At 40.9% G+C, this 72,089-nt stretch overlaps 1 protein-coding gene across 1 annotated transcript; it reads left to right on the top strand.

The window, feature by feature from the left end:
* Nucleotides 1-22,158: 22,158 nt before the first annotated feature.
* LOC149153180 (Protein kinase superfamily protein) lies at nucleotides 22,159-47,103 on the top strand. The gene is made up of 8 exons (XM_089439820.1): nucleotides 22,159-22,304; nucleotides 22,416-22,931; nucleotides 23,947-24,112; nucleotides 24,467-24,517; nucleotides 24,659-24,841; nucleotides 25,033-25,150; nucleotides 25,282-26,186; nucleotides 46,336-47,103. Exons 2-8 carry the CDS (start codon nucleotides 22,468-22,470, stop codon nucleotides 46,738-46,740), a joined length of 2,292 nt encoding a protein of 763 aa, XP_089295946.1. The 5' UTR covers nucleotides 22,159-22,304; nucleotides 22,416-22,467; the 3' UTR covers nucleotides 46,741-47,103.
* Nucleotides 47,104-72,089: the final 24,986 nt, after the last annotated feature.

Genomic DNA, 72,089 nt, shown 5'->3' with positions numbered 1-72,089 from the left:
TTGCTTTTTGATGATCGAAAAAGAAAGGACACAATTATCTATATCACTTCACTGTCCTCATTTCCGCTATAAATGAAACTGATTGATTATCTTTACCATGCTGGTTCTCCCCTGTCTCGTATAATTCTCTCTGATTATTATCAATAATATTATGGGTATATTTATTTTATATTGATATGTTCAAACTTCTTCAGCCATACCTACTCTTAAGGAGTACTGAGACACCCTCTATATATAAAACGGGGAGTGTTAAAATATATATATATTCACTAACAATATTATGATTTTTTTTCCACAGATGGAGGATAGGGGGTCTCATTATGAGCCAGCCTACCATGATCATAAGGAAGGAGTGAAGTGGCATTCCTACTATGGCCACCGCACCAGGGATATGATCCAATGGATGCATCAAGAAACAAAGTCCTTGGAACAGGAGGTCTCATCACGAGCCGGCCTGACCACTTTCGCTACTTCCTAGTGAATGGCAATGTGTTCATCTGGTTACCATGCCAGCACATTGGTCTCTACTTTGGACATCATAATGCACTTCCCCAATTATACATAGAGGACCCTGGCTCCCAAGGGTTAGAAGGCAACTCTGTTGAGGCTATGGATGCCTGCAGGCAACAAAAGCTCTACTTATGGTATTGAAGTTTTATTTTCTACATCAATAATTATTATAATGCCCTCTTCTTATTTTTCTATTTTTTCTATGGAGAGATTATTTCCCTAACTTACCTTGAACCTTTATGCATGAGTTAATCTTTTAAAATCAATCACAACATTTTCAAGTGGAATAACGGTGGTAAGGTATCATCTCCTACGTATGTTGTCCTTTTATTTATCGCATCACCTCACAACATCTTATCACTTATTAATAATTCTCGTTACACGCCTTGTTTTCATTACTCCAATATCCTTTTATGATCCTTTCATTAATATACATACCCTCCCATCCATCACCCCTGTACTTCGCTACCAGCACATCATCTTTTTATCCATTTGGTCGTAGGCAACCTATCATTTCGAGAGGAGGCGAGGACCTCCAGTGTACTCATGCATGCGTTGTCATCTTTTCATTTGATTTTGTAGAATAATACGACATCCCATAATCACAGAGCGTGTGGTATTATAACAGTCCTTGAGTTAACGGTATTTATGTTTATAAAACATCACCTGATAGAGCCATTACAACCATTTGTTGTTCCATCTCTCGGATCTAATCGTTGCTGCGCTATGCTAATCATTTGTAGAAGAGGGAAGAACTCAAGCATCATGGGAGGAAAAACAGTGCACCGAGAACCTTTAACACTGGCTGTCTCCGATGAAGCCAAAGAAATTCTAGCTTGCACAGGATGGACAACATATTTTACAAGATTTCAACCCCCTGAAGAGGAAATCGCCATTGAATTTTTACAACATCTACAGAACGGACAATCCTTGGTGAGAGGTAGACAAATGACCATAACAGATGTTGTGATAGCAGAAGTGTTTGGGTTGCCGGCAAAAGGACCAGTATGGGCTAACAAGCGATTAAGGTTGCATGACACTATGGATATTTTTAGGGACGAAGGACAAGAGCTAATCAAGAAGGGTAAAGGCATTCAACCATCTTCTCTCGGAGAGCCATGGGGAGAATTGGCACGAATTTTCCATAACTATATTACCTGCGATGGGCGTAGAGACGTAGTAAGGCCATGACAACTCAAACTTTTAGCAGTTTTAAAACAAAAATTCTTTGTTAATTTGCCTGCACTGTTGAATTCATTATTGCATGACACTGCCAAGAGGCTGAGACGGTCTCAACATCTAGAAATAGTAGTTAGCCACCATTGTCTGATTAGGTTAATAGTTAGTCACAACCTTGCCCAACAACAATCAATCTGGGATGATCTCATATCGGCCCTCGAAAGAGGTGAAAACCTGCCAGCACCTAACCCTGTTCCAAAAAGAAAAAGGACTGCCCTTTCAGGAAGCAGATCTCACAAATGCAGACGATCTACAAGGTTGAATTCAGACCAAGGAACATCTAAAAATCCTCAAGGCAACGCTAGTCAACCCATAGAATTATCCAGCCTGGTAAATGTACAAGACTTGCAACCAGAGTCAGGAGGACAAGATAACCCTAAACCAAAACTTGAGGAAGGAGCAGGGCATCCTAACGATGAATGAAGAAACGAAGTGGGGCCTCCTCCAACACCAAATATGAGTTCTCAAGACAATCTTTTGCACGATTTCGAGGCAGGAATGGCCCAAGTCTTGGCCAACATGAACGTCTACATGCAGCCTGAAGAACCACTTAATCCTAACTTAGGAGAATAGATACAAAGGCTATTCAAGAATTAGAGAACCAATCTGGTGACACGCTCCCAGTGGAAAACAGTCATGAAGGTCTAGACACAGAAAACATAGGCCAAGAAGAGGAAGCAGAGACAAAGGTTATTCGGGAGTCTGATAATCAATCTGGAGACACAGTCTTATTGGAACAAAGCCAGGGTGAACAACCGGGCTCTTTAGAGACAGAAGCTATTAACAAGACTATTAGCAGACCAATTACTCCTCAGAAAAGGTACAGAGCTAGAACGAAATTGAAGAAGCTAAGAAAAGAACACCAGAAGCTTCGTAAGATGGTCAAGAGGCTCCAAAGAAAAATAAAAGAAATCACAATGGGAAAGGTTCCGAACAATACCCCTGAGGTAGTAAATGTGGTCGTGCAAACGGAATTATGTGAAGATAGGGCTACAGGAACTCAAACTGAGCTCATACCTACTCAAACAATCGTCACTCAAGAAGGACCGCATGCAGATTTAGTAGACGTAGCTACTCAGACAGAGGTTTGGACCTCCCACAATAAAGAAGTACAGACAGAAGATATCCCCTCTTATAGCATAGGCACTTAGACAGACATACAAGCCAAAGACATTATGACGCACCATGACCCCATTCTACTAAATCTTCAAGAGGGATTGGCACAAGCCCGGCTTGAGTTGGAATGATTTGAACAAGAGACCATTTCCCGACAAAAATATCAAGAGCTGCAGAAACAGCTTCGGGAACTGACTATAATAGAGAACGAGACTTTTGACAGGTGTAGAAAGGCAGAAGAAAAAATGGAGAAGATCAAGTTCAAGCTAGATAGAGTCATAAGTCAGACAAACACCATCTGCTCACTGTATTCGGATGTCCTGACATGCAGGTTTCCCGCCACCAATTATGCCTTGTTTCCATTAGAATGGTACCAAGCCGTAAGAGCTGGTAAATCAATTGAATTAAGGACAATTGAAGATTTTATAAATTGCTGCAAGCAACATGGTGTAAAGGTCCAAAGGCTTCTTTGTGAGTTTTATCTACACAATTTCATATTAGAAAACGAGGTGGAAAAGAACCCTAACCCTTTTGTAGGAGATGTTCAATTCCAGGCTTTTATTTCGTTTGCAGTTAACCAACTCAAATGGTTTAAAGCTTATAATGCATTTCAAAGATAGGAACATGGATTGGATCTTTGGGTGAGAAGTGAACCTAAACACCCCTTACAAATGTTTGCCAACCATAAGAGTCTGATGAAACGAGAAGGGGTGATTAAAACTTTAGGGCCCATACATAAGGAGATTGTGCAGAAAGGAATATCATATTTCCTCTCCATTCAAGAAAGATCTCTGACTGCATCTAAGCTCAGATGGACGATCTCCACTAATAATGTGAAAGATAGGGAACCATTTAATTATAGAAATTTTAAAGTTGTTGCGGCCCGTATGGTCACCTACAACAATCTTATTTTGAGAGAAGGACCTTATTGGTTAGGATGTCAGTTTCAGAGTCCCATTATTTGGTATCCCCTTGAAGGGTATCGGCTGACTACAAATTGCCTGAAGGACAGGAAGGGCTCGCCTTTGCGCTCCTGGCTCAACATCATGGTTTTAGACCAATTTTTGACGCTTTCTCTCCAGCCTACTCTTTAACTACACTGCATAAGAACTATTTACTTTTCATGAGGACATGAAACAAGGTAAGCAGGGGAGTATGTTGAGTTACGCAATGGGTATGTATTTACTCTTAATTCCATCACCTTTTTCCTCTTTTCTTATCTCTTTCATATCTTGATACGCTAACATATTGATGGATTATGATAAGAAACGAATGAACTACTCTCGATTAAGATTTAGCCACTGTAACTAACTCTTATTCCTTTTTATGCAGAGAAACGACGAAAGGAACAATTGTTGTTCCCTAGAGATGGAACAACATAAACCAACAAAGGAAGAATAAGGCGCATCGATTGCGGTCAAGTCGAAGGATGAATCAAGAGGATCAACACTAAATATGAAGGGTGTCAGAAGATAGCATTCAGTTGTGAATCCCTCAGGATCTCGTGATCCTGAGGGATCACATTTATCTTTTACCTCTTTCTGACTATAAAAGTAAAAATGTAGGAGGAAAGGGGATAGACTTTCTGTTCATTTCAAATTGTAATTTTAAAGTATAGACTCGTGCTTTGGAGGAACACGAACATATTGTAATGAGAATTGAGTTCAATGGTTAATATATAATTTACATTGTTGTTCATTCGTATTCTCTAAAGTAGCTCAGCAGTATTCGCTGGTGGCTAAGGGCCCGACCTCTAGTGGATCAAACTGCTCTCCTTTGTGTTATATCTTTCTAACTCACGCAAGTTTGATTGGTTTGATATTTTTCCCATTTTCTGTGAGTTTATCTTGTTTGCTATTTACCGATTTCCTATATTGAAGTTAGTACATTTTCTTTACATGCTTCGCAACATTGTCATTTGATTCTATTTATGCTTATTGTAGATTAAATTAATTAGCAGTTAAGACAATGAACCTTGTTGATTACAATAAGAGTGTGGTTAGTATCTAATCAGCTGAAAGAGTTTGGTTACCGCTACTAAACTCTCGGTTGACCTCATCCCCATATAAATTGCTTAACTGGGATTGAATGTGATTTATATTGAATCAGCTAGAAGAGATTGGTTACTACTACCGAACTCTTGGTTGACATCATTTCCATTTGAATTTTCGGTTTGAGATCTGATTACGGTTTTAGTTGAAGATTAAGTCTTGATGTAATATTTCCATTAACAGTTGTAGTTTTTGAGTTGTATAATGCATTCGTTTACTCTTGTATCAAAGTCTTATATTTCATTTTGAAGAAACCTTACTCTCTGGATTCATAGCATGCACATATTGTGTACACTCTTGGAATAAAAGGACTTGCCCGAGTTGATGATTAATGTTGTTGGGAATGGATAATCTAGCTCTCCCATGTGTTTCGTGACATGGACTAACCGCCTCTCGAGGATCCTTTAACTCTGGCGATGCGTCCATTTACTAACACCTGCGCGTTTTGGTGTAACCGCAATCGTGATCCCAACAAGTGGTATCAGAGACAAGTCATTTTTTTAGCCTTTATGCCCTTTGTAACTCCCTATTATGCTCCTCTGCTTTCCATTCAAAAATGTTGCCTGTTCATAAATGTTGGTAGCCTGCTCCACACTGTCACCTAAACGCTGCTGCCTGTGCTCTCTGGCAGTCATGACTATCCATAAACGTTTCATAATTTTAGCGCTGGCCTGGAGAGTCCTCTGAATCGCCGAGTTGAATGCCCTTGAGATCAGCTGGACGACTTGCAATCATGGTATTTATGCTGGTATGGCTATGCGTTGAAGTTTCTTTGGCTATCTGTTGAAGTTTTTGGCCATAAGTTGAATGCTATTGTACTAACATTGTTTTAATATGATATTCACGTCGTTCTGTTATGGTATTCACATTGATAACTTCTGATTTGCATAGAGCTTTCCTACATTGCATATGAGACTAGCATGTGAATGACTGTATTTAACCTTGAGAAACATTGAGTAATGGTTTTTCATTGAAAGTTGCCTAGCCTGACATGGTATCAGAGCCAAAGGTCTCGAGTTCGAATCACACCCGGCTAGCGCTGGGGGGAGATTGTTGGGCATTGGATAATCCAGCACTCCCCATGTGTTTCGTGACATGGACTAACCGCCTCTTGAGGATCCGATAACTCTGGCGATGCGTCCATTTACTAACACCTGCGGGTTTTGGTGTAACGGCAATCGTGATCCCAAAAATGTGAGGTAATTAGGAGTTTTAAAAGACACCTTTTAGCACCCAACATATGACAAAGATCCTTCTCAACCATGAAGACATCTCTCATTTATACCCTCACTTTGTTGTCAAGGGTATTGCTATTGATTATAGGTCCATATCACTAACAAACCCCTTTTGTTTCTATAATGAATGCAGGGCTTCTATGTCCTGTCTAAGGAAGACCAAGTTTACTGATTCAAAATTCTAGCGATCTCCTTCCCTCCAACCAATCATCATGGTTTTTTAAGAGGCTATGGGATTGGCTTCCCCCATTTATTCATATGTATCTCTTATTTAGTCGAGATCTATAAGAGACAGGAACATAGAAAACAACCAGGACTATAACTCTATTAGTCATATTCTTGACTCTTAACCATACATCATAAGAGCTCATAAATAATTACAAGTAGGCATATGAACATTACACAACTATTACGACCATAATACTTATTCAACAAATAAATGCACACATGGCACAACTTATAAGCATCAAGTATTTCTTATTAATAGGATTCAGATTATAGAGATAAAGCCATATGGGTACTTATCTAAATCCTATGTATTCACTATCTGCAATTAATAAAGGGTGAGCCATATTCCACCCTACCATAAGCTTAGTTGCACTACCTTCTTTCTTATCGCTAGCACCCTTGAGCCAAATTAGGAAGCCATGAGGAAATTTTTCTTAGAAATACAGGGTGGAGTCATGAAGCCAATCTATTTCATGAAATCAACTCAAAAGTTCTCTACATGTCTACCTATCTTTCACTCTGTTCTTACACCCCTATGAGTACTAATCTCCTTCAAGTTCCTATCTTTGTCTTCTTCACTCCTAGAGAATGCTTTCCACTCATCCAAGAGAATGATTTTTTCTGCCATCCCCAATGGGTTTCTCTTTTTGCCTCTGTTTGGAGTGCTTCATTCTCTATCTTTCCTTATCTTTCATAGCTCAAATTCCTTTGGTTTCTTGTTAGGTTTTCCCATATTAGTCATATTAGAAGCTTCTGGTTGGACTTTAGAAGTCTTCTTGTGGTACACTACCGATCGATTATGATACCATTGTCCCACTCTTCTCGTAATTGTTGGTAGTTATTGATGCACCTTTCCATTAGATATTTTCTTGGAAAAGGGTTGACAATTATGATCCTTGCGAACATTTGTCTCAACCAATAATCCATTTGCAATTATTAATTCTCCAAATCCTATTTTGTTGTCTCCCCTCCTCCTCATGGTTTCTCATGGTTTATATCATATCAAGGCTTCACATAATCATAAACTAGTATTAGATTATGATTACAATTATTTTGGGTCTTTGCACATTTTCATTTACATGCCCTTAGAGGGATCAATAACATAATTAATCACAATTACAATATCATTGGGGTTAAGTGTTGGGGATGTTACAAAAATTTTAAAAATTACAAATTTTGTAGATATGTACTTACAATCACGTGAATGATGCTCGAAGCAATGATAATTTGCATGAATGGGACAATTGTTTCTTTGACAGTTACACAAACCATCAGTGTAGAAGAAAATGGTTATAAGTTATCAAGAAGAAGCCAAAAGAAGGACTTTAAGCTTTGCCTGAAGCTCGTCGGGGAACTTGTATAACAAATTCGTAATGATAAAAGAACTTAACAAGCAACTAAGGGGGTGTAAATGACGATGCAACACTAGTGGGATTGTTAATTTGTTTGGTGGGAATTGTCAAATGTTTGAGCGAAATCCCACTTGTTGTAGAAGGAGTTGCACTATTACAACAAAATAGAGATGGTTAAGGTTATCACAAAACCAAATATAGCTTGCACAATTGAAAATGAGTGGATCAACATGCAAGTAGAAAAAACACATAAGAAACAAACTATTTATTTGATTATCAATTGAGAAAGACTTTAATGGTCTTTAAAGGAGACCCAAAAGAGGATTGGGTTAATCAAGGCGGGCCTTCTCTAATCCTCTTGAGGAGGGTCCTTCTTGTTCCCTTCATTGGTTCTTTCTCTCCAAGTCAAGAAGTTCATGATCTTCTTTAATGGTGAAAAGCTTGCCCAACGATAATGCTAATACAAGCAATTGCTTGAGAGCTAGGAGAACTCTTAGCAAAAAATGGGCAACATAACACTACTCTTCTCTTAGCAAACAATGACCCATGGCCTTGCATTTATATATTTTTTTGTAGTTCGTTAAAACTAGCACTAATTGTGAGCTCAATCCAATTGAGAATTCCCATGAATGAATGGGTCTTTAGGGTACTAAAGGACCATCAATTAATGTTATCGAGCTTTGAACCAACCTAGTTCAATCTTCACCTTGAATTTTGATGGGATGTGGGCATTTATTGCACCAAATGTTTGTGAGATTTTGTCTCTTACAAATCTGTGCGACTATTGAAGGAACAACCGCATGGTTAAATCTTCATTACAAGTTTGCACAAATAGATCAAAACCCACCCTAGTATAGTTTTTTCATTGCTTTGGATTAATAATTGAATTGTCATGGGTAGCTTTTGTCTTGCTATGCTTGATCTAGGTGGATATTGGTGGCCACCCACCAAGTCCACTTGGACCCCCACCATTGTTTCTTTCAGCTTTTCAGTTTCCTTAATTGTAGCACAGTTTACTATTTTTAGCAATTTTCAGGTCCTAAACTTCCGGAGCCGTTTTGAGGCCCTAAACGACGTTTTTTGGGAAAACTGGGAGCAACATGGGTCCATGGACCAATGTGGACCCATGTTGCTCTTCCCAAAGTTGTAGTTCTCGGATAGATCTTTCTAACGAGATATTGTATGCATCAAACGGAAAGTTGTAGTTCTCAGATAGATCTTTCTAACGAGATATTGTACGCGTCAAACAGAGATCGTATGCCAAAGTTACGACCCTGGGAAGTTGATGTACCAATTTACCCAAACGAGGCCCACAGTTTGGTGTTTCATCTTCTAGGGTTAGGTTTTTGGATGTTTAGGGTTTTCCATTGTTTCTCAACAATAAATAGGCCTTTGAGCCTCATTATAACACAGTTTAGAGGCATGTAGCCACCACATCTCTTCTTAGAGATAAGCTACCATCACCCTAGCTGTTTATGTCCATTTTCTATTTGTAAGCATATCTCAGTATCTTACATTAATGAAATGAAGTATTATTTCCGCTGCATCTTTGTGTTTATGGTTATCTCTGTAATTTGTTGTGTTCCTGTTTAAATCTGGATTAGTGGTATTAGAGCAGTCTGCGTTTTCTCTGTTTTTCTTTTCATGTCCCCAACGAGGTCAGGATATAAGGAGTTAGGGCTTGAACTGGTCGAACCTTTGCGAGACCAACCTCGCAAAACTCGATGGCCTCCCATGGCGAATGAAAAGAAAGACGAGGGAGCAGGAGATCTTATCAAAATCTTGCTCGAAGAAGCCCTCGAGCGACAAAGGAATGTGATGATGGACAACTTTGCCTAGATCCTTCAGCGGCTACCCAGGGGCGACGCATCGACTTCCCACAACTACTATGGAAACGCCATACCATTTAAGGTATAAGATAATTTTGAAATCCCCATATTCGAGGGTCAGATAGATGCAAATGTCGTTGATAAATGGTTAAATCTGCTAGAGGGTTATTTTTTCTGTTCATGATTTTTCTAGTCGGGAAAAGATTATTTTCGCTCTTCTCAAAGCAACCCTCCACATCAAGGATTGATGGAAACCTACTGCGAGCAGAAGGATGAAAGTATCGGCCCACTATTTTCAGCCACACCCACCTGGAATTCATTCCAGGATGCCATCAAGGAGCAGTACTACCCTGTCGGAAGCTATGAGGATCAATACATAAAGTGGACAACGCTGCTACAGGGAAGGGACCAAGACGTGTCAGAGTTTAACAATATTTTCCATACCCTTCACACAAAGTTGGGTATCAAGGATTCGTAGCAGCATTTGATACTCAAATACCACAGCTGCCTACACAAGTACATCCAGGAAGAAATAGAATTCTTGAACATCTCCTCACTCAGCACGGCATACTGATATGTCGTCAAGGTCGAGCAAAAGTTTAAATAGAAGAAGCGAGACTTTGGATCTACAAATCCAAAGGAAGGGAAAGGTGCCCTCAAACCGCAAAACAAAGGACAAAGCCAAGGCAAGGTGGCCCAAGACAACCCGCCAAAGCTACAAGTAAAGAACAGCATCGCGAAGCCAAAAAAGGACATGGGAAAATGGTGTGAGTTCCATAAGAGCTCCACTCACAACACAAGTGAGTTTCGGGCCAAGTAGTCACTGGTGGCTGAGCTAAAGGTTTCAGAATTAGATGCATGTTCCGACTCTGAGTCAGAACCTGACAAGGGGAATGACAAAGGGAAGCAGATTATCGATGCGAAACACAATACCACCGTTGCCACCACGAAGATCCAGAAGGAGGAACCTGAAGATCCAGAGGAGGAGGAGCGTCTCTTCCACTCCCAGATGTGAGTAAAGGGATCCATGCTACAGTTCATTGTCAACAGCGGGAGCCAAAAGAACCTCATTTCGGTAGAGGTCGTGAAGCGGCTAGGCTTACCGATCACAGCACATCCACAACCGTACACCATCAAGTGGCTTCACCAAGGACGAGATCTTCGCATGAGCCCGCACTGTCGCCTTCCATACAACATCAAGCCCTTCACGGATGAGGTATTGTGTGACATTGCTCCCATTGAAGTTTGTGATGTATTATTAGGACAACCATACTTGTGGAAGCGACATGCTGTGTATGAATCAAGGCCCCGTTTTGTTATTATTACTTTGGGAAATAAGTTGTAAAGGATATCGGAGGTAGCACCATCTACCGCCATCTCTTTGGTTACTGCAAAACAATGCAGTAAGCTCATTTCGAAAACCGCGAAATTTGTTTTCCTGATGATACGCCCTCAAGGAAAGAAGAAGACGGTGGCCATGACCTCCAAACAAGGCCCCTCCGCATGACAACTACAGATGGACAAGGTCGTGGAGGAGTAAGAGGACATGTTCACCTCCCCCACAGGGGTTCCTTTGCACTGTCAAGTCAAGCACTCCATTGATCTAACCCCAGGTGCACCGCTACCTAATGGACCAATCTATCGGCGCTCCATTCTGGAGAACGATGAAATCAAGAGGCAGATTCAGGAACTGCTACAGAAAGGTCACATCCGTCTGAGTTCATCGCCCTGTGGGAGCCCGATCGTGTTGGTACATAAGAAGGATGGGACTTGGAGACTCTATATTGGCTATCAAGCGCTAAACAAGATCACTGTCAGTAATAGGTACCCGATCCCACGGATCGTTGACCTCCTGGACCAACTAAAGGGGAGAAAATATTTCAGTAAGATAGATTTGAAGTCAGGATATCACCAGGTACCAATCGAACCCTCCGATGTGTGGAAGACTGCCTTCAAAGCCAAGGAGGGCCTTTTCAAATGGTTGGTTATGCCTTTCGATTGACACAATGCTACTACAACCTTCATGAGGCTAATGGATGACATCTTGCGGCCATTCACCAACTCATTTGTAGTGATATACTTGGATGACATCTTGATCTTCAACCAGAGTTGGGAAGAGCACCTCCAACACATCCGACAAGTTCTCCAAACACTGGAACAACACAAGTTATGTGCCAATTTGGAGAAATGAACTTTTGGCATGACCCAGGTTTAGTATATAGGATACATTATTGATGAATAGGGGGTGCATGTGGATCTAGCCAAGATCTAAGTCATTTGAGATTGGCCCTCTCCAACCACTCTAACGAAGCTCCGCAGCTTTCTAGGTCTTACCAACTTCTACCGCAGGTTCATGTTGGGATTTTCTCATATCACTTGGCCTTTGAGTCAAGTCACCAAGGGAGGAGCGAAAGAAAAATTCTTTTGGTCTTAATCTTAATAGAAGGCATTCACAGAGTTGAAAGACCACCTTTGCTCGACACCAGTGCTCGCATTGCCAGACTTGCAACAACCATTTGAGATCGAGACAGATGCCTCTGACTATGCTATTGGGGCAGTCCTTACTCAACACGGGCATCCAGTGGCATATCACAGTGAGACACTTTCAGACACAGTCCGGAGTATCCCACTTATGACAAAGAGATATATTCCATTGTGCAGGCCTACCGACAATGGAAACATTACATTTTGGGGAAGGAAACGATCATCCACATAGACCACTGACCCCTCTAGTTCATACAGACCCAAGGGAAATTACATAATGATCGCCATCAGAAGTGGTCCACATACCTGCAACAGTTCCATTTGAATATCCAGTATAAGAAGGGCAACACCAATAATGTTGCAGATTGCCTCAGTCGACCATTGATCATGTCATTAACCACCATCCTCAACTCTTGTGGGCACGAGACTTCTGATCGGCCACTTCTCTACAAAAGCGACCCAAACTTTGGCCACACATACCAGACACTCTTGGAGGGTCGGCATGTTCCAAATTTTCACCTCTAGGATGCCCTATTATGCCACCTGGGTCACCTTTGTGTTCCTTCAGGCGAGCGTGCCAAGATTATTAGGGAAGCACACTACAGTCGGGCTGCTGGGCATTTCAGGGTCGAGAAAACGGTGGCAGTATTACAAAAGTATTTCTACTAGCCAAATCTTCGACAAGATATCGAGAAGTACATCAGATCATGCACTGCATGTGTCATTGCCAAACCGACAGTCAAGAAGCAAGGATTACATGTCAGGCCTTCCTTCCACTAAGCATGGAAACGACTATGTTTTTTTTGGTCGTTGATAGATTCTCGAAGATGGCCATTATGGCGGTCTGCAAGAAGAATATCACAGCAGAAGCCACTACTAAACTCTTATTTGAACGAGTGTGGGTGCACATTGGGATCCCACAGTCTATCATCTCAGATCGGGATAGCAGGTTCCTCAGTACATTTTGGTCTAGTCTCTGGTTGATGTTGGACACCAAACTCACTAAGTCCACAGCCTTCCATCCTCAAACTGGTGGCTAGACAGAGGTTGTCAACAGGATGATTGTACACATTCTGCGCATGTAGAACTCAAAGCATCCACGCACATGGGATGAGAGCTTCCCCTATGTTCAGCACAGCTACAACCAGGCTCTCCATAGCTTGATTGGCCACAACCCTTTTTAGGTGGGCTTGGGATTCCAGCCACTATGTCCCATTGATGTGGCCATGCCATTTGCAGCTACTCACGCAGATTCGGCTCATGTCTCGTCCGAAACAGATAAGGCAAACAACTTCATTGAGCACATCCAACATATTCGCCAGCAAGTCCATGACATTATGGAGAAATCAAATGCCAAGTACAAGCAACGACATGATCAACATCGGGTGCCACACAAGTTTTAGGTGGGCGATAATGTCTGGTTGCATTTGCAAAAGGAATGCCTTACCAGAGCCTATCGGAAACTCAAACCACTCTGATATGGTCCTTACGTCATTACCAAGGCTGTGGGAGACAATGCATTTGAGCTCAGCATTCCCCCATTCCTTGGCCTGCACCCATTGTTCAAGGTGGACCGCCTTCGGCCATACTTTCCACCATTACTAGACACATCCGACATTGCAGCACAGCTCACACCCATAGAGTTAAATCCAGATTGCATGGAACAAGCTGCAACTGATCAAATCATGGACACACAGATCAAGCACACTCGCCGACAGAACATCCAACTGTATCGAGTTGTCAAAGCAGGCCAAATCCTTCACCAAGGCAAGTGGCTCACTAGGGACCAAGTTCAACAGAAGTTTCCTCATCTCATGGAGGAACTCAACGCAATGGGGACCATTGCTTCCTAAGGGGGGAGGAATGATCTAGGTGGATATTGGTGGCCACCCACCAAGTCCACTTGGACCCCCACCATTGTTTCTTTCAGCTTTTCAGTTTCCTTAATTGTAGCACAATTTACTATTTTTAGCAGTTTTTCGGGTCCTAAACTTCCGGAGCCGTTTTGAGGCCGTAAACGACATTTTTTGGGGAAATTGGGAGTAACATGGGTCCATGGACTAATGTTGCTCTTCCCAAAGTTGTAGTTCTCGGATAGATCTTTCTAACGAGATATTGTACGCGTCAAACGGAGATCGTATGCCAAAGTTATGACCACGGGAAGTTGATGTACCAATTTACCCAAACAGGGCCCACAGTTTGGCGTTTCATCTTCTAGGGTTAGGTTTTTGGATGTTTAGGGTTTTCCATTGTTTCTCAACAATAAATAGGCCTTTGAGCCTCGTTGTAACACAGTTCAGAGGCATGTAGCCACCACATCTCTTCTCAGAGATAAGTTACCATCGCCCTAGCTGTTTATGTCCATTTTATGTTTGTAAGCATATCTTAGTATTTTACATTAATGAAATGAAGTATTATTTCCGCTGCATCTTTGTGTTTATGGTTATCTCTATAATTTGTTGTGTTCCTGTTTAAATCTGGATCAATGCTAATGACATTTTCAACAATAACCAATGTTGCGCGTTGAGTGATTTTGAGGTGATAACAACCCCTAACATCATCATTGAAAGAATGGTGTTGTAATTCTTGTGGGTCATTGAACTAACCTTCACAACAAGAAATTGACATAACCCATTTAGAGAACCATGAAAAACGTTGATCTTATCCAATAATTGTTCAAGCCATGTTAAAAGAACCCAAATTCTGATGTACATAGTTCATCTTTGAGCGAGTTGCAAGAGGAACCTTTAGTCCTACTAGACTATTGTCACTAGTCCCTTTCTTTTATGGCTAGTTATTAATCAATGACGTGGTTAATAATAGGTACATCTAATGTGTTTTCCAACTACCCAACCCTCTATCAAAAACAACTTGATACCAAGAACTCCCCACAAAATTGCCATTCCATTATGAATATTATACCAAAAATTGCTCCCATAAGACCTTGAAAAAAATCCACATGTAATCATTCTTGTAAAGCCATAATACCAAAGAAATGTAGGCAAAGTAGTTCAAGAAAATCCCCAGTGTCAAAAAGTCTCAATGATATACTTTAAAAAAATCTTGATTATGGGAATTGAGGCAAATTGTGGGCATGCTCATCAATTCAAAAGGTTGAAATCCTATTATGATCACTTTCCTTTTTATATATAGTTTGGCTAATCAAAGACCATATAATTTTTTTTTTTAATTTCTTTTTAGAGCCAAACATTCTAAAACATTGTTCTAGTGAAAAAAAATTCCCCTAAAACTTTCATTGACATCTAATATTTGAAATTCTATCAAATTCAAAATGATTCCTACTAGATTGCAAGCTAAAAATGCAAGTTTCCCCTTCTGTTATTATGAGAGGTTAGAAAAGATCAATCTTGTAGCACGTTTAGACTACCACCCATCTTAATCTTGGTAATATCACCATTGTGATCAAACACATTATAGTAAAATTGTTTGATATGATGTTGTATAAGTATGTTCACAATTTGCAAAGACCAATATATTCCACACAAAGAATCAGGTTGGTTTTAAGTTAGATCATCAAACCACAATTCATATTGTTATTTTCATAACCATTATGAAGGAAGATAAACTATGTAAATGGATAGTATAGTGCTATCGTGTTGATTGTAGGGAAGCATTTGACATTTTCGTGTGCATGCTTTGCTTCAAAGAGTAAAGGACTTGGGCTTTCCAAATATCATTACTACTCTTGTTGCTACTCTATATAAAAAATTTACATGCAAAGTGAAAAATGACACAAATTTTGTTACATACATTCAAAATGATATTGATGTTAAATATGGTTGTCCCCCGTCTTCCACATTGTTGGGATAATAATAATAATAATAATATCCATTTTTAAGGTCACAGCCAAGCCAGACACCAAATTGGTGTATGAGACCCCCTTGTTTGTGGGACAAGGGACCCACCTCCGCGCAGCGATTTGACTGCTAAGTCTACGAAGGCATACATACTCTACCTCCCTCTGGTTTTGAACTTGTGACCTCTTAGGAAGAAACACATGCTCTTAACCATTAGGCCCACTCATATACTAAAGGGTTAGCTCAACTCACATATATTTATAGAGAGCGTAAGGAGTTAGCTCAACTATCATATAACTATATATAGCTTAAAGGGTTTGTTCAACTAGTAATTGCTAATGTTGCTAGGCATTTGGCTAGTTCCATGTTAGTAGTTTCCTGGTTTGAATCCCTTTGGGTGAGATGCACTACTCTACACCTATGGGTTTACAATAGATTCCGTACATGGATGCCTCAAAATGTTTTTAAAAAAGAGATATCTAACATTCATGATTGTTATAAGGGAGAGATAATGGATGTTGTCACATCTTATACTTATTTACACATGTTGTTTGTTCGCCTAACATTTGGTATGTCCTCCATTTCTCAAAGTTGAGTAAAGAAGGGTTGTGTGGCTTTAGCCCTTTTGGAGAGAGAATGTTCTCATCTTCAAATTTAAGATGTCCACTCTAAAGTTAATATTTTCCACAAGATTGTGGCACCAAATTTATTATATAAATGCGAGATTCGGTGTATTTAATTTCTAAAACTTTGCACCTTCCAAACATACTAAATCTAAGAGGTTAGTCTCTCGTTCTATTATTTTGTAGAGTTCAGGGTCCACATTCTTATAACTAAGACATTATTTCACATCATTTCCTTACAGGCCGACTATGTTGCGCTCAATTGATTTTTGTCTTGGCAAGTATAAGTATCATTGTTTTGCACTTCATCATTCCATGCATTTGGCCTCAACACTCTTGATATGTAGAGGGCATAACTCCTTTTCTGGTTCCAAGGAAAACCTACCGGGGAAAGAAAGGATGATTTGTCATATTCATGGATGACATCCATTTTAAAGTTGTTAGCTTACATTAGTGCACCCAACCTAGGGAAATTTGAATTAGGCACCTACTAGCATGGAACTAGTCAAATGCCCAACAACATTGATGACAATCGTTTGAGCTAACCCCTTGGGCCATAAGAGGGCACACCTCTTATGCTCTTTTCATATGAATAATTCCAATCTCCCACCATTCATTATATCCATTCTTGATCCTCCATAATTTAAAAGAGTCATCCATAAAGCAATTATGGAGGAAATTCCATAGTATATCTAAGGAATTCCTAGATTTCACCATGAGCCACACTTTCTCATCAACTTTTCCATTATTACTCCACCTATCTCCATATCAAGAATGATTTTGTTATCACTTTGAGCTATATTAATAGCGCCCAACTCTTTTGTAGCATTTTCTCTCATCTTAGTTAGTTTAAGGTCCATTTGAACTAGTCAATGATAAAAATTGACCATTGCATACCTTGTGACCAATGTATATGTACACTATGTAACAAGGAGTCTAACTTGGAATAATACTCATTCTCTCTTATTTGACATATTACGAGATATATGATCAATATTATTACATATATAGAGATCCTCGCACTTTGAATGATTGGGTTCATTATGAAAATTAGAGGTGTGTGTTGTGTTTTTTGTCACAGAGCTCACTCAATTTTGAAAGAGGTTGGTATAAGTGCTCCCAAATTCAACATTGTTCAAGACCTCTTGTCTTACTACCCTATTATAGATATAGATATGGTGAGATACATAGAACTTGTGACTTTGAAAGGAACACATATTGTTGGATTTCTTTTACAATGTAGAGCTCATGGTTGTCTTAGAGTACACATTCACTATGATACACTATTCACTTTTTTCAACTTCAAATGTCAAGAGAAACTGCTCTTTCTATATTTCCTCACAAGGGCTTTCATCAAGCCCAATCATATATCTTTTTGTATCTCTCATATTTTTCTTACGCCTTCTCCAAACTATTTCTCTCTTTTTAAAAATGCTTTAGGTACTACCATTCACTTTTCTTTTTTAAATTTGTGTTAAATACTACCATTTTACTATTCATTTCTCTCTTTTCAATTTTTTTTTTGAGTATTCCTATTTTTTTATTGCATATTTTTCTTTTTTCCAAATCCAAATCCCTTTGATTGTTGTTTAGTTTTTGTTTTTTGTTTTTTAGAGAAATCAACAATTGGGCCAGTGCCATACTCATGTGACACAGGGTTGATTTCGACCACCATTACCACTATAACGCCTAGCTGCCTACATATGTCTCTTCCACATACATAAATAAGTCAAAGGAATTTGAACCTCAATCTTTTAATACATAACACTTCATTTTCAAGATGATTGATAATTAAACCACTTCAAAAAATTTAATTGAATTTGATATCTATTAATATTAAAAATAAAAAAACAAATACTTATAGACCAAAAAGAGTATGGGATAGAGGGCAACCTTGCTTGACTCCAATATCACTTATAAAGCTTTCTGAAATACCCATTGAGGTTCTAATTTTGACTTTCACTTCTTCATAAAGTCTATGGACAATGACTCTATAATGCACAAGAATTTCAAGTTCTTCCATTCTACGCCACAACTTATCCCCAAGGACCGTGTCAAATGCTTTTTTGAAGTGAACAAAGCAACTAAATACTTCTTCTTTGTCCTCCCAAACCTTTTCAACAATGTGTCTCAACGTGATAACATGATCCACTGTAGAGTGTTTCAGCCTAAAACCCGCTTGTCCTCTTGCCCTCTTTTCTTTTACTTCTGCCCACTTACTAATTTTGTCTTCTACCATGCTGCTGAAAAGCTTTGCAAACAAATGATTGATCATAATTGTTCTATAGTTGGATGGATTATTAATGTCTCCACTTTTAAAAAGGGGTATTGCTAGGCTAGTTGTCTAGTCTATTGGGAATCCTTGATGAATGATGTTGTTGAATATTTCCATGATGTGCGGTGCAAGAGTGTTCATTCCCCATTTTTAGACACTCTGCTTGAAGTTCAACCAAGTCCTTCGCCTTTCCTGTTTTTAGCTTCTTAATTCCATTCTCCACCTCCTGTAACGTGAAGAGCTTTGAATTTGTGTTGATCCCAAGGGGGGTCTTCGCCTCCAATTCTTTCTCATAGAATTGCCTTGCATATTCAAACCATTGATTAGCTGTAATATTATTTTCAATTTGCTTCTTCCTTTGTTGCAATTCTTGCGAGAAAAGCTTTGGATTATTATTGCTTAAATATATTAACTCTTCTTTGTTTTGTGGCCATCGACAATTGACGGTCAACCTGGGTAACCAAGGTTATGATCTTCAATGGGGTGAAGAAAACCTCAGACCTTCACTGTCTATTCAGAGGGGAGGAGATTGAGATCACCAGCACATATACTTACTTGGGGGTGCAATTCTCAAGTCCCCGCTTCAGTTTGCGACCAATGCTTCAACCTCATATCAACAAAGGATATGGATCCTTAGCCCTTCTCGAGAGAAAGTGCTTTCGACATCACTTCCAAGACATCTCATCGAAGATGAGCCTCATGGGCACGTTGATTTGTCCCACTGTTCTATATGGCTCAAATATTTGGGGACTGTCTTTACTTGAGTCAGACTGGGCTTCAACTGAGAGAGTCCAGATCCTTCTTCTCCGCCGCATCATTAGGTGAAAATTGACAGTGCCGCAGCACATCATCCTTACAGAGTTTGGAGCTCAGCCCTTTCGGCTTGAGACGGTCTTCAGATTAGTTTCATTCTTGCATCGTGTCCAGGGCTTGGCAGACTCGATAAAGAGTAGGGACCGTTATCCTTACTTGGCATATTGCTCTTCTGAGACTATTGCTCGTTCTACTCCCTCAAGCTGAGCCAGATGTTGGTTTACAGAAGTTTCAAACCTCTTAGAGTCAGTGGGAATTCAGTTGGATTGTCTCCCTCCTTTCCAATATTCCTTAGATGCTCATGGTCACCTTTTACCTACTAAAAAGGAGCTAAACAAGATCATCAAGGAGGAAATCTACAGGCAGTTCATCCAGGTCACATGGGTCAATCCTCTAGGAGGGTTGCGCCCAAAGATGGCCTTCTACGCTGAGCACTTCTTGGAGTTGAGAGACGGGCTCATTGTTTGACCCCAATGTACGTTTCACCATTGGATGCATGCTCTTCACATTCCTCTAGGCCAGTTCAGAGTAGGTTCTCATAGATTTCGGGTAGAGACAAATCACTAGGTGGATAGACTAGGCATACTCTGCCAATTATTTCATTTACAGGAAGTGGAGATCGAGGTGCACTTCATCCTTGGATGCCTTGTCTACTACGAGATCAGAGGAAGGTTTCATTGCTTGTTAAGAGATTCTCGGACCCTCGCTGACTTTTTCAGGTACCCCGATCAAAGACGTTTGGCCCTATATATGCAGGAGGCTCTTAGGTTCCAAGCACATATTCTTCAGCTTCCCATCAAACCAGACCCACACAAAGGATCACAACACTTTTCAGGGTACTACCTTCAGATAGGGGCACCAAGTGATCGATTGATACCAATACGTATCTAGACTCTAGATCAGTGAGGATCCGTGGGACCTCACTCTGCCACACGAGATCTTAGCAGTAGTTCCATCTCAGATCCGTTCTTGGGAGACAGACTAGGTCCTCTAGCATTCAGCAGCGTGTGAACCCCCCCAGGATACGATTTAGTGGACAGTCTGCACTTGCCATCAGCTCTTCATCAGGCCAGCAAAGTTTGTTGAGTTTCTTCAATGTTATTCATTCAGCCTCAGATGTTAGGAGAGACGGGTCTGATCCTCAGACCTGTTAGCTCCCGGATCTTCTTTGCTAAGCAAAGATGTTGATTTACTTCATGCATTGTATCTTTGATTTACTTCATGCGTTGTATCTTTTATAGGAGACTGTTTGGTTCTCCCGCTTTGTATATACATCAATGTACTCAACAGTCCCTTTGAGCTACTTTGTGGTCATTAGTTGGACATAAATATAATTATCTTATCTTATCTTATCTCCTTGTTTGCATGAACTCATCTTTTTTCCTTTTTAGTATCTGCTTATATAACTTTACGTTCATCTTCTCCTTTCCCTGCCTTTTTCAAGGTTCTCCTTGCCATTTTGCATTCCTCATCAAACCAAGCATTTACAAGAAAACAATTTGATTCTGATTTCCTATTTTTTGCTCTTTTGCACTTTTCAAGTGCACTTTGAACTATATTTGTTAACTCATGATGTTGAAGCTTTGGAAACCATTTTTCTCCTTCCGAATTAATCTCTCTAACATTGTCTAGAAGATAGTACAATTTTCTTGTGTTAGAAGAATTTTGCCCCTTGATAATGATTGTCGAGAGCATTGAGTTTTCCTCCTATGCTATCTTTCTTCTAACCATGATAAACTTAGATAAATTGGGTTATGGTCTGATTTTAAGTCACAAATATGCTCTCCAATATTAACTTCGTCTATCTTTTCTATCAAGCTGTGTGAACACATCACATAGTCAACGACACTTGCCCTGTTGTATGTGTTGCAAGTGAAATTCTGAGACCTTTTCCATCTATCCAGACCATTGCAAATAATTAAGTTGAAAGCCCCACACAGTGTAAGCAACTCCTCTCCAAAATGATTGCTAACTTTGTCATCTTCTGAACACCTCACCCATTGGGGATTTCTCCTCTTCAGTGAGCCAAATAGGATTGTTATCCTCTTTGCAACAAAGAATGCTAGCTTGATTATTTGATGTTCTAACATTGAAATCTCCCACTAAAAAAACTTCTCCCTGCTGAGAGTACATAGCAATATCTTATTTTAAAGCTGCATATGGATCTTTATTGTAAAGCCCTTTATTTTTGTAAATTTTTGAGACTCGAGAAACAAAATAACATGCTACAATTCTTATGTGATTCTCATTCTCTGATATTTTCATATTAAGAGAATACTAATAATTCTTATGTGATTACTTCCTCCCATGTTGAGAGACTACTAATAATCCTCCTTTGTAATAAACTCCTTTGTAGTAGAGACCATCGAGAATGGCAACTATGGAATGGATTGTAACTAACTCTGTGGACCACCCACCACCTTTCATGGTTGATGGAGGGAGCCCCACCACCTTATTTCACCTTGCCTTTCCATCCAACACCTACTTTCCACCCGTTTTAAAATTTATATTTTAAGCACTAATCCCCTACTTTTGATGAGAAGGCCTCCCTGCTTTGAAGGCCTCCAATCCCTTTATTAGTTGGTAATAATAACGTATCCCCAGTCACAAGACCTCCTTTCCCTTTCCCTTTGCTGTTCTCCTTTTACGTTCATTGGTTTTTGGTGTATTCGGGAGAAAGAGCGGATGGATGCGTCTAAAAGGCCAACCTAGAACAATTCCACTCCAACAGGTCTCTTGTACTCAAACCCCATGTTCCTCCATTCCCATTTTTTGATCTGATTTCTACTTATTTTCATTTCGATTGCTCACCATTTGAAGCTGCTGCTGGAACCACCATCAGATTTAGATTTAGATTTACAGATCTCAATCCCGCTGCATTTGAAGATATCATCATGTGGCGACTGAAGCAATTGATGCCCAACAAGGATCAGGCCGGGCTGGAAGGTAAAACGGTGGAAGTTGGATCTCTGAAGCTCCAGGTGCGCAGCACCATTGCGGAGGGAGGGTTTTCTTGCGTTTATCTTGTCCGGGATTCCCAATCTGGCAAGCAATACGCACTGAAACACATCATCTGCAACGATGGTGAATCTCTGGATCTCGTCAAGAAAGAAGTTGCTGTATCACGGTCCCTCCGCGGACACCCAAATGTGGTCACTCTTCATGCGCAGACTGTCTATGATCTGGGCCGAACTAAAGAGTGCTTTCTGGTCATGGAGTTCTGCGAGAAGGCTCTGGTCAATGTTCTGGAAAGCAGAGCCGCCGCCTACTTCGAAGAGAAACAGATTCTTCTCATGTTTCGTGATGTCTGCAATGCTGTCTACGCGATGCATTGCCAAATGCCCCCAATTGCACACAGGTGACTTTTTCGTTCTTGGTTTTAAAATTGACTCGATCGATCCCTGTCGTGTTGTTCTGTTTGGTTTGTTCCATCCATATTCCCGTCCCATGTTCAATCCCCGTGGAGCAACATCATTTCCAATGAAACATTGTTTTGAACCCAATGCCTGGAATTCCCAACTCTCTTCTGTATGTAACATGGCTGCTCCACAATCTGCCTTATTTGTTTGGTAAGTAGCCCTTCGCTCCTAATTGTACCTTCTGCTTTTCAACGCCACGAGCCGATTTCGGATACAGTAATTAACTCTGTTGGCTATATTAACGCGGCGGCATTTCCTTTGAACACTGAGTGCTTTGATTTGATCACTCGATCTCTCTGTGATCGCCCTTTCTTCAACAAGATTTACTCCATTTTTCGACATTATAGCAATTTTGAGATCTTTTGGATGACTTCTAGTCTCCGAATCTGGTCAATCTAATTTTGGATCCAAAATGTAAATGGATCTCTCAGAGGATTTTTGGTCTCTGAATCATGTAGATCTAGCTTCGAACATCACATATGAGCATTGTTAACCGCGGCTCTAGGCAGTGACAGGGTTTCATATGTGTTGGAGGAGTTATGGTTTTGAGTCAAGTCGTGATAGGGTTGCTCTCAATTTTACGGATGGAATTAAAATATGATTAATCTGGTTGTTGTTATTGTTGTTGTACTCCAGTGGGTTCTATTGAGCTATTCCGAGGACAAATCAAATTGAACACGAGGAAAATATTTGTTGTTTTACATTTTTCGGAAAATAGCTAATAATCATCGTAGAGAATTGATCTGTTTTTTCTAATATAAGTTATCTTTAAAATGTACTATGTACATTACTTTGAGGTTAGGTCTCTTCAAAGCATCTCTTACTTCGCTGTAATGAGGTTTTTCTTATTGTTTAATAAGGTTTAGTTTATATCTTTATTGTAATCACCTGAGTAAATCTCTTCTCAGTCTTGCATCTTATGAGGCTTGTTCATTATATCAATGTTTGATGTAGGGATCTGAAAGCTGAAAATGTTTTAATGGGTGCTGATGGTGTATGGAAGTTATGTGATTTTGGTAGCACTTCCACAAATCACAAGCGATTTGAGAGGCCCGAGGAGATGGGAATTGAAGAAGACATCATTAGAAAACACACAACTCCAGCTTACAGAGCACCTGAGGTTATTTGCTCAATCCCGTAAATTGGTCCTCTGCATATCTTGCTTTTGTTAATATCTGAAAGTCTTTTGAACAAAACATGAAAAGGGGGAGAAATTATTTTTCTCAGATGCATGTCTTGGAAGGATTTTATTTCTATGCATCTCTACATAGAAACTTTTCTGTTTATTGTGGCAATAGCAGTGCTGACACTCTAGCAATGAAGGAAGTTTTTCAGTATTTCCATGGCTAATCTGCTTTTATATATCAGTGGTACTGTGGTTGGATTTTTGCTATTGAAGTAATCTGGGAGTTTTATGGGCTAATTCTTTTTAGATTTTAAAGTGGGCCTTATATTGCAAATGCTTGCCTTGCAGATGTGGGATCTCTACAGAAGAGAGCTAATAAGTGAAAAGGTTGATATCTGGGTAAGTTTGGTTCACTATTGGGGTGTTGCATTATGCATGCTTCTTTGTTGTATATCCTTCAATATGTAGTTTAGGAATGTTCGGATGACTTGTTCAATTTCTGTAAAACTATTAATTTATTTCCTTCTTTTCTTTCTACAGGCCCTTGGGTGTCTACTTTACAGGATAGCTTATCTAAAGTCTGCTTTTGACGGCGAATCGAAGCTACAAATATTGAATGGGAACTACCGCATTCCCGAGTTACCAAGATACAGTTCTTCATTGGTTGAATTGATCAAGGACATGCTCACAGCTGCTCCAGAAGTCAGACCCGATATCATGCAGGCAAGGGCTTTGCTTGATTGGCCCCCTCATCTCACTGAAACTAGGTTAGTCCTAGAGTATTCTGTCTCCATGGGTAGCTCTAAATGATCACTAGCGTGCACTCTACGTGTCTTAGCCATCGAGTCATATCTGCATGCTTTTGCAGTAATTTTCTCTTGACTGAACCCAACCTTGTATTATCTGGCATGCAGATATGGCGCCGTGTAAATGAACTTCTACCAGTTGAGTTGCGTAAATCAAGTCCAGATAGACCATTATCTATGGCTAATTCTGAGGTACATGCTCCTCCTATGGACGCCCAAGATCATGGTAAGATGACTGTGAAATAGTTTTGAGTTTTTCTAGAGTCTATTCTCGTTGTTGACAAATGAAGAAGTATGATTGGGCATGTAGCTATGTATTTTATCCTGATGCAGACAAATTGGAATATCACTTTGTAGGTAATCCTGTGCCAACAAGGCGAGCTCCTCCACTCCCATCTAGAACACCACCACCTCCACCTACATCAAAAGACCAAGATCGTCAGTCACCACCTATGGTACAACCAGATTCAAAGGCAATACAAGGTGGTGTTAGTAGTGGGAGCTCTTTAGGAGCATTTTGGTCAAGTCAGTATGCACAGGAATCTGTGCCCGTGGATGACAAAGGCCCTGTGTTTGATAAGGATCCTGGGAGTGAAAGTGTACTCAAGCAGAGGTCACAAAGCCCTGAAAGTCATCCAAAACAAGGCATTTTAAGTTCACCAAAGGAAAATCAGTCCAGAGCTGGACACATTTTGAAAAGCGGTATGTCAAACTTTATGAAGAAGGTGCATGCCTCACCACAACCTACAACTCGGCAGGGATATGATGAAATGAGTCCAGATATAAACCAGATAAGGCTTAGCTCTGAGGATACTGACCACGGGGATGAAAACACAATCGACTCTGGTGTATCTCCAGTGAAGGCTTCAGCTTCAGAAATTGGTGGGCCATTTCATGATGATTCATTTAATGCATTTGTTGCAGACTTTGATAACCATAAGCCCACCACTGGAACTAGTGTGTTTGGCAAAGAAGGTTTACAAGTAGAAGTGGACAGATTGAAAGAAGAGCTGGAGCAGGTGCGCTTAGAAAAGGCAGAAATCACATCAAAGTATGAAAAATTGACAGCTATCTGCCGTTCTCAAAGGCAAGAGATACAAGAGTTAAAACAGACCTTGTCTACAGCAACTGCTCCGAACGTCACCACATTCAGTAAAGAAGGTAGCACAAAGCCAGTCGTACCCCAACAGGCACAAGTGCAACAGCTGAAACAACAGCAAAAACAGCGGTTGGTACCTGGAAGCTGGCACTCAGGCAACAAGGTTTGTTCTTATTGCAATAATTTCTGATGCTGGTTGTGTAGTGTGTTTGATATATTCCTCTATCTTAAAAATCTTTTTAGAAATATATTTTCTCTAGAAATCCTTTTCTCTCCACAGAAAAAAATAATTGTAATTTTATTTCATATAGAGTGAAATTACAAACAGCAGATGATAAAAGCATTCATGATAACCTTAACACGGGTCAAGAGTAAGATATAGATATGTCCATCATCTACTGTCTTTATAGTAAACACTTTATATCATCCTATATATTTCTACAAAAAGGAGATCAACGGTAATCAAAATAATACAGAATATAACTGATGCCATCTGTCCATCAAAAATATTTTTGCACAGTCCTCTTATACAAATTCAGTCATTAAAAACATGCTATTTAGATCCTTGTCAACAGAAAATGAAAACCTTAGTAGAAAGAAGCATGAGTAAACTGTGAGCACAGTTCAGCCTGATCTTCCATGATGACCCAGCCACTTCTAGCTAGACTGAGATGCTCCTTTGACAATCCATCAGCCATATGATTCCTTTTTCTGTAGATGTGGGATAAAGAGATAGAAATGAACCTTTCTTGAAGACCACAGACCTCATACAAGACTGGCTGTAGCATAAAATTCCTTCACTACCAAGGAGTCTCCAAAAACCTGAAGATGAGATAATCCACATTCCAGAGCCAAAGTAAGAAGTAAATTCAATGCCATAAATCTGAGAAATTACTTGAACCTTGCTCAATTCCAGCTTTGAACCTTAAGGAATGAGAATAAGAAAAGTAAAGGACCCCACCTTCTCCCATAGGAGGGTTGCCCTGGGAAGCCCCATCAAAATATGACCAAGTTCTCCTATCAATGGATTCTTCCGTAATCTGCCTAGGAACCTTGACAAATCAATTCCTGTTTAAAGGCGTCTAACATGTTTAGACCTTGAATAGCACATTGTAGTGGAGGGATGTCCCTGTCTTCGAAAATCTTTGCATCCCTTATCAACCAAATCCCCCAAGCAACTATCAAAGGGAGAGTTCCATAACTCTTGAATGCAGAATTTTCACACCACTTTTATAGACCCTCCTTGACAGAGTCCGCTGACAAAACATTCCTCATTCTGGTGATGCCTTCAATTTCTTGCCAAACCTGTTTGGCAAAAGCACAAGACACAATTGTATGGAAAATTGTCTCATCATTTTCCTTGCACGGCCTACACCAACCCGGATGCTGTGTTTCTTGTTTGGACTCTCAACAGAGTTCCCTGACCAAACATTCCTCAATCCACTGATGCCTTCAATTTCCTGCCAAACTTGATGGGCAAATGCCAAAAGCACAAGACGTAATTAGATGAAAAATTGTTTCATCATTTTCCTTGCACAGGCTGCACCAACCTGGACCCAGTGTTTTACTTTTTGGGAGAATGTCCCAGGTAAGGACCTTGTTGTTTAGTAGTAGCCACATAAATATATGATACTAATATGGACATTTGAATCTCCACACCTTTGTCCGCCCTCACTTCTGTGGTTCTAACTTCTATGCCCCCTTCTCCAGCAAGAGTTTTGTAGCCTTCCTTTGGTGCATAGATCCCGGTTGGGTTTATTGACCATACCAGTTGATCTTCCTCACTCTTTAACCTCACAAAATTAGATCTAAGTTTGTCAGTATATCAATCCCATATAATATATATCTGCATCTTCCTCCCCAAGATCCAGATCCCTTCCAGTACTTGATGCCAAATAGTGGTTCTGTTAACATTGGCAACTTGTGATAGATCAAAGTAGCCCCTGGATCGCAAATACAGAGTGATATGGTTTGGAATCCTAAAATCATTACCACAACCTATCCAGGAATCCACCCCAAATTTTACCCTTGTTTGCCTGCCATCACTCCAAACAAGCCTGTTACCTACTAATCGAAAAGCTAAGACAACCATCCATTATTTAGGCTCTTTACAGGATTTGTTATTAGCCATCCATTGCTTCATAGGCAATATACTTTTCTTTTATCACTTGGGCATGTGAGCCATTACTCTAAGTCTCCAAGCAGTTTTTGCAGATAAAGCTTTGGAAAAATAAGAAAATGTCCTTAAGTCCCAATCTCCTGGGCTTTTGGAACTGATATCCTCTTCCAATTAACTAGTGGTATACACTCTCTATCAATTAACTAGTGGTATACAATCTCTATCTTTGCACTTAGACCAAATAAATCTGTAGGTTAACCTTCTAATTACCTCCAAAATTCCCTTTTGTATCCAGGATAAACACATCCAGCTCTCTAACACTGCTTTGACCAGGACCAAACGATTCCCTCCAGACAACCAATGATTGCACCACAAGTTTAATTTTTCTTCCACTTTTGTGATAAGCCATTGCTGACATGTTTTCTGATACTTATTTGGCTAAAGTATAAAGTCCAGGTACTTCATATCACTCTATAGATCAAACTGTTGATAAGGAAGGAGAGCAGACATAAAGACTTGCTCCTTATGAGCAATGCTACAAGGAACTGGTACTTATTGTCATTGATCCACATACCTGTTGCCAAGCAGAAAAGATCTGTAATATCTTTCAGTCTATCTGCATCTCTCGTAGAGCTATCACAGAAAATTAGTATATCATCAACAAAAAGAAGATATGACAAAGTAAGTATTTGCAACTTTGATTCCCTTAAATATCCAGCCTTAAAAGCTTCCTTCAACCCCAACTAAGGCCTTCTGCTACAATAGGAAACAATAGTGGAGAAAGGAGGAAACAGAGGAGACAGAAAGACTTGATCCTCGTCAGTGATACCACAAAAGGAAATGGTGCTGGTCCACATCGAATTGCATACCTGTTTCCAAGCAGAAAATATCTATAATATGTTTGAGTCTAGTTGCATCCGCCCTAGAGTCGTCACAGAAAATTAGTGACAAGAGTATCACCAACAAAAAGATGTGACAAAGTACAAGTGTTTGCAACTTTGATTCCTTAAGAATTTTGAGCCCTAAGAGTTTCCTTCAAAGCCCCACTAAGGCCTTCTGCTACAATAAGAAACAATAATGGAGAAAGGGGGCATCCCTGTCTCACTTTCAGGTCCAAAAATCTGAGTTGCAGCTCCATTTATAAGAAGTGGAGAAAGATACATAAGTGACCCAATTCATCACAAGTGTAACAATCTGTGCAGAGCATTCCAAATGTATTAGCATTAATCGCAGGTAGAGCCAGCTGACTGTCATATGCCTTTGAAATTTCCACCTTCACCACCATAGCCTTGAGCTTCTCCACTTTAATAGAATGTAACTCTTCTTGTGCCACCCCCACATTCTCATGGATCTACCTCACCTCCAGGAAACTAAATTGCTCACCAGAAATCTGATTTGACAAAATCTCCTTTAACCTGCAGGCAATTATCTTGGAGATGGTTTTATAAATGAAATTACAGAATGAAATCAGCCTGAATTTTAGAAATGAACTGGGGTTATCAGTCTTTGGAATCAGTGCAGTAAAGGTAGCATTATAGGATGCCAGGATTTTTCCAGAGAATCTGGACTTCTCATTGACTTTCCACCAGTCTTCTTCTATGAAATGAAAGCATCCTCAAAATAATTCCACAGGCAGCCCATCAGGCCTGGGGCTCTTATATTTTAAAAACTTTGAAGACCTGTAAGTAATTCTTCCCTTCTCACCTCCTCCATTAAATTTTGGTTGTCTTCAGGATTCACAAAACTAGGGAAGAATGTAGACATTCTTAAAACCTCAGCTATTGTTGCTCTTCTCTCAGCCTTATAAATAGATCCTAAATAACTCACACCCTCTTGCACTATATCTTTGAAGCTAGTTGCCAGTAATCCATCTGATTTTTATACCCTCCACAGTGTATTTTTTTCCTGTAGGTTGCAAATGATGAAAAAACTGACGAGTTTTCAACCCCAGCTTGTAGCCACAATGCCCTACTTTTTAGACTCCAGGAATTTTCTTTATCCAAAAGCAGTGCCCTCTTCTTTGCTTCCAGCTCATTCACTCCTAAATTTGTGGCTCAATTAAGAAACCAAAACCATCACTTGTGTACAGGGAATCTAGTTTTGCCTCCACTTCTTTAAACACTCTCTCCTTATGCATTTTGTAAATTGCCAACTCAATGGACTGTTTAGCCCTTTTGAGGTTCTGCTCAAATTGTAGGGCAGCTGATCCCTGAGAAGAACAATAAAATGGAATCCAGACATCCTTTAGTTTCTTGACATATTTCTCCTCCTAAACCATTCAGGATTTAGGTTGAAGGAACGAGGGGTTTTTTCTTTGTGGGAGCCAATTCTAGTATTACAGGTGAGTGGTCAGAATCCCTCCAAACAAGACTGGATTTTGGATCTGATATCTTCATCTAAAAAGAGGTCTGATATAAGAAAATGGTCCAGCCTTATCGCAATTCTATCTACTCCAACCCTCTTATTTTTCTAGGTTGGGGAGAGCTTTATTACCTCAATATCTATCAGCCCTACTTCATCTGTTTTTCAAAATATACTTTGATAGATAATCCACTTGAGCAGAAGGTCCCTAATACCTATATCTCTGAAGCTCCCAAGGAGAAATTGAGATTCCCCCCAAAATTGTCAAACCTTGGTTGAGCCATCCCCGGTGGAAGACTTTGACCCAACACTCAACTTTGTCAGTATATGGACCATATATGCTCAGGAAAGAAAGTTCCCTCCCTAAGTCTTGGCAGTATAATTAGGTCACCAAATCTGAAGAGAAAGACCAACAATTAGAGTAGGTGAAGGACTGTTTTCTCCAACCAAAGATTAGCCCCCCCAACCTCTAGCATCAATAAATGTAAATTCCCATCCCATAAAAAGCCTTTTCAAGTCACTTCCGATTCTACCCCCTAAAGTCTTAGTTTCTTGTAGCGGTATAACATCTGGTGTTGTGTATATTAACTAGCCCCTTAAGAACCAAATTTTTTGAGGGATGGACTAAATCCTTGTTTAGGGTTAGGGCAATCATTTCAAACTGTCTAACAGGGCATTTGTTCCTCTAGGAACCCCTTCCAACGACAGTTATTTACCAAAAAATATCTCATTACAAGTGTGTTTTTGTGCTAATGACATATAGGATTTTATTTCCTTAGTACTAATTTATTGAGCTTTTTTCATCCACAAACGCTAAGCCACCTTCAACATCATTAATGAAAATAAAACCCTTCTTATTTACAGGATGGAGATTATGTTTTCAGGCATCAACATTTCACCCTCAGATATGGACATCAACTCCTTATCATCACTTAAGTTCACAGTATTAATGGAAGAAGTGGGTTCCTTATCAGGCGAATCAAATAATTTCAATATTAGAAAACTGTAAAGAAGATTCCTTAAAAATTAAATTCAAGGAGGCCTTTGGGTTGGGGACATACTAAATTCTTTAATTGGATACCCTGCTTCTATGAGCTCAAACTGTGGATATTTCTGTGGAGTGTGCTTAGTCTTCAACTCGACTACCTTTTATAGACGCTCCAAGGGAGTCTATGGCAACTGAAGTTCTTCCTCTACACCGTCCACAACACTATCAGAGTAAAGAAGTCTGAGTCTTCCCCTTTTACTTGGTGTCTACCTTTTCCAATTTTTCTCTAGAATTCTCAGCTTGAGACTTTTTACAGGCCGAATTCTGTTTCTAGCTAGGCATGCTTCATTCCACTGCAAGATTGCAATAGGAATGGCACCTCATGCACCGAAAAGGAATGCCTTCATATTCCATAATTTATTCAAACTCTAGGTTACCTTTTTTAGAGCAATTGCCTCTGCCAAGCCCTCCCTTAAATCCACACCCACAAATGTGTAAGCCATATTCATAACCACTGTACTCCTGAAGGATAGACCTGCTTATAAAAATACCAAGGGAGTTTCCGATTTCCCTGGAGACATCATTGGCCCAAAAGATTACAGGAATACTCGGTTAATTTACCCAGATTGGAACATAGTCCATTCTTTTCATCTTTGCATCAAATGCAGGTGATCAATGTTTGAATAGTAATGGTTGGAAGTCCCATTTCGACTGACTATTTAGAACCTGATTTGTATCTTGGGGAGATCAAAGTACAAAAGCCAATCATTCTTGAGCTAGCACAAAACAATTTGGTAGATAGTCCAAGAACGGCACCAATTTTCCCACCAAGCACTACTTTAGAATCTTCTCCCTCATTCTCCTTCCCTGCAACTTCCCAACGATTGCTGATCCCACCATATCTAAAACTTCATCCATCTTTACAACTTCCACCAACACCCCAAGTTTACTGGATCCTTTCTCCTCTCGACACACTTTCAGCACTGTCAGAACCCATTCACCTGACCATCTGATACAGGATTTGTAACTTAACTACCCCTCTCCAAGTGGAGACTAGGATCCAAATTTGCCACCTTTGGTTGATCACTGGTAAACCCATGGTAATTACTACCTATCATGAAATCCAGACATGAATCCACTCGTAGAATTCTGAAACCCTACCACAATCCAAAGAGAGATTGCTGGATACCTTTCTAAAACCTAAGGGATGAGTAACCTGTGAACATGTGCCTTCAATACACTTGGACTTCTGGATAGTGGTGTCTCTGAGCTCCGCACACGCATGAGTAAAAGCACCAGATTGAGATCTCCCTTGGATACAACCACCCAAGCATTGTATGGTTGAACCGTTGAAAAGGTATCCTCTCTGGGCATCACCTGCTGCAAACCCACTGCCCCAGGGTACAAAGCTGTCTTGAATACTGGTGAGGTGTTTAGGTAGACCTAGCACACTAGGGCAGGACCAGATTGGAAGACCCTCAGATGATTCATCTGAGAAATCCCAAAATTCTTTGTCCATCAGTCCGCCCCCTTCATCCATCAGTCCATCCTCAGTTGGCCTATTGTATTCCAAGGATAAAGCTCTTATTTGATGGACCACCTGAAAGGATGAAATCTCCTTATCCTCTAAAATCATTTGATTTCTAGCTAGCCACACTCCCCAACATGTCCAAACTCTAGAAATCGGAAATCCTATGCTGTTCTTTAAAGGAAAAAATAGAAAGAAGTTTTATTTTATATAAAACTGGTTATTATATTAGTTGGTCTATGAACCTGCAATTTCAGGAATATATGTAAATATAAACTATACTTCAGAAACTGCCATGCCAAAACTGGTCCATACCTAAAATATGAAACTGCCATGACACAAAATATATTTACTATAATTCAAATCACCTGGCTAAACTTGATCCACTGTACAATTGTGTGAGATTTTATGTAGTAGCTTGACCTATTCCTAAAGCATAGGTGAGTCTAACTTCCCCACTCATCCTCAAGAACTCCTCTATCCTTACCTAGGTAGCTTATCATTGGCTGCTCTGTCAAATTTTAGACATATCCACACTTTAAGGATTGTGTAAAAACTTCAAAGCGAAGACCTTGGTTTACCAGTGATTTATTCCATATTATAACATTTCTTCATCTGTGATATTCCTACTTAGTGTTTCACTAAGTAAATATCAAATTTTGCTCAATTTTGGTGTATTGCATTGTTTCGCTTAAGAGAAGTGGGCCTAGGGGATCCACAATTGATTTTTGGCATGAGAAGCACCCCAACTTTAGTGTTCGAAGGAAAGATTGCGGCTTTGGTGGAGTGTGGGGGCCACCACAAAGGATTTTCGGCCCACATGGAGAGTACACTCTCATTGGTGCGAAAATGTGAGGGAAATTCGATGTGGGCCCACATGGGTAGCGTTGGAGGCAAATCGACAAAAGGGAAGGAGGGGCTCTTATTTTGCTCATCATCTATCATTTTCAGAATTTGTCTTTTGACAAGAGCACGCTTGAGCAGTGAGCTAAGTCTGCATGTGTTGTTTAGCACATTGGGTGTTTCCGAGCAGAAATCCCAGCCCTTGCTTCAGTGGACTTCGAGTGCCAACCCTAGGAGGGAGTTCTACTTAACTCAATTCGTATCAGCAACAGGTATTCGAGTTACAACAGTAGGGAGAGTCACAGCAACGCAAGGACTGTGTAGTCACAACTAGAGGCACTCCGGGAGGTTGTGGAGATAAGGGAGTTTGAGGAGGAAATTCAGTGGGAAGTCTTGGGGAGCCTTCTAACAAGGATTGCAGGCATTTTGAGAGCATTCAGCAGGAGATTTCTCAGGTGGGTGGATTTACCCAACAGGAGAGCCACGCAAGTCCAAGAGGGTCGAAATTCCGGGGTCAAGCTTTGTCCAAACCCTTTGTAGGTTATTCTGGGTTTCTTGTGAAGAGGCCAGGATTAATTTCTTGGAATTTTCTGAGCAGCGGGAAGGGCTCTAACAACATATCATTTCAGGAAGCAACACTTTTCTAGGCATTAACAACGCAACTCTTGGGTCGAATTAGCAACAGATTAGAGGAGGGTGTTCCATTGTTCATTTTGGGCTTTTGCTAGCTTGCTAAGAGCAAGCCCAGGTGCACACATTCCAACACCTTGTTGTACACTTCTTCCATTTAATAAAATGAGTAGACAACGCAATTTGGGTGCCAATTTCGCGGTTTGATGGTCTGTTTTAATTTCATGTTGTGTTTGTCTATTTTGCTTTGCATATTTAACTGTTAATTTTCCTTAGGGATATTATAGTGGTATCAAAGCTCATAGATTTGGCACAACCTGTGGGGGCAACATAGTCTATGACACCGGAGGATAGGCAGAACGTGACATACCGGAGCTAGAGGTATTGGAGCAAGGAACGATAGTTAGAGATCATCCTTGATCCTGTGATTATAGAACCATAGGTTGAAGAAACCAACATCGGGGATAATGAAGGAGACAAAAGGGATGAGGAGAAGGAGTTTCCCCAACTCCTACTGAAGGCAATGTAGTATTTGTCTCGGAACATTGAAGGAATGGGCCAACAAAATGGTAATGGCAACAAAGGTAAGGGCGTCCAAGGGGATTTCCACTATGGAGAAGGATTTGGCACCTCACATCAACATGCATCTCTCCACGCCAACATGCCATTGATTCAGAATACACCCCCTAGATCCACCGTTCCTACATTCCTACAATCCGGAGTAGGTGGGTAGCCAAAGCAGGAGGAAGCACCTTATGGGGAATATTTCCTGGAGTATTAGTCTTATGGGCCTGAATTTGGGAGGGCCATCACTTTCAAAGATTTCTGTCAGTTGAAGGGAAACAACAAGCCCAAGGGACAGAATGGAGGAGGTTATATGTAGGGGACAGATTTGCAACACACTATGGGGAGGCTATTTCTCCCAACCTTCGATGGGTCCTCCAAGAGCTTGGCCAAGGCATGGGTTGAAAAGTTGGATGTTTATTTCTAGCTGAACCAAATGACAAAAGGAGAGGCAATCAAGATTGCCACGTTGCATCTGGAAGGGAAAGCCCATGACTGGTGGTTCCATGGATTGATCACGTTGGGACATGCGAGAGTGATTGCTTATGATGATTTCATTAGGATGGTGTTGGAATGGTTTGAGAGGAAGGATCCAGAGGAGTATTTCAGGGAGCTGACAAGGCTCAAACAGTCTGGGAGTGCAAAAACCTACATCTCAGAGTTTCTGCGATTGTCTGTGATGGTGCCTGACTTGTCAGAGTCTAGGAGGATTTTCATGTTTGTGGATGGGCTAGCAAAGCCATTGCATGGGTTAGTGAGGTTCAACATGCCCACTACATTGCAAGATGCAGTTGGGAGAGCCCGATATTTACAGGATGCCCTACCTAGGGCAAGGGCACCATTACCCCCTAGACAAGGTTTCCAGCAGAGGGAGAAGGACATTAGGGCTCCACCATCGAGAGTTAATCAAGGGTGTGGGTAGTTGGATGATGAGACTTGGAGAGACCTCAGGAGGAGGAAATTGTGCTTCACTTGTCAAGAGCCGTGGGCACCAGGCCATAGGTGTGCAACGGGCAAGGCCCACTATATCGAGGTCTTCTTTGACATCAATGTAGAGGATGAGACCTATTTTGAGATGGGTGGAGAGGACAATGCTGCACCGCAAGGAGGAGGACCACCACTACCACCACCACCAACAAGGGGAGTTTCCTTTGCACCTATTGGAGGGGTCCTTGCATCATTGTGTGGGGTATGGAAATTCTTGACTATGAGGATTAGAGGCATTGTACAGGGGCAGCGGGTATCAGTTCTAGTGGACAGTGGGGCTACCCATAATTTCATTGATGCCTAGTTGGTTCAAAGGCAGGGTATCACAACTAAGGAGTTTGAGGGATTCTCAGTTCTTGTGATTGGGGACAGAACGTTGCAGTCCACTTGTTATGTGTTAACCTTGACAGTGACCATGGGGAATTACTCCATGACAGATCATTACTTTGTGGTGGATGTACCGGACACCAGCGTAGTGTTGGGAGTCCAATGGCTCTATATGCTTGGCAGAGTTACAATAGACTGACAGAAGTTGGAGATGGAGTTTGTAGGGCCAGATGGCAAGATTGTGTTGCTTCGGGGGATGCACTCCTACCCACCACAAACTGTTTCGGCCCACAAGATGGAGGCTGACTTGAGACATGGAGACATTGAGTGGGCTGTGGAGTTGAGGATCTCAGAGGCTGGGGGAAAGCCCAAGCCACCACATTCAGAGATACATGTTATTCTTGACAGGTATCCAGTGGTGTTTGGGGACATACCACCGGGACAACCACCTGACTGGGGGTTTGAGCACACTATCGAGTTGGAGCCAGGAGTGCAGGTTGTCATCACCACCCTTTATCGACATCCCAAGGCTTATCAGGATGAGATCGAGAGGGCCATCCACGAGTTGTTGGCACTCGGGCATATCAAGCCCAACTCTAGCCCTATTGCTTCATCGGTTGTGCTGGTGAAGAAGAAGGACGGGTCCTTACATATATGCATTGACTATAAGGCCCTCAACAAGAAGACAATGAAGAACCGCTATCCCATTCCCCGTATAGATGAGCTGATGGACGAGTTGAGGGGAGTGAAGTTCTTCTCGAAGATTGATCTGCGGTCGGGGTACCATTAGATCCGGGTGAGGGACCAAGATGTCCTGAAGACAACATTTTGGTGCCATTATGGGCACTTTGAGTTCTTGGTTATGCCCTTCAGGCTGACCAACACACCCGCGACATTCCAGTCATGCATGAACCACGTGTTTCATGGGCAGTTGAGGAAGTTCGTGCTGGTGTTCTTTGACGACATATTGATTTACAACCGGACATGGGAAGAGCATTTGCAACACCTTGAGACAGGACTGCACATATTGGAGGAGCAACAATTTTATGTTAAACTGTCCAAGTGCGAGTTTGGGCTGACCGAGATGCTCTACCTAGGGCACATCATTGGGGAAGATGGTGTCAAGGTACATGAGGAGAAGATTAGAGCTATCCGGGATTGGCCAGAGCCCCAAAATGTGACCGACCTGAGGAGATTTGTGGGCTTTTGCACTTATCACAGGAAGTTTGTGAAGGGCTTCTCCCAGTTCGCTGCACCCCTTACAGACTTGACGAAGAAGGGGGCCTTTGAGTGGACTACTACAGCGTTGGAGGCATTTGATCGCCTCAAGGAGGTCATGATTAGCTGTCCGGTGTTGGCACTTCCTGACTTCACTCAGCCTTTTGTGTTGGAGTGTGATGCATCAAGAGTGGGCGTGGGGGCCTTATTGATGCAGGGAGGGAACCCCATAGCTTTTGAGAGTAGGAAGCTACTGCCCCATGAGCTACTTTGCTCCATCTATGATAAGGAGATGCTGGCCATCATGCATGCGTTGGCCAAGTTCAGGTAGTACTTGGTGGGGAACAAGTTCAAGGTTAAGACCCATCATAACAACCTTAGGTTTTTTTTTGGGAGCATAATCAGCTACAGGAGAGGCAATAAAAGTGGGTAAGCAAACTACAGGCATATAACTTTGACATTGAGTATGTCAAAGGGAAGCACATTGTAGTGGCTAATGTGTTGTCTAGGAGACCGACCACTTTGTCCTTGATGAGCATCGCCTCGGACTGGAGGGCGCAGTTACTAGTTGATTACTCCAAGAACAAGTTTGCATGTGAGGTCCTTGATGGGTTAGTGACAGATGATCAGTATCGGGTAATGAATGAGGTGTTCTACTACCGAGACCGGATTTACTTGGTACCAAACTCCTCGCTGAGGGAGAAGATTCTACAAGCTGCTCATGATTCACCACTAGCGGGGCATTAGGGGTTCACAAAGACGTATCGGACCATCAGGGAGCGCTTTGCGTGGAAGGGCCTCAAGGATGATGTTTTGAGGCATATTCGAGAGTGTCACACATGCCAGCGGAACAAGGGAGAGCAGACACACCCACGGGCATATTGCAGCTGCTTCCCATTTCGGAGGGGAAATGGGAAATCATATCGATGGATTTTATTACTGCGCTGCCCACAATACAGGGCAAGGACTGTATCTATGTAGTGGTGGATCACTTGACGAAGTACGCTCACTTCTTTGCCATTCCAGCTCGTTACTCGGCCTCACAGGTGGCCGAATTGTTCTTCAGAGAGGTGTTTCGGCGACATGGTCTCCTAAAGACCATCGTTAGTGATCGGGACAACAGATTCATGGGTGGATTTTGACAGGAGCTATTTCGGTTGGTGGGTATTGAGCTCACCCCAAGTACCAGTTACCACCCTTAGACAGACAGACAAACGAAGATAGCTAACAAGTGGCTGGAGGGCTACTTGCGTAACTATGTGACTGGGCAACAAAGAGCATGGATATGGTGGCTGCACTTGGGTGAATACTGCTACAACACTACACATCACATGTATATAGGTATGTCACCATTTTGAGCTATATATGGTTATGATGGGTTGTCTTTTGCTGACATTATGTTTGGAGATTGCAGGGCCACAAGGGCCAAGGACTGGATACAGGAGAGCCAAGATATCTTGAGGGCCCTGAAGGACAACCTACAAATGGTCCAAAATCTGCAGAAGATTTATGTAGACAGGGGCAGAGTTGAGAGGCAGTTCGAAGTTGGGGACTTGGTATTCTTGAGGCTCCAACCCTACAAACAATCTACACTTAAGAAAAAGTGGGTTGAGAAGCTCAAATCCTGCTTCTATGGGCCTTATCGTGTCACTTAGAGGGTGGGGGAGGTAGCATATGAGTTGGAGTTACCCCCGGGGAGCTGGGTGCACAACATTATTCACGTGTCTTGCCTGAAGAAGGCACTGAGGCTTCAGGTCACAACAACCTCAAAGTTACCCCCTATGGATGATGAGGGGAACTTAGTGTTGGAACCGGAGGCCATCTTGGATACCAGGGAGAGACATCTACGTTATAGGGTCGTCAGGGAGTTTTTGGTCTGATGGAGGAATCTACCAGATGAGGATGCCACCCGGGAGGGGGAACAGATACTACAACATCCTTCTTTGCAGTTGCTTGAGGACAAGCAACGTTTTGGCAAGGAGGACTGTGATATTCTTACTTAGTGTTTCACTACGTAAATATCAAATTTTGCTCAATTTTGGCGCATTGCATTGTTTCACTTAGGAGAAGTGGTCCTAGGGGACCCACAATTGATATTTGGCATGAGAAGCACCCCAAATTTAGAGTTTGAAGGAAAGATTGCGGCTTTGCTGGAGTGTGGGAGCCACCACAAAGGATTTTCGGCCCACATGGAGAGTACGCTCTCATTGGTGCGAAAAAGGCGAGGGAAATTCGATGTGGGCCCACATGGGTAACCTTGGAGGCAAATCGACAAAAGGAAGGAGGGGCTCTCATTTTGCTCATCATTTATCATTTTCAGAATTTGTCTTTTGACAAGAGCACGCTTGAGCAGTGAGCTAAGTCTGCATGGTGATGTTTAGCACACCGGGTGTTTCCAAACAGAAATCCCAACCCTTGCTTCGGTGGACTTCGAGTGCCAACCCTAGGAGGGAGTTCGACTTCAACTCAATTCGTACCAGCAACATGAATTCAAGTTACAGCAGCAGGGACTGCGCATTCACAGTTAGAGGCACTCCGAGAGGTTGTGGAGATAAGGGAGTTTGAGGAGGAAATTCGGTGGGAAGGCTTGGGGAGCCTTCTAATAGGGATTGCAGGCATTTTGAGAGCATTCAACAACATATTTCTTAGGTGGGTGGATTTACCCAGCAGGAGAGCCAGCCAAGCCCAAGAGGGTCAAAATTCCAAGGTCAAGCTTAAGCCAAACCCTTTATGGGTTATTCTGGGTTTTTTGTGAAGAGGTCGGAATTAATTTCTCGGATTTTTTTCTGAGCAGCGGGAAATGCTCTAACAACAGATCATTTCACGCAACAACGCTTTTCTAGGTCGAATTAGCAACAGATTGGAGGAGAGTGTTCCATTGGTCATTTTGAGCTTTTGCTAGCTTGCCAAGAGCAAGCCTAAGTGCACACATTCCAATACCTTGTACACTTTTTCCATTTAATAAAATGAGTAGACAACACAGTTTGGGTGCCAATTTCGTGGTCTGATGGTTTGTTTTAATTTCATGATGTGTTTGTCTATTTTGCTTTGCATATTTACTGTTAATTTTCCTTAGGGATATTACATCGTCCCTTTGTCTATCCATTACCTCCTTCAAGTTCCAACATTGATTATATTATTTCCCCCACAAGTAGGCAACCTCATCTTGGTTTGCAGGGTTTCCCTGACTGAAATGGTGACACCTCCATACTGGTATTCTGAAATTTTTATGTCTCGTAGTTTTTTTTGCTTATGTATATATGCATTTGTTGAATCCTAACCATATCCTATCCTGATTTTTGAAAGTTTTTCCGTATCCTAATTTGTTCCAGCATCTGTATTTGTGCAACTTAGTAGGCAACATTTTGCCCATAAACCTAGGTACACAGAGATATGGTATGCTTCTAGGATTGTAAGTACAAAGTGTGTCCAAAGAGGGGACAGGAAATGATCATGGGGCTTGGGATGCTGGGAGACTGGGAGATGGCTGCCCTCAAGTGATCTAGTGAACCATTTTTCCTGCTTTGAAAAAAAGGTGAATAAGAATAACTTTGTTTGCACATTGGAAAATATTTCCACAGCAGGTCAGAATATTTCGGGCATGGGACAAACTAATGGGTCTGACATATCGTGTGGACTGGCTTCTGTGATAGGCTTATGTCTTATGTTACCTGCCTTGTTTTCATTTATAAATTCCATAAATTGAAATTCATATGCGGCTCTTTTGCCCAAAATTCTTGGATGTAACTGTTTCATGTCAAAAAATAGATATCATATCTGGAAATTTTCATTAAAAACAGTATTTTTGTTTTATTTTTTTGTTGGTAAGATATTTTTAATATTAACAGGAAAATTACAAAAAATGTACAGGACCATGGCTCCCCATAGAGCAAAGTTGGAGCAAGAGGTAGCAGAAACAGAAAAAATATTGACCGACCTTTCAGAGAAAACCCCAGATTTGTCTTCTTTTTCTAAACAAAATTTCTTAAACACTATTAAAACTAGAAGGGTGACATATCTTCCCTCCTTTGGAAGGGTGTTGTCATGGTTGCCTTGTCATTGGTCATCATCCGAGATATCTTGATGAAATGGAAGGAGCAGTGTTCAGGTGAGGGAACTCCTTAAAGAATAGCTCCCAGTTTTTCGTTTGCTTGTAGGTGTCCAAACTGGCATGCTCCACAGACTGTTTCAGGATGTTCACCGACTTGAATTTTTCTCTGAATTTCCAAGATTTTTCTCTGAAGTTATGGTAGAGTTTGGATGTCCTTCCAGGGCTCATCAGGATCAGCCGAGGCTGACTGCAGGTTCCTGATCATCTCATGCGTGTCCTCTGTCTTTTCAGTTTTTCCCTCCAGCTTTAATTCCTTATCTTTGAATTTCATCATTCATTCTCTGAGTCCCCGCCGAACAGTTTGGAAGACTTCCTGCTTGTACAGACTCCAGAGATGTTGTTAAGTTGATATTATGCCCAGCCCTGGACTCCTTGGCAAGTAGAAGATTCCCTATTTCCATCCCTCTCTTCACTCCTCGTTTGATTGGTCCATTGGAGACCCTTTTCCGAGACAACTGTTGGAGGCATGTCTATTCCAAGTTGGCGTAGCACCTTCAAAGTTTGGTATCATGAGTTTTTATATAGTGTTTTCGCTGGGGAAGGAGTTACAGACTCCCCTGATTCTGCCGATTGCTTCTTTCTCGGCGTTCCCTGCTCTTAATTCTCCTTTTCTGCTCCACTATTTTGACAAAATTCGGAGAATTATGGACGAGTCAATAAAGTGTAAACGTTAAACTCAGCAGCAGACCTGGAGAACAATTTCAGGAGAAAACGAATGAGAATTGAGCATGTTTCCATTAAGTGCATATTGCTGGGAACTAATATTCATGATCTTTCTTTGGTAGAGTTCAATGTATTAATTTAATACCTTTATGCCTCCCAAACTTTCGATCTCATTGTATACGCTTTGGATAACATTTCAAAACCAATATGTAACTTGTGAACCTATTATGACCAAGGTTTTGGTTAAATCTTCTATCCTAGATTTTTTGTACATTTTCCTTCTTGAATGCATTCTTTAATCGGTTTTGAGTTCCAATCTACTCTTAATTTTATAATTGCTCCAATTCTTTCTTGATGCTTCCATCTTGAGAAAATCCTGGGCTTTCCTTCATCTCAGGAGTTTTTATCACTCATTTCTCTGTTTTTTAGCCACGGAGCAAGGTTGCATGGAGCAGGATCGTCGGGTTGTTTTTTTCCAAAATATCCTCGTGAGTGGAGCCTCTGTATATATATAATTTCATTTATATTAAAAAAACAATAACATGAGGTAGTTTCCAAACGCCTCTCTACAGAATAAGTGTTCACCAATTGTGAAAGGGCCCATGTTGCATGTTGTTGCTGTGTGGTAGCGCTGCCATGCATGTTCCACCACGACAAGCAATGTTCCACCATTGGTTATATCGGCATGCTCAGCATTAGTACCATCCTTCATTCTTTTCCTCTTGTCTAGCCTTTTCCTCTACCTCGATCCTCTAGGACATCAGTGGCCACCCCAAATTTTGATGAACTGCCTAATCCAAGTCTTCAAATATAGTAGAAAAAGATTAACATGCCTGATCAGTGATTTTGGTTTGAGTGAAGGTTACATTTTTGCTAAGGCCATAACAAAGGAGTTCAATAATCAACACCACCAACACTAGGGTACATTTAGGGCTTGGTTCTCTTGATTAAAATGCTAATCACATCCCCAGAAATAAAGTAGACCATTAACTTATGGAATGAAATCAAAGGGCTTGATTCTCTTAACTTAATCCTCTCGGACATCATTGGACACTACCCACTTTCGATGAAACTGCCTAATCCAAGCCTTAGAATATAGTAGAAAAAACTTAACATGCCTGATCAATGATTTTGGTTTTGAGTGAAGGGTGCATTTTTGCTAAGGCCATGACAAAGAAGTTCAACAGTCAACACCACCAACTCTGGGGTACATATAGGGCTTGGTACTCTTGATTACGTGCTAATCTCATACCCTCATATGATTAGCCTAATCATACAGACAGAATCTCATCACCTCATATAAACTGTGAACTTTCCAAAAGTAAGATAAGAATAGTCTTTTTAGATATGTTTCGCCAAGGAACCTTGAATTAGGAATGTTGTGAAGGTTTCTGCATGATAACTAATTTAAACTAATCAATATGAATGTTTACTGGAAAATAAAAATTATTATTTCACTACAGGCACGCTCTTTCCTTTTGACAAGATAACTTTTTACATATATGCAAAACTGCCAGTGGATTTAACCAGGCACATGGGATCCCATTAGCTCATTTAAACTGTGAACTTTTCAATAGAAAGATCTAACCATTAGCTTATATTCTATCTAAAGTAGACTGTATTACAAACCAAAATACCCAGGTATGGGGCCTGGGCAACCCATCTACAATCACCATTGTAAACATAATAAAACCACCAGCAACATGTCTTCATTGTTATGGTGATCTCAGAATTCTGGCTAGGCATTGAGTCCAACAGGAGGAGGGTTCTTGTTCATCTCCTGGAAGCAGACAGGTTTGTGTATAATCTCATGCATACCTTGAAATGCTAATGCTATAAAAGTTTTTTTTATGACAACTGAGTTACTGATGAATATGAATTCTAACTGTAAAATAAAATTTATAATATCACTAATGGCATGATCTCTTCTTTTGTTAAGAAAAGGTTTTACATAGAAAACTGCTGGCAGATTTGACCAGACAGACAGAATCCTGTCAGCTGATATAAACTGAAAACTTTTTAATAACAAGATCTAACCATTCATCTTTTATCTATAGTAGACTGTATTGCTGACTAAAAATTAAAATGCTCAGGATTGGAGTACCCGTAAACCATTACCATTGTCTATCTTTTCCAGTTGGTACACCGAGCTGACAAAGCTGGTTGGACATTGGATCCCACAGGAGTATGGTCTTTGAATAGACAAGTTTGAACTTTGTTCCTGCTGCAGCAGCATATACGGCTTTCCCTAAATGTGGTTGTTCATTTTCTTGACCAGATAATTATTGTCTTCAATACACCTCTTTCAGTGAAAAACTGCCAGGTCCAGAGTGTTGAATTTGTCTCTCATGTTCTCCACATCATCCTGCCAGGGCATCTGGACATTCATTTCTTTTCTGTTTCTCCTGGAACTTTTGCCGAAAGGATTGGTGTAGCTCCTGCTTCATTACAGTGGCCACTACATATGTGCTTCTCTGAGAACGTGAATTTTATAGGATCCTTGAATGGCTAGTCCTGGCCTCCTGCACAACCGCATTCCCAGCTTCTAGAATCCTCTTCCCGCGTTGCCAGCTTCTTGAATCCTCTTCCAAAATAGTTCTAACACCTTCTGTAGTGGTATCACCAGGTTTGCCAGTGAAAGCTCGGATGCCCGATCTCCTCCAGTGTGGTGATTGAGTGGCTCTCCTGTCTTCTCTTCCTTCCACTACTTCCCTATCTTGTTATCCCTGACATTGTGTCGACCAGACCTTTGCAAACAAAGAATTACATGCGTCTTAGATATCCTGAGTCCTGACTACTTTGGCTTTGACAGACTCTCCTCTGAATGCAACACTTACAATCCACAGATGGCCACATTGCTGAACTTCAATATTCTCGGCTTGCTGGCAGGAGTGTGGGAATTCATTGTCTATGGCATCTTTGCTATCATTCTTCTTGCCATGGAATTATTTGATTGGACATTCAACCTCTCTTCAATGTACAATTAATGATGCGATCCAACCTCATGCAGGAACAAATCCCTTATGGAGATATATGCCTAATCAACCATACAAATATTGAGTATCAGAAAAATAAGTGATATGATGACTCGTGAGACAAATTCATATTTGTCTATCCTCCCCATGATTGTCAAGGATTACATATTTTGATAAATCCCTCCATTCTCCTTCCTCCCTGGGGTTGTATCAGAATAGATTATTTTGCCCATGGGGCACTCTTTTATGGTAAGGTTTTTGTTTAGGTCTTCAAATTTGTTCAATTTCTATGGACATGTTGGAACTTTACCTTGAATTTTTTAATGGCCTTGGATATCTAGTCCAGGTGGCTCCAAATGGCACAGTGTGTCTTTGTTTCTGTCGAACAAAACATCGATATTTGCTTTGTTATCTCCCCCATATATTACCCGTGGAGGTTTTGATGAAGGCCAAGTTTTAGGCCCTCCTTAATTATTTCCCTCTCGCTCTGCCTGGTTGTTAGTTGCTGATCGCAGGTACTATAAAAATACAGGTTTGAATTGACCATTTTCTTCTTACTTCTGCTTTCCCAGTTCCCTGTGTCACCGATGTAATTTTGATCTGGCTTATCTGGTGAATGCTAGTTCTGTTGGGGATGGTCTTGCTTCTGTAATGGTTGTGCCTTTTTTGGAACACTAATGGCAGGTTCTGTATTCTTGAAGATGCCTCCTGCATTTTAGCAACTTTGATATTATTTGGTATTTGATGTTGTCGGTTTTTAAGTTACCAAATTTATATTCTTTAGGTTACCGCTTTTGTTTCCGTTGAAGTATAGATAAAAAATGGTTGTTATATGCTTTGACTAAGATGATCATTAATTGCTTTCTACCATCTACCTGTCTTTCTTAGTATTTCCAAAACATTTTTATTCTCTAGAAACTTTTCAATGCCTTTCAGATTTACTCCTTTTTTAATCACCTTGAAATGTACTATTGTGGTGAATTTCTTTGGGTCTACAGCAAGAAGACAAGATAGAGGGATCTATTTGGGAACTGCAGGAAGGTATGTCTACTATGTCCTCCCATGGCGTGCCCTTCAAGGCCACTGATGCGAAGGAATGGCAACCATTTGGTGAATCACTGACCACACAGTTGTCAAATTCTCCCCCATCCAATGTGTCTGGAGCCTCAAATGGCTACCGCCCTCAGCATCATGCAAGTGGTTCAAGTGTTGGTTCCAGTGACACTTGGGGTTTTGTGCAGGATAGTTTCACCCCAGTTCGTAATAATGTACAGGCATCTAAGTCTTCTGGTAGTGAAAGCAAGGGTAATCCAGCAGTTTATGATTCATACGGTTCAAAATCTGATGGCCGAAGTTCACGATCTATAACTCAATCTCAACCTGCAGGATGGGCTGGATTTTGAGGATCAAGAAATTAATGCACTTGGTTATCCAAAGTTAAGTGTGCTGGGAAAACATCCCATGGTATTTATGCAAGATTCTCCTGTTTGCTCGTGAGGCATAACATTATGAAGTTTTACTAAGGTGCAAGGTTATTGACTGCAGAAGATCAAGTTAGAGTTTCTTCTTAGAGAAATTCGGAAGTACTTCTGACTGTATAAGTGTGGTTTCATGTTATTATATGGAAATTTCAATTTGAGGTTGCCATGTTGGTAGTCAACAGTAGAACTTGAGATTTTATTTGATCCTTTCAAAAGTCATCAGAAGTTGGTTGTCATTTTAATAACGATTATTTGAATGCCAATTATATGAGTATTTTGCCATTAGTGAATGCATTGACTGCCATCTTTATAAGGAGTTTTCTGTTAATGATTGCTTTGAGTGCTATCTATATAAGATGCTTGCAGCAGTTACTATATACCATCTACTTTTCCTAGCCAATATTGGGAAGAATCTATATCTAATTGAATAGCTGGATTTAATATATGTGAATTGCATAGTTGCATGGTTACTTCTATCTCCATTCTAATGACCTCCTTTGCAAAGGAAAATTGGCATAACCTTGTACCCATATCTTTATCTTTCCCATATCTGTACATGCATCCAACCAATGCAACACGTAAATAGATATAGTTGCTTATTCATTGTTTAAATAGCACCTATTTTCACCTTTCAGATAAAAGATTGTCTATATTGGAAGTCACCTGTGTCTTTCCCATGTCTGAATGCTATATTAGACAATACAAGCTTTTAATGAAGCCATATAAAGATAGAGTTCATGCCTATATTTTTCGTCATTTGACAAGATGCTTCCTATTATCACTTCTTGACTAACATTACTTTCAACATTTTGGGGGTAGTGAAATGGAATCTAGCCAGCTCACAACATTCTATAAAGATCCTTTAGCTGAGAAGTTGCGAGTGGGGGTTTCTGTTTCACTGAAAACAAATTTGCAGAGGACTCGCACCTGCCCTCAACTGCATGAAATAACCTGCTTGCATAGGTGAGATGGCCCATGAGTGGTGAAACATGTCTCTGGGGATTTGTACCTTGATGGGTTGAAAGAAACACCTTTTTTTTTAATCATGTAACCAATATCTCGTTGACATGCCTCTACCTTTGCTTATTATTTTTCTTTTCAGAGTTTGTCATATCTTGAGAGTTCATGCCATAAATCTGTATTTCCTGTTTGACATGATTGTCATCTAAGCTTACTGGTGATATTTGTAATAATCGATCCTGATTTTCCTACCCTAAGGCATCCAAATGAAAGCACACACTTTCTTAGGGATATTGCTCTGCCTTTTATCCTTAGTTCTGGGGAATTTAATAGGCCATTGTCATAGAGACTGCTTTCTCATACAGCATTAGTTCTTCTTCATCAAACATTTTTTGTGGGACTGTCTATGCATTTGGTTGTGTGCTCTTGGCAAGTTTATTGTTTTGTGTATATTTTCGAGTCTCTTTGGTTTTCATAGCTTTCCTTCCTCTCGTTCATCTCTATGATATTTTCAAATTCTGGTACATTCATGTCATTATACACATGGAAAAAGTGAAATAAACGAATACTCACGCGAGAGAGTACTCTTATAATAATCAGGCAAATGTGATGTAAACTGCATACATGGTTTTAGTAGCAGGGAAAACTTTAAAATTCCAATTTGTTTGATTGCAGTTACATCATTCACATTTACACACAGTATGTGTCATCAAGATTTATTTTTGGCCTGAAGTTTCATGGCAGATAATGGCTTGCCAGAATTCACACTTTTGCAATGCTTGACAAGAACTTCAATGGTTTCCGGAACAAGGAAGTACATGAGGAGGTAAAATAGGGAGAGAACATTGAAAAGAAAATTATGGTAAAAAGACATTGAGAGACATCCCATACCGGTGAACTTAACATCATGGTTGATGTTGGTGCATGTGTGTGTATAGATATGTTTGCATTTCTCTGCATGCTGGCCTTTATGCAGAGGGAAAAGTAACTATAGTTTGGTGCAACTTAAGAGAGTATATGGGTGTTTCTTAAATAGAAGACATTCCAACTAATCAATTTTGAAAATTGCATGTGCGATTTTCTTAGTTTACCCTTTCTAATTTCATGTTCGGACAGTAGACGTCTGAAGATAATTTGAACATTGAAATGAGCTTCTCACCTGCAATGAAGATTGTGGAGAAAATGGTAATTACAATTAGTCTTTTTCTCGTGAAGATATCATAACGTCTAACTCGATAGGAGTTTGGCTTGTTTCATCATGTGTCAACTCTTAACGAATTAATATAATGAAACATCATTTGAAATGTCATTAGCAAGTGATTATTGTTCCTATCAACTTTTTTTATTCCGTTCAGAAGCGGATGTCAAGGTGATGTGCCCACATTTTTATTTATGATTTTCGGGCACAATATTTATTATATCACAACGTCTAACTCGATAGGAAGTTTGACTTGTTTCATCATGTGTCAACTTTTACACGAATTAATATAATGAAACATCATTTGAAATGTCATTAGCAAGTAACAATGGTTCCTATCAAGTTTTTAATGCTGTTCAAGAGCAGATGTCAAGGCGATGTGCCCACATTTTTAGTTATGATTCTCGGGCACAATATATAATGTCCAACTCAATAGGAATTTTGGCTTGTTTCAGCATGTGTCAACTTTTACAAATTAATATAATGAAACATCATTCGAAAACAAAGTAATATAATGAAACATCATTTGAAATGTCATTAGCAAGTTAGTATTATTTCTATCACGTTTTTAATTCTTTTTCAAGGTGATGTGTTCATATATCAACAATTATCTTGGTATTGTGTCATTCAAATAATATCCCCACTTAATATTACATTCGGATAATATTTGCTAATTAGATATTGCAATCTTATTAATTTATAAGAATGTTGCAACTTTTATAGCCTAAATTATTAATATTTAGGTTGTGTATAATTCAATTTATGGGTTTCGTATTTTGTTTCACTACATAATTTTTTATTTTTATTTTACTTTTTAAATTAGGCTGAGATCAGGCCGGGGCCAGCCCGTCTATTGGATGGAGGAAGATCTATCCACAATGGGATGTTATCACTACAATTAAGCGAAGCTTGGTCGAGCTTGGATGCCCCTTGAGATGGATTAATTCCTCCAAAAGTGGCTTTCATTCTTAGCCCCTCTCCATGATGTTTGAACCTAAAACCTAGTGGAGACTAAACCCCACTCAAATCAATTGCTTTAAATAGATAATATAATGATGCGTTTATATACACATTGGGGTAATAAGTCTCATCCTTTGGAAAAATGCATTTCTTATTATTATTACAACAACATCAATATAATATCGATCTAGATGACTACTATTACAGATGACTACTATTACAATACACACATAATGGTGATATACCTTAAGTATATTATGAGTAACTCTTAAAATGTTTTGTTCTTAAAGCATGGACACAAAATTTCTATTAATATAATGGTCCATCTTGTAACTTTTAGTAAAATGATGCAGCTTGATGGTACATTTAATGAAAGTCATCTTTCATGACCATAAAACTTAATAATACCAATTAAATAAATATTTATTTATTATTAATGAATATATTATATGAGATTGTTTAAATAGATAATATAACTATATGGACACACTGTGTATATACACAATGAGGTAGCAAGTGGCATCCTTTGGGCAAATGCATGACTCATTATTATTACAACGTTAGTATAATATTGATCTAGACGACTACTATTATAATACACATATAATGGTAATAAGTCATCTTAAAAGTGCTTTGTTCGTAAGGCATGAACACATAAAATTTCTTTTGTTAGAATGGTCCATCGTGTAATTTTAACCTAGTTGACAAGGTTGAGGTTACAATGTGATATGAAGTTCAAAGCTCTAAACAATATTGTCGCATGAAAAAGATTTTTGCTAGTTTGTTTGAGACTTGCTAGACTACCCTTTGGTTAAGAAACCATGGCTTAGGGGCATTTATGCAGTCAAGGTCACTTGGGTATGACACTTGGCTTGGGCTACACGAACTCTTAACATGGCTAGACATTTTGTACCCATGGGGTTTTAAACCGATGACCTTCACACAAGGAATGCCTTAACTAAACACTTTGTCACCAACTATTCTACATCTCGCAGGTTCTTTAAAGGACGTGGGGCTGATCTTTGACACACGTGCGCATGGGTCACAAGACTATTAATATAATCTCCTTGGGTTGAACCACACATTCTACCACTACCTCAAGGTGTTGCCATGACTTCTAGGCTAAGTGAACAATATAAGAGTTAACGTTGCCAATGGTGAAAAACTCTTCGCTTTTCACCATTGGATCCACCTCTTGGGTGATTCTAGCTTTGTTATTGATTTAGGGTTGTATTGATTCTTAGATGCTTCAATTTGTAAGAACAATGTTGACATTAGTACATTGATTCTTATGTGTTATGTTTTTTGTAATTTAGGTGTTAATATGGTAGCATGCTAAGTCAATCATTCTTAATATCCAATTAATCTCCTCATGATTTACATGTGTTATCATGTTGGTATTTGATATTTTGTGCTAACTAGCATGTCAACATCATCTCAGTGATGTATGAGTTTTCCAATCATGGCTTATGGGTCTTCAACCACCATCGAATTTGTTGACGTTGGCTTGTTGTTGAATTGTTTATTGATCTCAATTATATGATGCTTTTTAAATGATAGAGCTTTACTATTAGCTGCACATTATTTTTTAGTTTCATTTTCTTTGATTCTAGTGAAGTCTCTTTATTTGAAATTTAACTTCTAAAATCTTCCTTGGTTCACTTGCATTAATGGATGTCTATTTGGCTACTTTCAAGATTGATACATTTTTATGTTTCAATTTTTTTATTAATATAAATATGGTTTGACTATGGTTATTCAAAAAATGATTTATTTGTCTTTATTGGACAAAATTAGGTCAATTTTACTCTTGGCAACATGCTTGTGATTCTCAATCACATTGAATTGTAACACCTTGTTGAATTTGTTTGGCAAAATAAGATATTTCCACACTTGACAAACACCTTAAGCAATTGTTCACACAATTAGATCAAAGATTAACACTCCAATGCTTTTAAGTGATTAAAACAATGAAGGAGGGAAACAATCCATGGTCCCAATCAACATGGGCATCTGAGGTGATATATTAATTTAAAATATTTTTTTATAAGAGTTTCTCACAATTGATCTTAAACAATTGACTATCCATGCTCCTTTTTTTTTGCTGAAGCAAGAGACGATCCTTCTATAACATTAAGCCAAAAATAATTTACATATTTTACAACTATCCACTCGACAAAGTGAACTCAAAACAAGGGTGCTAACCCCCAATGGCAAGAACCCCCAACCCAATACAAAAAATCGACAAATCCTTTAGGAGACCTACCTTAATCATGCCGACTAATGCCTTAGCCAAGTGAATGCCCGCGTTAGCACTCACTCAACCCACCTTTTAAATCATGGCCTTCCAATCTACGTCTTAAACCGACGACAGAGATGAATTTCGCATCAAGAAGGTGAACAGAGCTAATCCCTGGCCCCACAAAAATGGTCAATCAATCCTGATCGCTGATCCCTGCCACAAAAACTGAAGGCTGGAATGAATATTGCACAGCTCAACATGCCGATTTTTAGCGTGTGATTAGGGCAGTTTTTCATCCGGCTCCACTGCCACGTGTTGTTCACTGAATGGGATCGTTGAAAAAAAGGGAAAACCGCCTCTCGCTCACGAGGCTTGCGATCACCCCAAAACCGCTCAAGCCAAGGGTTTCCAATCAGAGGCGAAGGATTCGGTCTACCTGTTAAATCGTGGCCGTCCATTCCATGTCTTAAACCGACGATGGAGATGAAACTCCCACCAAGAAGACGAACCGAACTTAACTCTCCGGCCCCACAAAATTGCACGATCAATCCTGATCGTTGATCCCTGCCACAAAATCCGATGGCTGAAATGAAAATCACACAGCTCAACATGCCGATTTTTAGCGTGCGATCAAGGTGGTTTTTCACCCGACCCCACTGCAACATGTTGTTCACTGAATGGGATCGCTGCAAAAAAGGGAAAACTGCTTCCCGCTCGCGAGGCTTGTGATCACCCCAAAACTGCTTTGGCCATGGTATTCCGATCAGAGGCAAAGGTTTCAGGTATCAGGGACGCCATGGGTTCCCGGCTTCTGATCTCTATCCATAGCTGCTCTACCTGTGATGTCGAGAGAAGAGGCTTTCGCCAGCCTGCTTGAAACCCCTAGTAACAGAACTCCCGTTCTGCAACCATAGATGACCTGATTGAGCATGATGCTCCGGATTGCAAACCTTCGATGCATATCTCTCACTGTAAAACCAATAATATACACTCCTCTGCTCATATTTCAACTGAGTTATCAATGCTGCCCTCCATGGCCCTACTCCGAAACACCAACCAATCTTCCTCCGCCTGGTCTTGGCACTTCGCCTTAAGACTGTGCTAAGGTAGCTCTAGCCATTTCATTGCATACCTGTTTTCTGCGCAGTTCACACCTTGATTAGCCAGAAGATCCGCAAGTTTATTAGCCGATCTACGAACATGTTTAAAAGTTATTGTGCGGAGGCACTGAAGGTGGTTGTGGATTCGTTGGAAGATTTGGATCAACCTCCAATTCTTTGAGGCCTTTTCCGGCGTCGTACCCCAGCTGATTCTTTTGATCGCGTTAATGATTAACTCAGAATCTTCTTCAACAATCACATTTTGTCGATTATCCTGAATCAGGAATTCTAAACAATGTTCAATAGCCATAACTTCTGCCATATTATTGGTGGTTCTTCCAAGGTGACCATGGAAAATGAACAGGATATTTCCTCTTTCATCTCTTAAAACTCCGCCATGACCTGCAATACTCGGGTTGCCCTTTGAGGCATCGTCAATATTGAACTTCAAAAAACCCTTGGGGTGGGGGGGGGTGCCAAAATTCAAGCTCCGAGTCTCTAATGAGAATCTTCCTTTCCCGGTCCCGAGGAATGAGACCCTATAACCCTAGCTGACAGAGAATCCTCAAGTCTGGTTCCGAAGGAGGATTCTTAGGAAGAATTCGGACAATAGACCCTTCTGTCTCGTGAAGCTGTTTTAAGATTTGATCCAAAAGGTAAAGGGATGGTTTTTTAACATCCTTGAAAATTCTGTTATTCCTTTCTTTCCAAATATTCCAGATAATGAATCCGGGCGTAAGAGCCCAAGCCATGCTGAGAACTTCATTATTCGAGAAATTACTTCTCCACTTGTTTGAGGTGTTGATGATGTTCCCTTTGTCCCTATCAGACTGTTGGAAAATGGCGGCAAAAGCCTCCCACAGTTTGGAAGTAAAGGTGCAGTTGTTGAGAAGGTGCTCCATTGTTTCCTCTTGAGCTTCACATAGTTGGCACTTGGAAGGCCAAAAAACACCCCTTTTCTGAATGTTGTCCCAAGTCAAAATCTTCCTATGCTAGACTAGCCACATGAAGAGTTTGATTTTCATCTAACCTTGATGCCTCCAAAGTCTTTGCCATGCTTTGTCCGAAGCCTGGGAAGCCAAACCCAGGAGAATGAATTTAGCTTCCTTAAGATTAAAGGTGCCCTCATTGTTGTTGCCCCATCTTAGTTGATCATTCCCTTCTGATACTAAAATTTTCGTTCGAGCTAACTCTTGCATTAGCCTTTCAGCTTTAGCTTTTAAGGGGCTGTCATCCATGAAATCATATTTCCTCCATATTCTCCATTTTTCTGTACTGTCGGCTTGATCCCAGAAATCCTTTACCTTGATTAGACCTTGAGCATCCACCTCTGCCTTTAGTTCCTTCCATTCCTCTTTTAAAAGAATGGGTTCTTGTTGCCACCTGTCCTCCCAAAACAGAGCTAAGTTTCCCTCTCGAATTTCCCAGAAGCCATTATCTTGGACTAGACCTCTGTTATCCCAGGCCTTGTTCCAAATGTGTGATCCCTTAATATTTCCATCCATTCGCATATGGTCATCACTTTGCCATGAGCTAGCATATTTTTCTTTCCAAATTGTAGCCCACTGAGCCTTTGGTTCTTTATTCTGGCGCCACCATAACTTAGCCCCTAAAGCTTTGCTTAAAATTTCAGGATCATCCAATCCAAGACCTCCATGTTTTTTAGGCTTGCAGAGTTTTTCCCAAGCTACCAAGGCCCATTTTTTCTTTTCTTACCCCTTGCCCCAGAGAAAATCTCTTTGTATGGATCTGAATAGCTGCAAGACTCCTTTAGGCGCAGGGAGAGTGGAAAGCATAAAAACTGGGATAGATTGCAGAACAGCCTTTGTGAGCACCAACCTGCCAGCCAAGTTTAAGGACCTCATAGTCCATTTCCTTATTTTGTCTTGCAATTTGTTAATCACCAGCTCCCAGATGCTCTTGTGTAAAGGCTTAGCAGTTAGAGGAACCCCCAAATATTTTGAGGGGAGTGAATCTCTTTGAAAGCCCAGAATTTTAGCAATGTTCCTCTGAATGGCAATATTAGTATTGAAGAAAAAAATCTTAGATTTGGAGAGATTAACTTCCATACCTGAAGCCCTGGCAAAGTCATTTAGAATTTGTTTGTAAGCATGAGCTTCTTTGACTGTGGGGATTCCCTGCAGCATGGTGTCGTCCACAAACTGTTGATGCGTCCAAGCCTGTCCCCTATCAGTAAGTTGGAGACCTTTGATCTTACCGACTTCTTTTGCATGTTTGATAGATCGACCCAGTCCTTCCATCATGAGGATGAAGAGAAAGGGAGAGAGAGGGTCCCCCTGTCTGAGGCCTCTAGAGGGAAGAAAAGTTGCAGATGGAGAACCATTGACCAGAATTGAGAAGCTGGAGGAAGTGACCAGGGCCAAGACCCATCTCACCCAGTTGTGATCAAACCCAAAAGCAATAAGAATTTTCCTGATATAATTCCAGTTCAATTTATCATAGGCCTTGGCAATGTCCAGTTGCATGATCATACTAGCCTTTCAGTTGCTGGTCAGAGAGTGTACCACCTCATGTGCTTGAATAATATTGTTAAGAATTTGCCTTCCTTCCACATACCCAGATTGTTCCATAGAAACCAGGGTAGGAAGGAGAGGTTTGAGTCTATTGTCCACCACTTTTGAGATAATCTTGCAAACCACATTACATAAAGCTATCGGTCTAAACTTGTCAGGAGTATGGGCTACCTCTTGTTTAGGGATCAGGGCAATGAAGGAAGTGTTCAGGGCTTTCAAAATAGTTCTATTCGTCTTAGAATCTTCTACAACATTAATGATATCCTGTTTGACAATATTCCAGCAAGCCTTAAAGAAATCAACATTGAACCCATCTGGGCCAGGTGCTTTACTGTTTTGCATATCTTTGAGCGCTTCGCTGACCTCTTCTTCGGTTATTGGCTTGTTAAGATTGAAATTGTCCTCTCTGGACACCAGCTTAGGTATATGTCTTGTGAAGTTTCTGATGGAGTTTTCTCTGTCATAACATGTTTCCTTGGCAGTGCCTTGAAAGTGCTTAACAAGAACTTCTTCTATCTTTGCATGAGAGTTGTGAAGATTACCTTTCTCGTCCTTGATCACTGAGATTTTGTTGTAAGCTCTGTTAGCCATAGTGGATTTGTGGAAAAATCTAGTGTTTCTTTCTCCTTCTTTGAGCCATTGAACCCTCGATTTTTGCCTCCAAAATATTTCCTCTTGTTTGCACAAATTCTCCCATTCTTGATTACATTTGGTAGCCTGATCATTTCTGGTTTCATCGAAGCCATCTATGATAAGGGCTTGGTTGAGTTCCTGCATTTTTCCCTCTACTGCTTTTTTAGCTTCAAAAATATTGCCATGTCCATTCTTATTCCAATCCTTGAGCTGGAGCTTGATGTGTTTTAGCCTTTTCTGAAGAAGGAACATTCTAGTGCCCTGTATATTCAAATCTTATGACCACCATTTGGCAATGTTGCTGGTGAAGTCTAGATGGGAAAGCCAGATGTTTTCAAATCTAAAAGGTCTGTTTCGGGGAGTACCAATACCTTGCACCTCCAGATGAACCGGCCAGTGATCTGAGCCTCCAAAGGGTAGAATTCTTGTTGATATTTCCTTATCATTGAGCATAAGGTCTTATGATAACATAAATATGTCTAATTTGGAAGCTACCTGAGACTCTCCTCCTCTTTTATTGTTCCAAGTAAACATGCCATTACTCGTTACAATATCCACTAACTTCATTATATCTATAAAAGCTTGAAACTTCAGAGAGTCTTTACTTAAAACTCTGGTTCCACCTTTTTTCTCCGAAAGTGATTTAATCATGTTGAAATCCCCTCCCAATATCCATGGAATTCCTTAATGTCTCTCTCTGAGAGCCTCCAGAGAATCTAGAAATTTGAGTTTGCCTTCCATTCTTTGGGGGCCATAAACATTTGTGATGAGGTAGGTTTCTTTCTCTCTTACTGACTATATGACCATTGATAAATATTCTCTAGATGCCTCAGCATCTAAAATGTCTATTTTATTTGGATTCCAAAGGGTGAGTATACCTCCTGCTGTGTTCTCTGCTTTGACTTCTAGAAACTCATAACGATTGAGCCATTTACTATGAATCTCTTTTATTTTTTGAATGGAACATTTGGTTTCCTGGATGAAGATCACATCCAGAGCTGTTTGTTTCATTATATTACTAATCAGTCTATGTTTTCTTTTACTACCTAGACCTCTAATATTCTAAGAAGTAAACTTCATTATTAAAGATTGGTAAAGGAGTAGCTAGTTAGGTCTTTCATCTTCCCTGAATCTATCATTAGCTTTCCACATTCCATCAATAGTTCGTTCTGCTTTTTCCTGCCTCTTTTCTTTCCTAGGTTTCTGGGTGCTAATCCTCGTGTGGTTTTCACCATTTTCACCCCTTCGCTGCTCTGCTTTTCCTTGTTTTTTTGCCTCTTCGGTCCTTTATTTTGGGATTTCCAGATAAATAATTGCTGGACTCCGCTGAACTCCTCTGGAGGTAAAGAGTCTACCCCTTTCTTGATTCCTTGAACCAAGAAATCCTCCAGATCTAGATTCTCCTTTTCAAGAATCTCTTGAAGTTCTTGTTCCTCCATTTCCATCTCACTTTGGGTCATCTCATGATCCATTTCTGTTTTTGCATCACTCACCATCATTTCTGCCTGTTGATTTTCATTTGGTGTTTGTTCCTTGTCCTTTTCTTTCCCTTCCTCCATTGTACCTTCTCCCTTCGTCTAGTCTGCAGTAGTTATCCCTTCTTCCTCTTCCAGCACTTGGAACCTGTTTTGACTGGTTTGTTGCCCTTCAAGTTTTTGGGTCTTTGACCCCCTCTTGCTTCCTTTTCCTCTGTTTGCCACTTTTTGAAAGCTTTCAGAGTCTTTCATTGTGTTAGTTTTACTCTTATTCTCTATTTTGGTGAGAGGGAAATCCCTGAATAGGTGCCCATGCTCATGACATTTGCGACATCTGAATGGAATATGTTCATAATCCATAGTTTGCACCCATTCTCATCAAAAACTTCGAAGATAACCTCATCAGGTAGAGCTACAGATAGATCCATCTCCACACATATTCTTGCAAAGGAAGTATACTTTCCCCTTCTAGTGGCTTCAGAAGCTTTAACAAAACGTCCTAACTTATTACCTATGGCCGATAAGGACTCTGTTTGCCAATAATCAAGTGGGAGAGAATAGAGTCTTACCGAAACTGTGACCGAAGTAAAGGTTTCATGTTTCAGAACAAAATTCATGATCCAAGGTCTCATGTAGAGACCTGCTGCCGCATAGAAGTAGGGCCCGCCTTCAAAGATTATATCCTTATTTTCAATGCTTGCAAATGCCACAGTAAAGAAACCCTTTGACCCTAGGTGTAGATCGATGCTTCCTTTTGGCTTCCAGTGATATTTTATCCACATTTGTAAGGCTTCTTCAGTGGGCCATAAACCCATGAATTTGCAAATGATTGCATATGTTTGCATGTGGTCCCTGTGTGCTTGCAGAGCAGGCTCATTTAACACAACTCTGGGAGTAACAATAGCTTTGGGCTTACAGGGACCCATGTGTGCCTTGTTTTTTGTTCCTTGTTCCTTGTCCTCTTCCTCATTTTCATTAGTATTGTTATTCTCCTTTAACTTCTGTCCAGCTTGTTCCTCTTCCCTGTTCCTATTCCTTCCCTTTGAAGGGCCTCTCTCATATTCCATAGGTTTTTTACCCTTGCCGGTCACAGCCTGTTTGAAGGAGGGAGTGGAGCTCCCTCCTTGGCACCCTTCCATGGAGAACCACCCCTGCAACAGCCCTGAAACCCTAGATTTTTCGTCCTCCATTGTTCGCCGCCCAACTCAATCTCCTTGCCAAAAATCAGTCGACTATCCATGCTCCTTACAACCCAATTGAGTGTTAAACCATGGATCAATATCACTCTTAGTATCAAGGAGAATATGAGCCATAGGATCACTAAAACATAATGTGATTGTTGGATTACAAAACTAAGAGGCATCTTAAACTTGGATTACCAAGCATCGAGAATGATCAAAATTCTTAAGTGATTATATATATATATTTGATAATTGTATATGCATTGAATTAATTGATGAAAAACAACTTAAGGAAGATCCATCTCAGTGCTTGATAGATTCAGGTTTAAGATGGATTTATACTAGTTTAATTTTTTAGAAGTCACATTTATTTTTATTTGATTTATATTGTGTATAACTTATCATATTGTTACTTGACAACATCTTCACCATACTGGGTTGTAAAGCATCTAATTATGCTTGGTGCAATTACACCTATCATTTATATTGAGCAACAACCTTGAAATGTTTTAACTACAATAACTTGGCCAAAAAAAGATGTTAGACATAAACTAAATATTTTAATCTCAATCTTAAGAAAAGTGTGTGAGTGCATGCATTCCAAATTGATCCGTTAATGAAAAAGATATTATAGACTATGTGTGAATTCGCTTATGTTACTTAACGCAACGGATCGAAAAGATTGCAAATAACATAAACACATAAGCAAATTGAAAACACATTTAAAGACATCAACACAACCAAATTTAATAAATGAGTTCACCAGACTTTCTGGCTACGTCTCCTGGTCCTTTCGCTTCCAGTGCTGACCTCTTTATTTTGTCTTCAAAATGCTGTTATAGGTATGAGCTTGAAAACAGAGTCTCAAATCAGAAAATGGATATCACCACTGCGTCTAGCTTGAAATTTCGAGTCAAACGAGTATAAACTCGACCATATTTGGTCACAATGACCTCCAAACGCCTTGGAAAGTCAAAAACCACCTATGTACTTGCGAAAACCGCCTCTGTCGGTGAGAAAACCACTCTCTACAATTAAAAACCGCTTTCGGGATGCGCGCTATGGTATGGCAGGTTCGGCACCTGCATAAACTTAAATATAATTTGGGCGGCTTGAACACCAAGCTCCACCACTTGGTATATCGGTTACCGAACTTGTGTTAAGACTTTGGTATATGTAAGAGGAGGTCGGCGGGTTGAAACCCCCTCCGGACGTTTTACATGGCAATATATGGTTATATATCTATTGCGATACATGGCAACATACGGTTATATATCTATATCGCAATATATATGTTACGATATAATATATGACATATGACTTATATGGTGTGCGACTATGGTGAGTGGTCCGACGGTTATGATAGACAACAAATGTTAAGGGACCGAGGGTCGTGGGGTTGACCTCGACCGTCCGGCTCTTTTCCGGTGGTTAACACGTATCCACCATAAATACCATATCCGCACTGTTACAAACAAGCGATAACATAGCTCAGCCGGTGAGCGGAATCCGGCGAAGTATTAGCTTTACCGAGCCTTTCCGGTGGTTAACACGTATCCACCATAAATACCATATCCGCACCATCATAAACAACTGATAACATAGCTCATCTGGTGAGCGGTGTTTGGCTAAGTTTTAGCCTTTTCGGGAGGTTAGGAGTTTGATCCTCCCTGACCCCAAAATTTTGGGATTCATGCCAACATTGGGCAAATCTCTGGGCTGCCATGTGTCAGCACTGGATTGGCCCATGTGAACCAATAAAAAAATGCCACGTCACCCTTTATGCTGTCATCATTCAAAACATGTGGCACATTCCCAGGGCAACACATGCCTGAGGTAAGTGTTGACGTTGACTTTGATTTTTTGACTTTTTGCCTTAGTTTGCCTCGAAACTTTGACTGGCCTTAACTTCTTCATCCGAATTCGGATTTTCGTGCTATTCCCACCGTTGGAATCGTCTCGACAAGAACTTCAACTTGATCTCACTTTCATCTGGAGGAAAAACTGAGTCCATTTTGGATCACAAATATCATTTATTTACACCAAACATCATAATTTTTTTTGTTTTTCATTATTATTTTTTTAAATGCAAAAGAGGATGTAATGTCCCCAATTAAATAAATTTTGCTAAGATGAATTTCTATTTTTGCAATTGGGTGTTGGGAAATATTTTGGCATGTAAATTTAAGAAAAAGTGGGTGGAAAGAGTCTCCACTTAATTTTTGGAGAGATGGAGGCTACCAACATTAGAGAAAATGAAAGATTAAATTAGTAATGGGATGTGGGGCCACCCAGAAAGGGGAATTCGAACCCCTTAAGAAAATCGAGCTAAGGAGAAGGAAGTCGAATTGGTGGGACCCACAAGGGGAAAAAGGGGGCAACCAAAATAAATAGAAGGAGGAGGCATCATTTTGGAGGCTTTTGACAAATTTAATTTCTCATTAAGAGTACTCTAGAGCTCCTTAGCCAAGACTATACGTGCTACTTAGCACAAGGACATTTCCGGGTGGAAATCTTAGCTCTTTCTTCGGTGGACTTAGAGAGCCACTGTAGGAGAGAGTTTTAGAGCTTATTGGAGAGGAAATTGTTGGAGATTATGGGTTATTTCCAACAATACTTCAGCGAGTTTGAACTTCTAGGAGGACGTAGTGGCAGAAACCGATTTGCTTGGTTGAGAGGTCTTCAAGGGAAAATTCAGATGGAGGATATAGGAGAAAGTTCCTTGATATTGGACCAGATTTTGATGAGAGTTTCAGGGCTGGAGATCGCTGCTCTTGTGAGAACAAAATTCAACATTCCTAGGGCCTGCATAGTCTTTTGTTGGGCATAATTTCGTGGCGCTGTTGCTAGCTGAGTTGTGCAAGGTTGAGGAAGGGATTTCCCTCTTACCTTATGGGAGTAATTTGCAGGGTATTCTACAACAATTCAAGAGTGGAAAAAAGGCCAAATTTGCAACAGTAGCTTGAAGGGGATGCAAAACCAGTAGAGGAGGGTGTAACACCAAATTTGGGTAATTTCGGGAGATCAGAATTAGCCCAAAAAATTTCTGGGTTTTGTTGGAATAACATCCAGGAGGCTGCTCCTAATTTTGGAGAATTTTTGGAGCAGTTTTGGTGCCCAAAAACAACAATGTTATTTAGCAGTTAGTTGGGAGGAGTGAGCTTAAATTTGGGGTCCCGGGTGGTTGGTAAATTTTGCCCAAACATTTCTGGGTTTTTGTGGGTTTGGTGAGAGGAGTCTGGGGTTAATTTCACAATTTTTTTGGGCAATATTTCTAGCATAAAACAGTGTTCCAATTAGCAGCGAACAACATAAATTATTGGAGAAGGGCACAGTACACCCTATGACCATTTTTACCACTTGGGCCCATGAGATATTTTTGGGTTTCGTTGGGCTTATTTAAGAGTGGTGCTAGCTAAAATTTTAGAATTTTCTGAGCATCCATTTCCCTTCAGCAACAATGTCCATATTTCCAGGGTAACACAAATATTTCCAAGGTTGAGTCATCGCAGCCTGTGGGCATCTTACTCCCACCCGAGTTTTTCATTTCTTGCTATAGAAATCTCAAGTGCCATTGTTCCACTCCTTTTGTACCCAAGTTTATCCAGAATTAATAAAATGACTTAGCTTCTAGTTATTTTTCCTTGTGCAGAAATGTAATTTTGTGGATGTGTGTTAAATTTACTTGTTCATAGTGCATGCTTATATTTACACTTAATACTTCCATTTAGAAATATTACAGTGGTATCAAAGCATGATCTTGGCCAGTTGTGGGGTTTCCAACAAGATCATAAAAGACTTGGGCGTGTATGCATTGTGATGGGTGAACCATAGAGAAACCCATGGCTCAAGGGAGAGTGAGTAGAATTGAGGGAAAAATGACCCTCACCCACTTTGATGGCTCAGCTAGGAGTTCTGTCAGAAAATGGGTCCAAGAACTGGAGACATATTTCTGGCGAAACCCCATGTGGGAGGCAGACGCTATTAGACATGGAACTTTGCACTTGGATGGAGATGTTATGGAGTGGTGGTACCAAGGGATGATCCCTTTGGGTCATGCACGTATCACATCCTACACAGAGTTCACACAAAGGCTCATAGATAGATTTGACCGAAAGGACGCCATACGCCCTCAAAGGGAGTGGACAAAACAAGGTTAGTTAGAGGGTGAGACGAGGGGGTGTTTCTGTAGGTGGAGACCGGGATTTAGATGTCAGTAGCTCGAGGAGGAGGTTGAGCAAGAGGATACACATGATGGTAAAGGTCACATCAATATACTTGGTGTGGTGAAAGAGTCACCATTGTTGGAGGCCTCTTTGATAGCTTCAGATGACACCTTGGTTGAGGGAGTAGAGCATACACTCGGAGGGCCATCTATTCATGAGATGCCAACAGTTGATGAGGTACACAATGTTATGACCATGTTTCTAGATAATCGCCACCCACAACAGTTTGATGAGGTGCTTGGAGGAATATCTGTCGTTGACAAGGCACCAGAAGAGTCTGAGGGGTCTAGAGAAGTGACCGAGTTTACAGATAATAGCTTCCCTCCACAGTTTCATGAGTTTCGGGCCAAACTTCTAGCATTGAGAAAAAAGGCCATGATCATGCGAGAGGCCATTCTACAATAAAACTAGGAGCTATAGGGCATGCGAGTGGTTTGTGCCAAGTCAACGACCAAACTAACTCGTGTTGGGGAATGGTTGGGTTCCCTAATGGTTCAGATGGAGTGCACATTGGAGCGATGGGGCAGCCCTACTCAGAAAAACATAGATGATGCTGGTAGCACTAGTAGGTTACCATTGCACATTGGAGAGGGAGAGGCAGAGTCACCTAGACAAATTTTATGTGTTGGCCAGGATGGTGAGATGAGGTGACTTGAGCTACGCAGGGTGAAACCTTTGTAATATGGAGGGTTAGTTTCGTGTATGGGAGTTCATGCTCTTGATCCTTCCCTTGGGGTTGGATGGTGATAAATTATCAATTGGTGGTTGATGGAGTGGGATAGGCATATGGGGTTGGTCATAAGTCGTAGTGAGAGTCAGCAGGCACATTCATGCATTGGGGATACTGGAAGCCCAGGTTGGCATTGGGATCCAGGTGGGACTGCCTACCACTTACAAAATATGTAGATTGATTACAACATTGGTGGTATATTTGACCCAATAGTTGAGTGCAAGGATTCGTTAGGGGAGTCTCAGTCAATGCCAATGGCTGGTCAGTGTGCGAGGGGACTCCCTAGGTCATTTTGGTATGATGGTTGTACATGGGATCATAGAATGATTAACATACTCTGGAAAGAGTTTTTTGGATGAGCTGGGATTGGAAGGCCACCAGATAGTGCCTTGTTTGGGACCAGGGACTCTTTGCAATAAGTTGGGACTCAACAGTCACCAAGGAGCAACATAGTGGTGGCATCGCTAGTGGTACATACAGGGATTTTCCTCTTGTGTCTTTCAGGGAGAATTTGGAGGCGATGCCCTTGCATAAGAGGGTACGGTGATATGATAATGGAGGAGGAGATACCGGTAGGGTGCGGGTCGATACATACTATCTCATTTTTAGATCCCGCATTCAGTGGTGGGTAGGAGCATGTAGCGTTGAGAAACGGTTTGCATGTGAGCACGTAGATGCATGACAATGTGTTGTGGTGTGTGGGTTTACACCATGGAGTGATAAAAGGCATACCATTAGATGCAACTCACCTCGTATAGATGGGGGTGCTGTTGAGCATCTGGGGACATCTTGCTTAGTAGAGTCAGGTCTTTGATGGAGTTATCAACATGACTAGGACAAAGAGAGGGGCATCTATGGGATTACCTTTCGGTGTCCATGCAGACTCTTGGTCATACCCATGGGGACTTGTATACCTATCACTCTCCAGCATGGCTTACAGTTACTGAGGGTCGAGTTGTTTTCATATGATATCCTAAGTACAAGTAGCAAGACATGGGAGGCTCAATCTAGACAGTTGGATGAGACATAATGTTTCATGGGCAAGAGTGAGATGCTTCTGTTGAGGCATTTGGTGGGTGCATGAGCTGACAAATAACGACTTAGGGATGATGTGGTCTACTATTGAGGGAGCATATGTTCCACCCCTAGGCTCACACTTGGGGAGGTGATCGCTAGGGAGTTGCATGATACACTTTTGGCGAGGTAGTCTGAGGCGCTACATATGCATGAGGGATAGTGGATGGTAGACTTTGTCTACAGAAGGGTGTCTAGGCACCAAGCAGTGTTTGAGTGTATCATCAAGAGTTGGGATAGCAGATTTCACTGTGTGGTCTGGTAGGAGCCGGGAAGATTGGCATAAATGGGACAGATCCCTGATACTTGGGGTCCACCTATGAGATACATATAAGGGTCAAAGATGAGGGTTAGATGGGTTCTAGTAGGTAGCAATGCTACACAACTACAACCTGTGAGGAGTGGGATTTGTGAGCTCCCAATATGGTGGGGGATCCAGGGATCCGGTTGGCGAGTGGATAACTCCACTTCTCGATGAGCAGGGTTACGATGGAGATTGATCCAATTATTTCCTAGGCTGACACAATGGGAGTCACTAGGATCTTCCTCATATGGCGATGCAGGTTACTACTTAGGTTTGAGGCTAGCCGTGGAGTGGTGGACTCGAGCTTCGCTGAGTTACCTAGGCAGGTTGGGCATAACGCTGATCATGATAGATATAGTGGCTGAGCATTTAAATGAGAGAGGAGGATCCAGTACAAGAACGTTGAGTAGTTGGACATGTTCGCGGTTTCATGATGTCAGCAGGATAGGTTCTTTCTACAACGGCCAGGGGATTCTGGCATAGTAGGGCTTGGAAGTTTAGCTACCCATAGAGGTGAGTTGGTTCCTACAGGGGAATGTCATCCATATTTTCGATTGGGTTTTAGTGACTTGTTGGTGATGTGGGGGACTTCACAAGTGTGGCAGGGTGATCAACAGGAGGAGATCAAATGGAAGCCCAGGCAGATGAGGGTTCAATCCCACAAGGATTGGATTGCGTCTTCAGGGGTATACTCTTGAAGAGAACGAGAGAGACTATTTGATATAACCATTTCACAAGGAGATGATTAGGATTTTATACTTCCATGATGCTCTACTTAGTAGCAGTATGCAAGGGGTGTCTGGTGCCTATGCTGAGATGGACAATGAGTGGAGCAAGGGATGCTTCATGCTGATCAGGATGGCTTGGGATCCTTGAAGGATGGGGTAGAGATCAAGGATGGCTGAGTGGTACATTTGGGAACTTGGTATTGTGTGCTGTTGGGGCCAACTGATCGAGAGGGTGCTTGTTCAGGAATTGCTTGAGGACAAATTTTTTTTGGTGGGGAGGACTGTAATGTCCCCAATTAAATAAATTTTGCTAAGATGAATTTCTATTTTTGCAATTGGGTGTTGGGAAATATTTTGGCATGTAAACTTAGGAAAAAGTGGGTGGAAGGAGTCCCCAATTAATATTAGGAGATATGGAGGCCACCAACATTAGCAAAAAGGAAAGATTAAATTGGTAGTGGGACGTGGGGCCACCCAAAAAGGGGAATTTGAACCCTTTAGGAAAATCAAGCTAGGGAGAAGGAAGTCGAATTGGTGGGACCCACAAGGGGAGAAAGGGGGTAGCCAAGATAAATAGAAGGAGGAGGCATCATTTTTGGGTCTTTTGACAAATAGAAATTTTGATTTCGAGTACTCTTGAGCTACTTAGGAAAGACTACCAATGCTGCTTAGCAAAAGGAGATTTCCAGGCAGAAATATCATCTCTTTCTTCGGTGGACTTAGAGTGCCACCCTAGGAGAGAATTTTAGAGATTATTGGAGAGGAAATTTCTGGATATTGTGGGTTATTTCCAGCCATACTTTAGCCAGTCTGAACTTCCAATAGGACATAGTGGTAGAAATCAATTTTCTTTGTTGAGGGGTCTTCAAGGGAAAATTCAGCTGGTTTTAATTTGTGTGATAAAGTGTCTCGATGTAGATGTGATGTAAAATATTTTAATGTAAATTAAGTAAATATTATATATCATTTAATTTTTTTTTATGTATATGTAATGAAAAAATTAGGGTTTTTAATGGTTAAAAGGTTTTTTTATGGTTAAAAATAACACATTGTATTTTGCACTCTGAAGAAGTTTGCACGTGAAGAAATTTGATCCCTCTCGGCTCATGTTAGATCCCTACATAAGATGGATCTATGTTGGTTTAAAATGTGTTCTTGAATCATGATATATATACTTGGTTTAAAATGTGTTCTTCTTATCTTTCTCTTTCAGTACACTATGTCTCATCTTGATCTTATGGTTGATTTGTCATGGATTTTATTTTGGTTATATGCTGGTTATAGGCATGGTTGAATAATGTGTTCTTGTTATGGATATTGTTCATGATTTGACTAGTTATTGAATGATTGATGAATGCATGGGCTAACAAGTGTTGTTGCGACTAGATTGAGAGGGCATTAAGCCTTCTTGATGATTTCCTGATGAATTAAGAAGATCATGATCAGATATAACTGAAAAAATAACTTTGAATTATATTGTATTCTTGATATATGATCAAATTTTCCTAAGGGGTTCGAATTCCCCTTTTTGGGTGGCCCCACGTCCCATTACTAATTTAATCTTTCCTTTTCTTTAATGTTGTTGGCCTCCATCTCTTCAAAAATTAAGTGGGGACTCCCTCCACCCACTTTTTCCTAAGTTTGCATGCCAAAATATTTCCCAACACCCAATTGAAAAAATATAAATTCGTCTTAGAAAAAATTAATTAATTGGGGACATTACAGTCCTCCCCACCAAAAAATGTTTGTCCTCAAGCAATGCCTAAACAAGCACCCTCTTGATAAGTTGACCCCAACAGTCTCTGCACACAATATCGGGGTCCCAAATGTACCACTCAGCCATCCCTGATCTCTACCCCATCCTTCCAGGATCCCAAGCCATCCTGATTAGCACGAGGCATCCCTTGCTCCACTGTTGTCCAACTCAACATAGGCCCCAGACGCCCCTTGCATACCACCACTAAGTAGAGTATCATGGTAGTATAAAATCCTGATCATCTCCTCGTGAAACTACTTTATCGAATAGGCTCTCTCGTGCACTTCAAGAGTAGACCATTGAAGACTCAATCGAATCCTTATGGGATTGAACCCCCATCTGCCTGGGCTTCCCCTGATCTCCTCCTACTGATCACCCTGCCACACCGGTGAAGTCCCCCACATCACCAATGAGTCACTAAAACCCAATGGAAGATCTAGATGACTTTCCATTGTAGGAACCAACTCACCTCTATGGGTAGCTAAACTTCCAAGCCCTATGCCAAAATCCCCTTCTCGTCATAGAATGAACCTATCATGCTGACATCTTGACACCTTGTCATGTCCGACTTATCAACATGATTGTATTGGATCCTCCTCTTTTTTCTAAATGCTCAACCACTATATCTATCATGATCAACACTATACCAAACTTGCCTAGGTAACTTAACAATGCTTGAGTCCACCACTCCACGACTTAGAGCCTCGATCCTAAGTAGCAACCTGCCTCGCCATATGAGGAAGGTATCAACCACTCCCCATGTGTCAGCCTGGGAAATAATCTGATCAATCTCCATCGTAACCCTGCTCATTGAATAGTGGAGTGATCCACTCGCCAACCGGATCCCTGGATCCCCCAACCATACTGGGAGCTCACAAATCCCACTCCTCGCGGGTTGTCACCGAGTAGCATTGATACCTTCTAGAACCCATCTGACCCTCATCTCTGACCCCTGTATGTATCCCATAGGTGGACCTCAAGTATCAGGGATATGTACCACACATGCCAATATACCATGCTCCTGCCATACCACATAGTGAAATCTGCTATCCTAACTCCTGATGATACACCCAAATAATGCTTGGAGTTTGGACACCCTCCTGTAGACAAGGTCTACCATGCACCGTCCCTCTGGCATATGTAGCGCCTTAGACTGCCTAGCTAAAAGTGTATAATGCAGCTCCCTAATGATCACTTCCCCAAGTGTGAGACCAGGGGTGGAACATATGCTTCCTCGGTAGTAGACCACGCCATCCTTAAGCCGGTATCTGTCAACTCGTGCACCCACCAAATGCCTCAACTGGAGCATCTCCCTCCTGCCCATGAAACACTGTGTCTCATCCAACTGTCTAGGGTGAGCCTCCCATGTCCTGCTACCTGTACTGAGGGTATCATGGGGCAGCAACCCAACCCTCAACAAATGTAAGCCATGCTGGAGAGAGATAAGTATGTAAGTCCCCATGAGTATGACCAAGAGTCTGCATGGAAACCAAAAGGTAATCCCATGGATGCCCCTCTCTTTGTCTTGGTCCTGCTGATAACTCCATCGAAGACCTGACTCTGTTGAGCAGGATGTCCCCAAATTCTCAACAACGCCCCCATCCATACGGGGTGAGCTGCATCCAATGGTACACCTCCTCTCACTCCATGTTGTAAGCCAATGCACCACAACACACTGCAATGCATCTACGTTCTCACCTTAAAACCATTGCTCAATGCTACATGCTCCTACACGCCACTAAATGCTAGGATCTAAAACTGAGATAGTACGTATCGACCCGCACCCTACCGGTATCACCTCCTCCACTGTCATATCACCATACCCTCTGATGCATGGGCCTCGCCTCCAAATCCTCCCTAAGAGACACAAGAGGAAAATCCCTGTATGTACTAGTGGCGATGCCACCACTGTGCTACTCTTGGTGACCGTTGAGTCCCAACTAATTTCAGAGAGTCCTTGACCCCAAATAAGGCACTATCTAGTGGCTTGCCATTGTCACCTCCTCCAAAAAAACTTTCTAGAGTATTATGATCATCATGTGATCCCATGTACAACCATCATACCAAAATGACCTAGGGAGTCCCCTTGCAAACTGACCGACCACTGGCGTTGATTAAGACTTCGCTAACGAATAATTGCACTCAACCACTGGGTCAAAATGATACCACAAATTTTGTAATCAATCTACATATCTGGTAAGTGGTAGGTAGTCCCACCTAGATCCCAATGCCGACCTGGGCCTCTAGTATCCCGATGCCTCAACGTGCTTGCATACTCTCACCACGACCTATGACCAACACCATATGCCTAACCCACTCCATCAAGAACCAACTCATAATATATCACCATCCAACCCCAAGGGAAGGATCGAGAGCATGAATTACCATACACAGAACTAACTCTCCATACTGCAAATGCTGCACCCTACGCAGCTCAAGTTGCCTCATCTCACCATCTTGGTCAACCCATAAAATTTGTCGAGGTGACTCTACCTCTCCCTCTCTAATGTGTAGTGGTAACCTACTAGTGCTACCAACCTCATCTATGCGTGTTTGAGTAGGGCTACCCTGTCGATCAAATGCCCACTATAGCTGAACCATTAGGGAACCCAACCATTCCCCAACGCGAGTTAGTTTGGTCATTTACTCGACACAAACTGCTCTCATGCTCTCCAAATCCTCGTTCTACTCTAGAATGGCCTCTCGCATTATCATGGCCTTCTTTCTCAACGTTAGGAGGTCGGCTTGAAACTTATGATACTATGGAGGGAAATTATCATATGTAAACTCGGTCATCGCTCTGGACCCCTCAGTCTCTTCTAGTGCCTCGTCAATGACAAATATGCCTCCAACCACCTCATCAACCTATTGTGGGCGACCATCGTCTAGAAACTTGGTCATAGCACTAGGTAACTCATCAACTATCGACATCTCATCAATAGATGGCCCTCCGAGTGTATGCTATACTCCCTCAACCAAGGTGTCATCCAGAGCTACCAACGAGGCCTCCAACAATGGTGACTCCTTTGCCACACCAGGTATGTCGATGTGCCCCTCACCATCCTATGTGTCCTCCTACTCAACCTCCTCCTCAAGCTCCTGACATCTAAATCCCAGTCTCCACTAGCAGAAACGCCCCCTCGTCTCACCCTCTAACTGTCCTCGTCTTGTCCACTCCCTTTGAAGGGGTATGACGTCCTTTCGGTAAAATATCTTCATGATCCTCTATGTGAACTCTTTGTAGGATGTGATACATGCATGACCCAAAGGGATCAGCCCTTGGTACCACCACTCCATAACATCTCCATCCAAGTGCAAAGCGGCATGTCTAATAGCGCTTGCTTCCCACGTGGGGTTTCTCCGAAAATATGTGTCCAGTTCTTGTATCCATTTTCTGATAGAACTCCTAGCTGAGCCATCAAAGTGGGTGGGGATCATTTTTCCCTCAATGCTACTCACTCTCCCTTGAGCCATGGGTTTGTCTATGGTTCACCCATCACAATGCATACATGCCCAAGTCTTCCACGATCTTGTTGGCAACCCCACAACTGGCCAAGATCATGCTCTAATACCACTGTAATATTCCTAAATGGAAGTATTAAGTGCAAATAGAAGCATGCACTATGAACAAGCAAATTTAACACACATCCACAAAATTACAATTCCGCACAAGGAAAAATAACTGGAAGCTATTTCATTTTATTAATTTAGGATAAAATTGGGTACAAAAGGAGTGGAACAATGGCACCTGAGATTGCTATAGAAAGAAATGACAAACCCTGGTGGAAGTAAGATTCCCATAAGTTGTGATGACTCAACCCAAGAAATCTCTGCACTGCCCTAGAAAATATGGATGTTGTCGCTGAAGGGAAATGGATAAAATTGGCCTCAAATGTGCTCAAAAAATTATGAAATTTTAGCTAGCACCACTCCTCAATAAGCATAACCAAACCCAAAATATCTCATGGACCTAAGTGGTGGAAATGGTCATAGAGTGAACTACGTCCTTCTCCAATAATTTATGTTGTTAGCTGCTAACTGGAACACTGATTTATGCTAGAAATATTGCCCAGAAAATTCTTTGAAATTAACCCCAGACTCCTCTCACCAAACCCACAAAAACCTAGAAAGGATTTGGGAAAAATTTACCGACCATCCCGAACCCCAATT

This window comes from Pinus tabuliformis, chromosome 9 (assembly GCF_031772625.1).
Source record: "Pinus tabuliformis cultivar Carrire ecotype Pingquan chromosome 9, CPIR1, whole genome shotgun sequence".
NCBI lineage: Eukaryota > Viridiplantae > Streptophyta > Pinopsida > Pinales > Pinaceae > Pinus > Pinus tabuliformis.
Note: the sequence above shows the minus strand (reverse complement) of the source record. Positions and strands in the feature narration are given on the sequence as shown.

Excerpts from the sequence above, each read along its gene's own strand:
- LOC149153180 (XM_089439820.1), top strand. The coding sequence starts at position 22,468 with ATGTGGCGACTGAAGCAATTGATGCCCAACAAGGATCAGGCCGGGCTG. Across the intron at positions 25,151-25,281 it reads TATGGACGCCCAAGATCATG|GTAATCCTGTGCCAACAAGG; the intron begins GTAAGATGACTG and ends ATCACTTTGTAG. Across the intron at positions 26,187-46,335 it reads GCTGGCACTCAGGCAACAAG|CAAGAAGACAAGATAGAGGG; the intron begins GTTTGTTCTTAT and ends TTGGGTCTACAG.